We start from the raw sequence: 72,089 nt of genomic DNA on the forward strand, positions 1-72,089 counted from the left end.
TTCTTCACCTTGTCCCTTCTGCTCCCTCCCCCCTTTTCTCCTCAGTGAAAGCAAGCTCTGTCCTTACTTTGTCTATGCCATTTTGTACTCATGGGGAAGCAGTGAGAACTGCTTGTCTAGCCCGGTAAGCTGCCTTCACAGCACACCTGGGCACCACTACTTAAGGTCAGCTTTGTACTCTTGCTTTCTTTCATAGGAGCTTGAGGATACAGATGTGTAAGGATATGTGTGTGTGAGCACAAACTGGAGCACAGGAGGCTCCCTCTGAACAGCAAGAGGCTTTTCTACTGTGAGGGTGACTGGGCACTGTAAGTGGTTGCCTGGAGAGGCTGTGGAGTCTTCATTGTGCATGTGTTTTCCTCCATGATCTAGACAAAACTTTCCACAGGGAGACTGAAAGGGGCTGAGCTTTGCATGTAGAAGATTTAGTACAATAGAGACATCCAAACAAACCTTACACACTGTAGCAGTAAAGGAAAACAAGCTTTCAGATGCATGCTGAACAAACTTTATTCCCTAAACTCTGAAGTGAAAGAGGTGTAACAACAGAAACAGGAAACAGCAACAATGCAAACATGGTTTGGAATAAAGACAGTAGTGCTCCCCCACCCAAACTGTTTGCTCCCTATACTAGACTGGTGCTGGAGATGTCTGTCATCAAATAAACCTGAAACACAAGGAGGTAACACAAGTTACGTCACAATAACAGAACTATCATCTTCCCTTCAAGTCTTCTAACAAGATACTAGAACAACTGTGCCTAGCATCAGCTTTTTATCTGTTTCTTTACCACTGTACATCTAGTTCTACCCACTCCTGTGAAAAGGGTATCACAGAACAGTACTTAGGACTCCATGGTCAAAAAAGATTGAGATGTGAATATAAAGTTTCACTATTTCAAGATCAAAGGATGTTTGGAACATTATCTGTAAACATCTATTAGAAGAGTGCTTATTAAATGGGAGGGAAAAAATACTAGATAAGAGAGTCAGCCAAGAAATCTGAAAATCCAAGTCTCCGCTGTTCTCTATGGATAACACAGTGTAAAGCTCTTAATTAAAAATATTCCATGTTTGACTAGATCTATGGACATCAACATGTCATTCATGGATGTTTGCCTGAGTAACCACTGGCACCTGCCATTGAGATCAAATGCCTAAAATAAAATTAATTTTTATCATATGGGCAGAGCGCTCTGCCACACATCTGCAAATTACCTTCTTCAGTTACTGGCAGCAAAAGCTCTTTATGTTGTATCACCTTAGGGCTCTTTGTTTCAGTACTTGCTAGTTCTTAAACCTGTAACTGTGGGTTTCAGTAATAGTATGTAAATAAAATAATTTTTTTAACAGCTTTTTGTTTTATATTAAATACTTCATTAACAGAGTGAAAGTGGACAGAAGGGATTTTTTAAAAATAAATTCTAGTTGTCAACATTACTGGCAGTTTATACTTTGCTTTAAACTTCTGAAATCATCCTTCCAGAATAGTATGAAGTTGTAGTTCATAGTCACTGTACTTACATGTCACTCATCCAACTCTGCAAGTCCCATTTCTATCAGTTTCAGATGAACTAGTTTTTTGTCATCTCCATACAAAGAAATGGTGACCTCTGGTGAAAGAGTCTGAAAGTTGACAGAGTTGACAGTAACAGATTTAAATCTCAAGCTAACCAATACTGAAAGTTATTTTACTGGCTATACTCACTGCTTAAATGGAACTGTGAATATACAGAGAGTACTTAGTTTTTAAGTAAATAAAACTAGTTTTAAAACAGCAAGAATGCTCAAAAACTTTTTGACTGCATGTTTAGAAAGAGCACCACATCACTTTCTCTCTTCATTAGCCTTCCTCCAAAGTAAATGGTTCTCAGTTTTAAATTATGAGGGTAAACAGTAAAATAAATACTTAAAAATTAGAGTGCTAGTAAGAATTTTAGGCTGAGCAAGAGCTAGGAGGGGAAAAAAAAAAAGAAAAAAAAGAAAAAAGAACAAAGTGATTCTCACAAGTATGGAAGCAGAGAGACGTCTTCCTTCCACACAGTCCACCATAGCCCACAATGCATTCAGGCTCCATTCTGGGGAATAAGGAATTCTTTTTGTGTTTTTGTCATCCGAAGCAGGTTTAAATCCAGCCAAGAGAACTCGTACTGCCTTAACAGGGTACTTCAGCAGACAGTAAGGTATGTGACGCAATCTACAACAAAAATGAGAAGTGTTTGTCCCCAACAATCCACCTGTCAAACTCAACTCTCAGTAAGGATGTAAGGACAGACTGATGAATGGTTCATGCAGTAGGTTTACAGTGTGGAAACTGGGATCCCTGCTCTGTGGTAACATGCCAGCATCAGACTGAACAATTCCTCTGGCAGGCAGGCCCAGGCCTTAGCACAGTAAGGACTTAGCACAGTAACTATCACAAAGCAGTCCAGCATCCTACAGACCTCTCAGCCCACCTGGCACAAACTGCCTCCCTACCACAGCGCTTGGGGAGGAGTCTCCAGTGCCTAACAAAGACCTGAGCACAGAAATCCAAGTGCAAATCATCACAGTGCAGGCTCCACAAACCTCCATGTCATGTACAAAGTACTTCATGCCTGAATGTGCTCTAGACACACTACTGGAAATAGGTACCTTGGGTCTGTATTATCATCTCCCCATTCTTCTATCTCTCTAACCCAGAAGCAAAAGAATGGGGAAGCAGAGCAGGGAATGCAACCCTGAAATAAAACACACTATCTCCCACAACCCCAACAGTATGCGAAGCAGGAAATTGTTCAAATCCCATTTTGTCTTCAGCAAGGATTTGTAGATTCCCCAATGAACTCAAGAGCAAGTCAGTGTGAATAAGCAGTACATATAAAAAATATGTACATATGTACTATATATATGTATTATATACAGGTGTATGACAGTACTATCTACACACATACATATATTCATTGTGAGTGTGTGTACATATATACGCGTATATGAGAAATTTAGACAAGTTTAGGGTACCCTAAAAGCCTGAGGTGTTTGATACACTCAGCTGACATCTGTGTGTCAGCACAGGAGCAGTTCTTAGTGTGGCTCAGTACCAGACAGAACAGGGATTTGAACTTCCATTTTCCACACAAGCAGGGCAGGGTGTGTCCCACTCAGATACTCCCCTATCCTTTTATCTTATTCCCCAGCTATCTTCTGTGCAGCCTGCAGTTCTCACAGGATCAGAGGATTTTTTTTGTGCACCTTGTTTCGAGTAAGCTTCTTGGGTGCAGAAGCCGATTATACTCCTGAGCCTACTCACAGGTTAAGCAGAGATAATGGAAAAATCTGATCTTATAATAATGGGTTTTTCAGAACAACCTGAGACGGAAGCAGGTGCACAACCCCACACTCTGCAGACAGAAGTTATTTAACCAGCCAACCCACCTTCTCTGCAACTGAAATCCAACGCTAAATTATAAAGAATATATATGCAGTTATATAAAAATAAATAATAACAGATGTAAAATATTTATTTGCAAGTACATATTTAATAATGTAAGTGTAAATATACATACACACAGACATTTTATATGCATTTTTTCTTATATATTTACCTGTTTGTTGGGGCAACTAAATAATTACCGTAGTCAACAAACTGAACCAGAATCTGAACAGGGATAAGCTGTATAATAGAGAGGAGCTTTGCCCTATACCATAAGCCATCCACATATTCTGCAAGGCAAGGCAGTTCTGTAAAAAGAAAAAAAGGAACACCACAAAACATCCCAGAATACTCAATGCAGTACAAACTGAACTTGAAAATCCACTTTACTCTGTGACAGAGACTAAGTTTCCTTTTCTTTCTTTAATTCGTGGTATGATTTTGTTCTATGCATCCTCCAATTCTCTCTGAACTCTAATTCACAATCACCAGTATGCAATTTAAGTCAAGCCTCTCTACCTCACATGGCAATGATGAAAAATAACAGCAAATTGCTTGGTAAAGATAGTGATCCAAACAGTTTAATGTTAAAACTTCTCAACTTGGACTCAGTTGCACATTTCAGTTAGTAAAAAGATCGATCTGTAAAAGAACAGACATAAGTCTGCAGGACACGAGGCAGACGCTGCTTAAAACCCGAACCAGAATTTCACTTGTTAGCAGAACCAAGTACTAGCAGTAACTGTTTTCTTCACCAAGGTTTAGACCCACATACTTTACGCTATTTTAGACTCAATGGTTGTGGACAAGAGAATTAAAGCCCATTTTTTTTGCCTAAATGGAGAAATCCAGAATTAAAGTCATGCTCCTTAGGGGTTCACGTTAACTTCTAAACCTTGGTTACATCCTTTTCCATACACAACTTTTGTCTTTGGAATATTTAATAGCAAGGTTTTCACAGTTACAGCTTCAGTGACAGGCTCCTTAAGGGAAAAGTTCCATTACTACCAAATGCCATCAAAACTCAATTCATAACTTTAACAGTCATCAGAATCGAGTTCTGTCCATCATTTTCCAGTGGATCAGAATTACACAAAAACCTCAATTTAATGACAAGTAAAAAAATTATTATAGTGTATCATATGACTACAGTGCAGTGTTATTCCTTACTCTCAGAGAGTTTTATTTAAAGATGCATAGAAATATAAAAATTCCTATTCTTCAAAAAGAAATTCAGGCTTTTGATACATCCACATGAAACAACAGGGAAAATAAACACATTAATGTACCTTTTTCAAAGTTTGTTAGAAGAGGAAGAGACTCCACAATTTTATTGCACCACTTCAGGGCCGCATCAAGGCTCTCTGAGTCACTGCTGGCAGCTCCCTCTGTGGCAGACTGCTTTGTATGGTTCTCAGAAGGATCAAGGCAAATATAAACCTACTCCAAGAAAAGGCCCTCATGTTACAATTTTTGCAAATGACTTAGAAACTTCAAATTCCATTGGTGATCAACAATTATCAAAAGATTACTTGTTCCCATGTTTGAAAGATTCAGCACATCCTTGCTCCCTTTTCTTCTCTATTTCATCACTCAACATTCAAAGTCCACATAGGAATCCTGTGTTTGATCAACGCACATCACATTCTGCCTTTTGTCTGGGAGACTACTAGAACTACAGAAAATTATGTGGGCTTACACAAAAATCACTATTGTTCTGCCAGATTAAAATCCAATGACCTAATTTTTTATTATACAGGGTAAGTACCAGACAGAAGCACAGTAACTCTTAAAGCTCCTTTTTAGAGAAATGATTAGTATTTCTCTGCCCCCACCCATGCAGGTATTTCAATTAAGAGTTCATTCAGATCCTGCCCTGCACAACCACCTGCATCAATAACTCAGGACCATTTTGGAACCTTTCTAATGCTCTAAAACTGTTAGCCATGTTCACCAGCTTGATGGGACTGCAATATATGCAAGATGTCTACAAGACTTACCTCCTTAGGAGACACCAAATGGGAAACTCTGACAGGAAAGGTATCTCCTGGAACAGGTAGTGGTGGCAACACGTATGAAGGGGAAACATGAGCGTCTCCTGCAAAGAGCACCTAGACCAAGACAGACTTCAGCTGAGCATCACATTTAGTAACAAAATGGAAACTAGCTTTGGTATGACTCTGGGTTCAAAGGAGTTACCTAAGAATGTGTATAATAATAAACAATGTGGCCTTGATGGAAAAAATATTACTCAACTTTTCCTTTCAACACTTATGAGGTATTTTTTAAAAAGCTTTAGCTAAAAGGTAAGAGAACTAGTTAATTAACAGTTTTAAAACAAAAAATATATATTTGAAATTATATGAACATACTGACATGGTAACTAGATTGCTGTTAATTTAAAAATGTATTCCATTTAAAGAAAAAAAATTATAAAGAAAAACTAAAATCATAGCAATTAATTAGCACAGATAATCAATCCTAAATGCCATGCCCCTGTGTTCCTGCAGTTTGCCAGAGCAAGTTATCCCTTAAGAGCAAGGCGAAGAATAAATGAACTCAGCTACCACAATTATCACTCTTTCAAAAAGGCAACAGATATTGTAGAGCACAGATACATATTTTCTCAGTAGCATAGAGTCCTCTTTTAGAACCATGCGTTTTACAGTCTGAAATTCTACGTGTCATTAATGCATTTGATTCACAACAAAATAAACCTCAGTGCATTAAAGTATGCACATGGCTCAGCTGGATCACAGGCCATGAATGCAGCTCCTATACAGCACAACAAAACGTACAATTTCTGCAGCGACAGCAGGGTACTCTACTGTAAAATTATCTTCTGAAGCAAAGATGTATGTTGGAAAGAAAAATACACTGGCAGGCTTAAACAGAACTAAGAGAAAAATGAAGTAACGGTCTTAGCAATTTAAATAAACCCGATTCTCAGATTCCAAGAAAAAAAATTTAAATAAAATACAGAGAAGTTACTTGTGTAGGATTTAGGACAATGACGACAGGTGAAAAATTCAATCCTTCCCTAAAGAACAAGAGACATTTGGAATAAAGAACCTAGGTAATTCCCTTAGAAATCACTGGGTTTATGCAGAAATACCTGATTCAATTTAGTTTGAATTATCTCCATCCTTGGATATATTTTTATGAATAACACAAATCCCTTCAAGTGATAAAAATATTAACCTATCCTAGCATTTTAGGTTTTAGAGGAACACAAAAACTAACTGGACTTTAAACAGAAATGCAAAAATTTGTTTTCATTATGGAGTCCAGGAACAAACCCTTGGCAACCCACTATTCCACACAATCTTATCCACATGTTGTATCTACACTTGTTATGCTGCAGACCTGTGTATTTGTCTCACTGCTGTTTACATCACAAAACAGTACAGATCAATCCTCAAAGGTCACAAGAAACTGAGTAAGCTTTTTAATGTTGGAATAACAACAGTGAAATAGATGCACACGCGCAAGTCTCACCAGCTTTTGTACATCCTGACAGTCTTCAGCAACACAGTACTTCTGGTGTGCCATGAAGGATGAAAGTGAAATCCCACCAAAATACAGCCTGATGGACAATTTGTCCCATGGGTTATCTGGTAATTTCTGTTTACACAAGACAAAATAGGTATATGATAGTAATAGTGTGACTGAGGTTTTAGAAATAGTGACCAGGAAATTCAAACCTCTCATGCTGACATGCACCATATTCATTCATCAAAGATACAAAACAAATAAGGATGGCTACTAACGTAAGTTATGACACAAATGAGAATATATCTAGCTCTGGAATGGCAGCATCAACTACTCATTTGAACACTGAAATACTATCCCATGTTTGCTCATTCAAACCCTTCTCTTTCACTATTTATTATTAGAAATTAAACTATTTGAAATTGCTTGTTTTCAGGCAATGAAGATGATGTTTCCCTACAAAGTTAAGATAAAAATTTAAGCATGTCCCTACTTAACTATGTCAAAATTTAATCACTTAAAACAGAATTTAAAAGAATTTATGCTGTTGCATAAACTTGTTGCTGTTGCAACACAGAATATAAACAGGATGAAAAAATGTGACTATCTCTAAGGGACACATTTAAGGCCTTAAAACTATAATAAAGGTCAAGTCACAGGAGAAACAAGTTTAGTTTTATTTTTGTCTAAGAAATACATTTACTACTACGTTCCTTCATATATTATTTTTAATACCAGTTAAAAGGGAAAAAAAGTCCTGAAAAACAAACTTCCACATCTATGAACAAAGCAAGCTACCTCAACGTGTATTTCAACCTCTTCATTTGTAAGTAGTTCTTGAAGGCAACCCACTGCATCCTGCTGCCAAAAATTTCCAATCTATTTGGAGAGAAGCAAGAAACCCACACATTAAGATGCTGACAAGTAATATTATTCCTTTTCCTAAACCAGGTGAAGATACATGACTATCATTAAACAAACTTATTTGAAAATACACATCCTTAGTCCGATTTGTCTACAACCATTTAAATATTATCTGCTATTTGGTGCATTAAAACTTACGTGACAACACCAACCCACAATTTTCAGACTGTGGAATGGCTTAGAAAGATGCAGCTTGCCAAGTCTAACCTTTACTATGTACATAATAACGTAAGTATACAAGATTGCCTGAAGCATAATCCAAAGACACAGAATTAATCTAAAATAAGAGACAGCAAAACAAAATACCTGAAATACTTCCTTTAGTTCCCACAGTATCTGTTTGCTTCCCAATCCCAAAGGCTTACAAGCCTGTCTTTCACAGAACCATACAACGGTTTTGGTTGGAAAGGACCTTAAAGATCATCTAGCTCCACCCCTCCTGCTGTGGGCAGGGACACCTTCCACTAGACCGGGTTGCTCCAAGCCCAATCCAACCTGGCCTTGAACACTTTGGGGACAGTGCATCTGCAACTTCTCCAGGCAACCTGTTTCAGCATCTCACCGCCCTCATAGTGAAGCTTTTCTTTCTGATATCAAATCTAAATCTGCCCTCTGTCAATTTGAAGCCATCCCCCCCTTGTCCTGTCACTGCATGTCCTTGTAAGGAATCTCTTCCCAGCTCTCTTGTAGTCCCCTTTAGATACTGGAAGGTATAAGGTCTCCCTGGTGCCTTCTCATCTCCAGACTGAAGAGCCGCACCTCTCTCAGTCTCTCTTTATAGGAGAGGTGCTCCAGCCCTCTGATCATCTTTGTTGCCTTCCTCTGGACTTGCTCCAACAGGTGGTGCTCTTCAGATGCTCTCCTGCTGATCTGCAATCCCTCTCCAGGGTTGACAAGCCTATGACCAAAGATGCTCTTGTCCCTCTCTGACAGATGGACCCCATAGGCCCCCAGCAGACCAGGTTTCTCAAAGCAGGTGCCATTGTGCAAGCAGTCAAACCCCTGGCTGTGGCATCAGTTCCATAACAATTTCTTAACTCACCAGACTGGACTGGCCCTTTCAAATCCCTTCCCTTTCACAGGCAGGACAGATGAAAAAGATGCCAGGGCTCCACAGACCTCACTACTGCTCTTGGGATCTGCAACCCTTCTCGATACTCCTCAGACTGCTCCCAGTTGTATCTCTGGGGCCAACATGAACAGCAGCAGGTTATAGCGAGTGAACGGTGTGAGGCCTGGCAGCCACCCCGTGACGCCCATGATACGAGTCCCCAGTAAGCAGCACACTTCTCTAGAGAGCACCCACTGCTGTCACCCATCACTCTTTGTTAGCTGCACTGGTGGTTGCACGGGGAGCAGATGGTGCTGCCTTACTCAGCTGATGTGACATGCCCGTCCTCGTCAGCCTGCAAGAGTGTCAAAGCAGTTCCACGAGTGCACCTTGAACTTTGGGGGAAGTCTCTGCTTCCTGCAGGTCCTTGCCATTGCAAGCTTCCATTCTTCTGCATTACTGCCCCCCCCCCCTTCTTTGTGTGGCACTGGGAGAGTTTCTGGCTGTTCAGTCACTGGCTGTAGGGCCACTGTAGACTGCACCTGAAATCAGCTATCTAACTCCTTCTCAGTTTTCCTGACATTACGCAGATCTCTCACCACCCCCTGCAGCTCAGCCACCTGTTGCAGGAGGTCCCCTACAAACCTTTTGCAGGCAGGTCTGCTGCCTGTCCTGGCCCCAGGAGGTAGGTCCAGGCATTTCCGGCAGTCTGAGGTCTGCACCAGCAGGATGGATATTGCAAACCCCCCTGGCCTTGCTGGAGTTGCAGTCTTTCTTCATCTCTTTAACTGCTTCCAGCAATAAAAAGGCTTTCTTTAAAAGTAATTTTAAAAGTAAGCTAGTAATTTCAGTAATTCAAATTTACTAAATGCACCATATAAATCAAACAAGGTGTGATGATATGTCAAGATGTTATTTACCTACCAATTACTTACTAACAAAAACCCCTGAAACAATTCACTGGTATCAGCTTAGATTGTTTCCTACACAGCAGAGTTCAGAATGACAGAAATACTTTTGCAGGACTTGAAGATCTATGATTTTCTGGCCATTCTCCATTAAGAAATCCAGGCCTTACTTTTTGTTGCTATTACAAAACAAATTGCCACTTCAGAGTATCACCCTGCCAACCACTGCAGTGTCCTGTCTCACAAAGGTTTTAACTCCAATGATAGCTGCTTTTGAAGCATGGTCCCTTCATAAAGCCATCTGTCTGTTCCTGATAAAAGGCTGTCTTGCTGAGATGATCCTCATCGGGTCTTCTCTGCATCCGTATAGGCAAGAAAAAATACCAGCAACTAGTCTAAACCTTTCTATGATTAAACAGTGCATTGATGTGAGTAGCTACCTACTAACCCAAATTTGCCATTACTCACCGGTAATGTCTTGTAGAGTTGACATGGGATGCAAAAGGGAGGAATATCAGTATAAAATGTAGTTGGATACAGATGACACTGAGGAATGCTCTCTATGTAACCACGGTCTATGTACTGTACCTATATGAAATGCAAAGCTTAACTTAAAAAAGCAGGAATAATTTCAGTAAAGTTTAATAGGAGGAAGTGTTCATTTACAGCATCCACTTTTTTAGAGAAAAAAATAACGGCGTGATGGTAAGTAGGTGATGTGACAAAGTGGAAATGAAGGAAAGCATTAAAAACTGGTATGGCAGATTACAAGTTCAGTTTCTAAACTTCTCTTGCAAGAATTTGTGAACTAGGATAGTGTCAAGACTTTGCAAATCTACACTCAAAAAATCATGAGCAGACTCAAGAGGCTAGGTAAGATTAACAACTAATGAGAAAAAGTAGCCCTATATCTGTGCAGCAGAAAGAACTCAAAATAAACAGAGAGCCACTACTTTCTGGGTGGGGACAGGGCAGGGGGATGCTAAACCTAATTGCTTTCAAAGCACTCTGCATATGGTATGAACAATAAAAGAACCAAAAACTCAAAAGGGATTACTTACAGGTGACCAAAGGTAGCTTTTTACTCAAGAAAGCTTACCATTACTTGGAAAACTGTGGGGAAAAATGGTGACAACTTGAAGAGGTAGACAGAATTCATCTTTAAAATAAATGTAAAATTCAGGAAAGTAATCACACTTTTAAGCAAAATGAGCATCTGCATTGTCAGGTCAGCTGAATGAAAAAGTGTGGGATCCTAAGTTTAGTTTAGGGGATTGGATTATTTGCCTTTTTTTCTTTTAAATACATATGCATACATTCATACACCCTCCTCCCCCATATAATCAAACTTACCTGGAGAGTACTACTGCAGACTTCTATAACTTTACCTCGATACCACATGGTATCTGATCCTCTTACAACACAAGCTTCTCCCTTTTTCCAGCAGTAGGGTATCAGAAGACCAAGGCCTTTGAAGGTATTTTGTATTTCAGTCATCAATCTGCTTAGTGCAATTTCTTGGGTGAGGGGGAAACAAAAAAAAAAATAAATTCAAAATAGTCTATAACATTTATACAAAATATTTTCATCACTAAAACCCAGCAGATTCAGCTGAGGACATATATAAACATAAAATACACACGCTGCTACAAAAAATATTTTCCAACACTGATACAATATGTATGTTCAACATCTAGTAAACATTAACAACTTGCTAGTTAAAATGAAAAGTAAACTGCATTTCTAATTCTGAAGCCCTTAATTCTGGATTCTAATCTCAGAGAAGAAGGGTCTATAAATTTTGTATCCAACACCTTGGCAGGACTAACACAAGAGCCATACAAAGCACAAACAAGACAACAGAGTCCCAAAGACAGTGGCAGGACACCATGAAACACCACAAAGCAGGTGTCCAGTAGAACCTCTTCTGCTGTGGGTACAGCCTACAGCACTAACTGCAGGAACAACTCAGTCCTGGGCAAGTGGGGTTCCTGTACTTTGAATCTCAAAGTTTTATGGTGTGATCTAGTAGTTAAATGCACTTGTGGAGCAAAAACCATAAATTAATGTTCTTGTATGTAAACATTTTTCTAAAGCATGATATATTATCATGCTACTGAAGACTGACACTGCATCTGTCAGATAAAAATTAATCCATTTCCAACAGAAAACATTATGAGGTACAGAATCTATCACAATACAAATAAAGAGCCCAAGGAACTTGGGTACTTAGCTCAAACTGCAGGAAAATGTCCAGTAATATATGAGAACCAGGCTAATTTGTAAGAATCTTTATGACTGTATCTTGGTTACTTTAAGTAAGTTACTTCATTTACTTTAATAGTAAAATGTATCACAATTTCAACATTATAAAATAAAGCACCTGCTGCCTTACCCAGTACTGCCTAGAGAAGAAAGGCAAGTAAACTGCCCATCCAAATGCTTGGGTTTTCTGGATTTCTTGGGATGGTGGGAGGACAGGAGAGCTGATTTAAAGGACAGAGCAACACCTCCTGGGGATTTGGGTTTCCTCTGCTGGGAAGCTGCAGGACACCTCTCCCCATGGGAGAGGGGCACCTGCCCCTCACACTCCATGCCCAAGGACACATCACCTCCCAGTAGCACCCCTCCCAACAGGAATCTTCTAGAACTGTGTTCAGATTCAGCACATGTATACTAGAACATGTATCTGGTATATTCTGATACACCAGACTGCTCAGATTCATAGATAAATGTATTTTCCTCTACGTAAACTTACCATATGATTTAGGTATTATATAAATAGTTCCATCACCTCCAATGCAACTCACTATGGCTTGAAAAATTTTTGCTTCAGGTACAACAGGAAATTTATATGTTTCATCCATTCCTGAATGAGGCAGTGTTTTGAATGGTTTTTGTTCACTCTCTGAAACAGTGATGTTCTCCTCTGGAACAGCTCTGTTTCTTGCACGTGCAGGTTTGGAATTATAACCATCCAGCTGCGTGTTCTCTTGCTCTACATATACTTTAACATGTTCCTTGGAGGCTGAGCATGCCACACCAGCTGTATCAGTTCTAGCAGATTCAATCAAATCATATTAATATATTAACTGACAAAGAACTTGAGAAGTGTCAAAGCATAAAATAATAGAAATAAAAAAAAAACAAACACAAAAAGGTGACAAATGCTTGTTAAAATACTGTCAAACATCTTGTCTACCAACCTAGAGAACTGAAATGTGCAATGGATACAACAAATAACATTATGTTCAAATAAGTTCACTGAAGATGGAGTTCTGTTGCTACATATGCTGCAGAGGACAATCCAAATTTTTAAATTATTTATTAGCTTATCCCAATGTGAATATCAGAGTCTGCAAGAATATAAAAGCATCCAAACCTTCTGCTTCTAAGCGCCAAACCCCGTTCAATAAGGTATTCAGAAGTATCGATCATTTTTCCTGTTTCATCTTTGTAAAGAATTTTCACAGGCAGTGCACATGCCCCATCACTTTCCTGGAAAAAATGAGAGAGCTGGACAACATATTACAATATGCATTTCCGCTAAACTACAGGCAGATTTTTCATTTTATTAGTACTGACTGCAAATCAGACATCCTTGAACAACTGACATCCCCATCAGAAGACAAAACTTATTTAATCCATGTGACAGTTCCCAACATTTTATCAACTATTCTGAACGTGGCATTAAAAAGAAAGTAACAGAATACAACCTTGCTTTTTCGCCTTGTTTTATTAGAATCAGCTGCCAGACACTTGCTTTCCTCCAGCAGGAGCCTTAAACCCACTCATAAGTAACTTCACTCATCACTGATTTTATTTCCTTACATAACGTAAAACCTCACTGGCAGCTCCAACAGACACTGAAGAAACCAAACCCTTAAATTAATACTTTTTTTTAATAGAAGGGAAAAAGAAATCAATTATAATGACGTTGATACACCACTGGATTAATTCTTTCCGTCTTTGATGCCTGAAAACTAATAGAGTAACTGCTGAAATCAATCTCACCAACAACTTGAGTATCTTGCTTACCTGTCCATAAAGGATGTCAGCACTCAGTGATTCCAAAAATACAGATATTATTCTCCAGTAACTAAATATATTTAAGACTAAGTTCTTTCCACAGTAAGTAGCCAAACTGCTCTAATGCTCTGGTGAATAACACAAATAGAGCAGAAAGAAGAAAATACCTTTTCCTATAAAGAATATAGCTTTTTCCCTACAGCAAACAGCTATCTAAGCAAGTTCCATTCAAGACTTTTAAGAGTAAAATATTCAGAGAAAAACTGAATTAACAGACAGCCTGGCAGAAATTTTACAAATACTACTGGTTTTGATTACAAACCTGTACGATTATTTTTACTTGTACTCCGGTTAGGAAACAGGATAAGAATTCACACACTGTTGCTGTCCACTGTGTGCTTCCACCTGTTGGTCTAACACAGAACAAATGATAGTCCCTAGTACAAGAGAAGTTGGTGTCTCCTGAGAGTAACCATAAACCCTCCCCCTTACTGAGAATTTGATTTGGTTGTTGTTTTTTTTCTTTTTCAAACTTCCTGAACTGTCAGGGAAAAAAAAACACAATCTCCATTAATCGACAGTAAAATGAAATGATTATTCATTTCTGGATCTTTATGACAGGAAGGATAAAAGAAGTATAACCCCAAAATTTTAAAGTGAGGAGGACAATGAGTTCCAGAAGTATGACACCTGTCTTAACAGTCTAGAAGAGACCTTGCAGTTTTGTAAGATTTGATTCAACTCAAATTTTGAGCTGAGGGAAAAACAATTCAGTGAAATAAATCTGTTCACTATTTCATAATTCATCCTATAAATACTATTTATTTCTACAGCACAGTTTCCGCTTTACTGCTATGTAGTGTAACCCTTAAAAAAAAAAAAACTAAACCTTTACAAAACAAAATCATAGCCACCACCCCATTTCTTCTTTATTCAAAAAGGAAACCACATCCAAATCTTAGATAATCAGTGCTTACACAGCAAAATAAATTATATCATCATTAGTTTCTAACGCTGCAACTCAGTATAAGGGAAAGCCTACCTTATATCTGTCAATGAACATTCTATTGCTAATGTCCTAATTATCTTCATATTTTCCTCAAGTTTTCTTAGACAGCTGATCTCCACTGTTTTTTCAGCTCCAGAATCGTAAAGTACTACCTATTACAGGCAAGAAACAAAATGAAACAGAAAAAAACCTCTCAGAGTTATCTGTAAGGAATGATAATTCAAAACATGCCTGAAGAGGTTAAAAAAATTTCAAGCATTGCAAAAGCCATTTGTTGAATCTTGGTAATGAAGTACTTCATCACACAATACAAATGACTACCACAGCATAACAAGGAGATAAACCACACAAATGTGCTCAAAGGGGGTTAAATGAATTTACAGACCTTTTGTAAAACCAAAACTTGCTGAAATCGCTCCCCTTCAACCCCTGTTTTTTATTCTGATGTGGTTAATAGCTTTTTGAGGGCTCTTAGGCTCAGAAAGCAGATGATGCAAATCAGAAGTATAGGAATTCTCACTTCTGCTTCCTACTAAGAAGACCTCTGGGCATAACCCAATGATGGTGTAGAGAACCAATGGTAACCCAGTCCTAGATTACCTGTATGATTACAAAGCCACTCTTATTTTTGAGGCAAGTAAGTATCTAGTCGCAAAATGCTTTTTCTGATGCTCGCTATTTTCAAATTGGTGCAACAAAATACGTTTAAAGCAGCACTGTGTGAGAGGTTACAAGATGTTATACCTACATGGCAAAGTGCATCACCACCAGTTTAGGGTTCAAGCAACAGTAGGACTACATATGTTTCTGTGGTGTTGCACGTCATTCAACTGGCACCGTCTTTTAACAAGGATCGTTAAGTTTGAATTACTGTGACCTTCAGTTTCACACACCTTCTGGAATCTATTCTAAATTATTAAGACTATAGCTTGGGAGTCTGAACCATGTTCCAAAATTTAGTGTAAACACACAGGAAGTCTACCTCCTGAGCCTTCTTCAACTACCAGGTTCCCTGCATTTGAGCTTTGATGAGACAGTCAACTTATTTGCAGCAACATACAACTTAACTCTCCAGAAAAGCAAGAGACTATACGAGAAAATATTAACACAGAAGTAAGAAGTAAAGATATGACCTTATTTTAATCAATGAATGCTTACAAGTTTAGAAATGAAAGCATGAAACCTGTTTACCTGCGCACTTGTTTCGGAGACAATCCTATTTATTTGACCTCTTTGCCACTGTCCCACATCATGTACGTAAACAGCACAGTGCATACTACTTTCCCACTTCACAGACTGTGGCTGGGATTCTTTGTAAATGGAAGCCATCTCCTCCTGTAAACTAACATTCAAAAGACACTTTTCTAGTGGTAAAATTTTACAGAATGAGTAAAGGGCTTATTGAGTCAATCACTGTTTAACTAGCATACAATAAAGTTTCAGCAGCTGTTTAACAGACACACAGTGTTGTAGTTTTTCTTCATGACACAGAAATACATGAAATGGGAGTTACAAAACACATGCACCCTGATTAAAATTCTGTAAACCCACCATGTTTTCTTAAACCATGGAATTAATCTGAGAGATCCTGACCACATTATATAGCACTATTTGAGAGATTCAGTGTTTTCTCTTGACAGTTTGAGAGCGTGGTGCTCATTTATTGTCATGTCTAATTAAATGGAACTCTAGGTAGTTACAACCAAGAAGGTAAAAAGATAAGTAAGAAAATAAGCAACTTACGGTAAGCCACAACATATCCACTTAACTGTCTTCAAACAGTAGGCACTACTACCTAAATGTTACCCAAACATCTACCAAAAGATGGCTGATACACTATGTCTAGAAATTTTCTTCAAACTTCCTAACAGTTTACTGGAATCATGATGAAAAAAATTACTACTACCATAGTAATTCTATGACTTAGGATACTGGTATTATTTAACCAGACTTCTAATGAAGGAATGGGAAAGGGAAAAGAAAGAACAAAAAGATTCAATCTTTCTGGACAGTGTTGCATTGGCCCCAATACTTACTACATTAAAACTGATTAGCGCCAACTTGTCTTTTGTTCCTATGCTTTCCTCAACAAAGCAACATAAGTCAGCAGCCTTCAAAAAGTACAGTGTCAAATGCAACTCTATTCAGAATTTGTTCTAACTATACCTCACCACTCTGTAGTAAGAACATCTTAACACAAGAGAGGTTCTTTGAATTTTAGTACCTTTTCAGTACACTTTCTGATGACAATAATTGTACAAAAATTTTACTAGGAGACACAATGTGACTAATTCTCCCATGTATCTCTTTGTTAGAAATCAATCTGAAATGTCCTTCATCCACAGGTTCCATGTCTATAGGATTTAAAACTTCCGAGCTTTTAGGATTTTCTTCCAGAGGATCATCCCATATTTCTTTGGGCCCTACTGCAGTACTTCTGGTGTACCTGTAAAGAGCACAAAATAATTAGAATGGAAAGTTTAAACACATTTTAAACAAAGTGAAAATCGCTCGATAATCCCATTTTGACATGACAAGAATCATAACTTTAAAAAGCAGAAAAAAATCCCAACAAAACACAAACATTTATAAATGCTATCTATGAAACTCTCATGATAGTAACGGGTTTTTTTCTCCTTTGGAAGGTTTCATTGCACGTTTTCGTGTCACATGGAAACACTATGCATTCCAGGCTGCCAGTGAAAGCTGAACCCTAATGTTTGTGTTTGGCTTAAAAGATATCAAATTACCAGGATCATGCTTCTCTAAAGCAATGTTGTCTCTGAGTAAAAGCTGCAACATGCAACTCCTACAATGTGTAAATATTCCTTTCAGAAGTAAGGAATATTAACATTAGCAAAACATTTACCTTTCTAGCATTCCCTAAGGATAAAAATACAACATTAACTGGTACTAGCACTTCCCTAAGTAGAGTGTTAGATGAAATACAGTCATGGCAATACTTTGACGAAAACTTGTTTAAATTATGTGGATTGGATAAAATAAAGCCCAGCAGCAATCAAGAGTTGCCTGCTGTGTATTTTGAACCACAGCCTACCTTAGTACAAGTCTGCATGGATTATGCCACCTAGAGACTGTAACAGACTGCAGTCTGAAGAAACATCGTTTAATGCAAAAGAACTGGTTTCTTGCAAATATCACTGACTGAAGGAGACAGCAAGCCTGAGTTTAACTGCTGGCCATTACTGGGCCTCTGAGAGGAAATTATTTTCTCTTTTCAGAGACCTAACTACCTGTCTTCTCCTTCAGGAGAAGAAAGCGAAGTGCTCTGTCAGAGAGCAAATTCCTTTGTATTTAAGTATTGAACCCTCCACTACATCGGTAGTTTACGCACATCTTCCTGATGCAGGTATTTGGAAACTGCTGGGTAAAACAGTTAACTTGCAGAACCAGGAAAGAAATGCACACCATAGCTCAGAAATATGCTTACCTTGTGAACAACTAGTCTGAACCATGAAATGCACAGAGACAATCTGCCACAGAGAGTTCTCCCAAGTGGAATACATGTTACATGCCTTACAACCCCCTTTCTAGTAACTCCACAACAGCATTATAATTGCAGATTCATCAGGAAAAAGACTATCAATTTGGAATGGATTTCAGACTCCAAGGTTTCATTCTGGAATTCTGTATGGTCTACCTCCTATCCCAACACAAGAGTAAGGTCAATGATGTTTGCCTATCAACAAGTCAGCTTTAAAAGAGAGCACTGTGTTCTCCTGCTTACATTATGCTAGTTTAGAGGAGACTTGGGTATCCCTCAACTGCATTAAACACAGAAGGTAGTCATACCACAAGTGTGACTCTAAATGACCTACAGTAGGTTTACATTATCCGGTCTTGCCTTTTTGTAGACATTCATCTTCACAAATGGGAAATTCAGTGAGAAAGAGTGACAAATGATCTCTGAACAGCTAGATACCCACACACACTGGAAAACAAAGCGAGCCAGAAGTCCCCACAAACCACCCCTTTGCCCCTGCTCCCCAACAGGAACATAATTCCAACCAAAAAACATGGTGCACTGGGTGTTATGTTGGTAGCTGGGAACAGGGGCTGAAGGGGTGACCTGTGACAGGAGAGGCCATGTGCTGCTCCATGGCAGACTCAGCTCTGCAACACCCCCTCCACAGGGCAGGGCTGAGCACTTTCTCCAGTGAAGTTGATGGCACTGCTAATTTAATGAAGAGCAGAAAACACCAAGGAGAGAGAGAGGAGGAACTGAAGAGACAACATAGGGAACCCCAAGATCCTAAGAACAGAAAGTATTTTGTGAGGCAAGAGGCCCACTCCTGAGGGACAGAGGCCTGTAGAGGGTCCATGCTGAAGCACAGGACAAAAAGAAGGAAGGAGCAACACTGATAAACTGCTGTGCCCTGAACCCAACCCCCTGCACTGCTCACTGCCTCCCTGAAGAGACTGAGTGTAGCCTGAGTGTAGGAGGGGGACAAGAGGTGTTTGGAGTAAATATGATCCAGGGGAAGGGGGAGGGTAGGTGCTATAGATGTTTGTCTTTTGTGTACCAATGCCTGAATCAGAAATCAAACAATTATGCTAATTAGTAATAACTAGTTAAATTAATGCTGTTATGCCTACAACAGTACTTGGTAAGCAATTTCTCTGCCTTCATTTTGACCCGTGAGTTTTCTTGCTCCCGCTTCTTTCATTTTCTCCCCAGTCAAATCAAAGGAGAAGTGCATAAGTGACAAAAAAAAAAAATCAACATCAGTCAAGTTACCAGTGTTACACAGCAACTTATGTTAAAATGATATACACTTGATTGAAGGCTGGAAGCAGCCACCTAAGTATAGATGCAACACAACAAAATACCTTAGAGACAGTGACAAAACAACTCGGTTGTTCAGGTTTAAATAAAGCTGCTTAACTCTACAAAAATCTTACTAAAAACTGTGGCTGTGACAAATACAAGAATTAAGTGTTACTACGATTCAGTTGTATTTCTGAGTTGAGAGATGAAAACCCACTTATATGCTTCCTCCTGAAAAAAGCAAATACAGGAATTTCCTTCTGGAATAAAAACTTCCTTTGAACAATCTATTTCCATCAGTATTCGAACATTTTTAATGGAAGAATAATCGTAGATTTTCATGATTACAGCCCAGGGATTATATCTATAAAAAGCCAGCAATTTAAATGCAGCAGTGTTATATCCTTATGAGCCTCATTATCCCCAACACACTTCCCAACTCTTCCTGTCACTACCATAGCTGAAGAAACACCTGAATGTTTTTTAGTAACAGACCTTCCAAAGAGATGACTTACCTTAGGTGCAGGTTACAAACACATTTCTTTTCTTACTACAGGGGAATGGGAACCTTAACAATGAACACTTTGGGAAGATCTGGCACTTAAGGACAGTACAAGTACGACAAAAACATTTAATCTCCAACTTTTCAATCAATTACAACTTCAACACATTATGTTAGTCAAGACTTAGTCTGAGAATTCAACTATCAAGCTGCAGACTTACACTCTAACTCACACCAGATAAATGGGATTTGTAAATTCAATTATCACAAATGTGGTAAATTCCAGGAACTGGAGGTGACATACAGAGGCCAGTAATTTTGATACACAAATTTGGTATTTCTAAATACTTTAAGTGTATTTACCCAGGTATGTAGGATGCTAGGTCTTCTTCAACTAGCTGGCAGTTAATACTAAACTTTCTCCCATTATTAGAAGAGGAATTGAAGAGTTCAACAGATAAGATGCTGTTATCTAAAATTTCTGTGAATTAATAATATAAACATAGTTAGTGCCAATTAGTGACAGTATAAAAACTACTTGTCGTTTTAGAGGTACAATAAATGGTACTAGAAGACAAAATTTTGTAAAATTACATTTGATATATAAAATAATTAATTCTGAACATCCACAATATGTAGAGGTACATATCTAAAATTCACTGAAAATACAACAATCACTACAAAATACTGTTGTACAAAGAAACCAACTGCTACATTTAATTCCATTTATGCTATGAGTTCCAAACCAACATTCCACAGGGGCTGAAAAGTAACAAGCTGCATGTGAACAATAAACAGTATTAAGAAAAATCCTACTAAGGCATGTATGTTATCTGAAATTCCTTTTTTTCTGGGGGCAATGTTTTAGAGGGGTAGCATTCACACTTCCAGCTACCAATGATGTTAGGAAGTGTCAAGAATAGCTAGTACTTATGGAAACAAGCCTATCTGAATGCACTAGAATACCCTTATCATAGCTAGTACTTATGGAAACAAGCCTATCTGAATGCACTAGAATACCCTTATCACCTAATGCTGGCGAGGTGTGTAAGAGAAGACAAACAGAGCTTTTGCCAGAAGTTGTATCTGTTACATCTCCCCCAGTTAGTTCACGTTTAGACATACTCACTCCAGGGTACCTCCAACATGTATGAACATAAGCATTTCAAATAAATACTATTTTAAATATTAAAGTGCATGTTTCTACATTTAAGTCAACTTAATAATATGTAAAGAAAGATTAATACTCTTGATAACTTACCAATTACCGAACACAGCATAAGTTTATCTTCAGTAATTTCTTCAAATCTTCTCTTGGCTTCTCTGTTCCACTCATTTGTCCCTTTAAAAGGCTCAATACAAGCCAGCCTACACCTGACTGCCTGAGGAATAACCCAAAATTATGCATCCAATATCACATATGTATCAGGACCATCTCATTACAACTGAATCACAGACTTTGCTTTGCACTCATACAAGACTGCATGACCTTGGCTTCTGGTTCCACGTTACCACTACATGCTTTAGTAGCAGTAACTCTTCCCAGTAGCTGAGCATGAACCTCAAATTCAGATACATGCTTGCTGAAATAGAAAGAGCTTACTTCTCCTTGCCTTATCAATGCTTACTTGCAACACGATAAAGCTGCAAAAGCAACCTCATTTCTGATACTCTTACCTTCTGAATGCTTGACTTTCCTATCCTGTGTTCATTCATGTTTCAAAGAATTCTAAATCCTTAGAAGTTATTTTATTTAAAAAGCAAAGATGTACACCCAAAACATATTAAGTCAGTCACATCATAAACCCCAGCAAAATTTTGAGTGCTTAATCCAGGCAAGCACTTATTTACCTTTTCTGGAAAGCTTAGGAACTCCTCTTTTACTCTGCGTATGTCTTTATGAGGTAAGTTAGCAGTGTTGCCGTAGTCAACATACTTTACTGTAACTTCTTGACAACTTGGCAGCCCTTCAAGAAAAATAACCCAAGTTACTAGAACAAAAAAATAGTTATCTGATGCAAGTTAAAGTACGAGAATTTCAGAGCAAAACTGAAATTTCCCACTATATTATCATTCACACAGTATAATAGTTGAATATAAAATTTTCTTTAAGGGCCAGCCATTTCAGGTTCCTGAAGTGACAGTGTTGGCATTTTGGTCCCCTAACACCTAACCTCTCTATGAGACACTGGCACACTAAACACACGCCCAGTAGACATGTAAGCATACAGACATGCCATGTTACCCATACAGGCAACACAGAGGTCAGCATAAGCACATCCCCCCCCCCATACCCTTTGGAATTACTATAGAGAATTACTAACCAACACTACATACACTCATGGGCTTGGCTATAATAGCCAAATCTGTAGTTCAAACTGTAATAGTTAAGTGAAATATTATTTGAAATAATTATATCGTAGAATTTCAACAGTCTCTAGAAAATAAAGTATACTGCTTCTTTTTATTTAAAAAAAAAAGCAGATGTATAACCAGTCTATTAATAGCAAAAGAATATGAATTAATACTGTTGACTTTATGAACCTGTTAGTACCAGAATCCTTAGGAAAAACAATGGCTATTTGTTACTGTTTACATCCAGTGTGTGACTCCGATTTAGCTGCACAACTGATTTTGCAACCCAGCATTAGAGTGAAAGATCAATACCTCACCTACAATCTGTGCTCTGTACCAATTCCCATCCTCTTGTTTTGCAATACAAGCTTGGCCTTCAACTGGGCAGAAAATTTCTGAGTCTTCTCCACAGTCATGTTTATGTAACTCCTGAATTTTCTCTGGAAAAGATTCCAGGTTCTCTCTCTAAAATAAAATAAAACCCCAAAACATATATACATACCTGATGTTCTTTTTTCATTTTTGCTCTTCAAAGGGATATTTTTTTTTCTAGTAGTGTACTTTCTCGTCTTCCTCACAAAATTAAAAAGTGGTTCTGAATACATGAAGTGAATTAAAGAGCCTAACAATTGCTGAGTATTGCCCTGTTCAATCACCATTCTAAACAGTAAAACACTACATACACACATAGGAATTAACCATGTAACATAATTGGCAAAAAATGTCAACTTTCTGGGATTCTAAGAACTTCTGGAATTAACCTAGGACCAAACTAGGATTGCAGGAATTAATATTATCTGTTAATTCTAGGAATCCTAACACTGAGTGACAGAACTTAATGGAAGTTACAGCTTATTTAGTGGGGACTACAAGTAGCTCAACATTAAAATGTCTGTTTGGTTTTATTTAAAAAGACTTTATTTCTAAACTTACCAACCGGAGGTAGAAATCACTTGGACTATTAATGTGACAAACTACTACAAAGACTTCTTCTCCTTCTTTTGGAATATTAGGTGGACTGTAGTGCAAGATGGTATTATTTTCTAATTGACTGGGAAGCTGTAGTCTAAACCTAAAGTAAACAAAATGAAATCTGGAATAAATTCAGTTAAAATTAACCGAGAAGAAACCCTTTTATATTCATAAAAAAAACCACAAAATGGTCTTATAAAAGTAACTTGATTCATGTTTATATCTATAGCTTAAACTTTCCTTCTTGAAGTTGGTACAGTCCATTATCTCTATCTTGTCCCATCACAAATGTAACATATAAAGAATGATATATGATATATGGCAGCTGGCTCCTAAAATGGGATGCAGTAGTGTACTATTTACATTGTAAAAGAAAATAAAGTAAAAGGTGAGATTCCATTACATATTGACAAACCATTTTCTTTCAGATTTCCTCAAAAGAAAAAGCAATTAAAACTGAGGAATACAAATGCAGTAAAAAATTATCTCCCACTGCTCCAGCCATCATAACTAGTTATGCTCAAAATAAACAATGACCTTTCCCTGTGTGCTTCACTTTGCAAGCATTATTCCATTATCAATTATGGCACAGAAGCATAAACTAAAGGAAAACACGTACCTTGCCAAATCTAAGAAAACTAATGCATCCTTCAGAGACACTGGTATGTTACTGCTTGTTTCACTGAATGGAGGTTTTCTCAAATCCACAATGAGAACACCATCCTCTTCTCTAAATACGATCATTGAAACAACTTTATTATTTACCAGTTCTAAAAATTTTTTCTTTGCTTCCTCTCCCCAACCTTCACCCTGTGTTACAAAGAAAAAGTTATGAAGATGTTAGAGAATGTTAAAACAAAAAATACAAATAGCAATTAAAAATAAAATACAAGTAAGAAGGCACAGATGAAATATTGAACACAGTTAGACTGTCTAGTCTGTAGTCAGGACAGCACTAAATAGAATTCTTTATGATGGATTAATAAGTGTATTTAACTGTATAAAACTGAGTCAGATCAAAAGGCTCCAGTTTCCAGCATGTTTCCTCCGAAGATTCAAGTTTTAATCCCCTCTGGTTGTTCTGATAGATCAACTAGAGTTGTCTTATGCTCTTTCATTTCACAACTTACATTTCTACTCTCCCAATTCATGTGAAAGGTTATTATCTTCTTATGTCTTTACATAAATGTACAATATACTTTAGGCAATTTACACATTCCTCCTCTCCACAACATCCTGGGTGATGTTTTGTCTACCTCAAAGCCTGTCAGAATTTATTTCTCTGGGATCAAGTTAATGCATTTCTCATTTGATACTGCAAGTCTGAGACTTTTAGGTGTGAAGAAAATGAAAATAATGCTGCAATATATATCCTTTTCTTTGTAATGGAATAAAGACTGACAGTACTTTACTTGTTATTATACTGAAAGAGAACAACCCCTTTTCAATAGGTGGCAAAAAATTTTAATTAAGAAAAGGACAATCAATCCCTGAAAAGATTCTCTTAAAAATTCTGAAGCCATTCCTTCTCTGGATGATTTTTGTAAGTTACTACTTGCATACCATTATCAGATAGACATGAAATAAAAGTATCAGTTCTGGAATTTGTTTTTAAGTTTGACAAAAGAACATGTCTAAATTAAGACTGGTGAGATTTAAGCCCAAAACATGTATTTGTAAACCCAGAGGCTTTTTAAGACAAGACTGCTATAAGCTCGTTTCCTTTCCAACAAAAGCAATGCAACCCATCTATTTACATCTGTACTCTTAAATTTAATTCTGTTTATAGTGGAATAAAGTAATTTTAAATTATATATTTAAGTTCTTTAGTATAAATCTTAAGGAAAAAAAGCTCCTGAAATACTTCAAGCGGCTTGTACTTACTGTATTTTTGGGAACAACATCCTTCAATGAACACCGTACTGCCAAAGGAGGAACAGCTGCAAGTTCTGCCTCAATACGCTGATCAGACTTCCTTACAAACAGACAAATGTCATCTGTTTCAATAGTTTGCAGAGCAGCAGGATCAGGCCTTTCAGTGGGATCATATCTAATGTTCAATGGGAATAAATGCAGTACGAACTTAAAAAAAAAAATCAAACCCGACACCTGAAAAGCCCCAAACCAAACCCCAGATTCACAACAGAGGTCATTATTGCAGCACTTGGCATAATGTTATGTCAATGAAACAGAACTAGAAAGTCTCAATGAAATAATTTTTTTCTTTAAGCATTGAGGACTCACATGCTCTCTTTTACAACACAAGCCTAAGTTAAATATTTCAATGTATGAAGGCTGGTACACTTGTGTAATTAAATACACTGTCACTTTTTCTGTGGGAAATATGTACATAAAGGATATTAGTGTCATTTGGGTATCTGGTTATCTGTGTGAAGCTGAGGAAGGACTTGTTTCTCAGTAGAGATCTTCCTGAGTAACAACAGCTAAGGACAACAACTGCAGACAAAAACCTCCCTCTGGAAACATACCCTGAGAAAGTTAAAACTATAGAGCTTCCAACATCAATCAGGAATACTTTCAGCAATGCAACATCACACACTTTGTATCTTATTGGACCACAAGACTTCCTCTGATTTTTACTTTCTAGGGGAATTAGTTCAGTGATAGTTCCGCGGCACCACATTCCAGTTTCCTTACTCTTAATAAAAGTTCTAGCACCTATATGGAAGCAAATAAAAAGGGCTAAATTAAGTATTTTTAAGTATTTCACACTAGAATTATTACTACAGTTATGCATAATATTCCATTGTTCCCATTCTCCACACACATAGTAAAAGTGCTATTGTTAAAATAAAGACAGACAGTAAAAACCTTGTCTCGAGAGCCACTAGAAATTCCCTCCACCTTCATTCATACAGTGTTCATAAGGCTAGGAAGTGTTTGGTTTGTATTAAAAAGTCATTTCTGGCAAACTTTCTTTACCTCTTAGTAAAGTGGCAAAAAACCATTGATATATGAAGTTATGATATACTTTTCATCAGTTTTCTAAAGACATTCTAGAAGTGGGCAACATTATCAACATGTGGATTAGAAAATAATTTTAGTGATTTAGCAACGTATTATTATCTTTCATTTTTACTCCTAGAATGGTTTCTATTCAGTGAATTTAAAAAAAAAAATCATATCCACTAGAAGGGAATGTTGCTTGCACGATAGAAAGCTGATTTACTGAGATAATTAAAGAATTAGGCTCATCATTACAAGCTGTATACTGACAAAGCTACCAGTTAACCATTGCCATCTAATGCTGGAAAACATGAAGTTCACAGCCAGGTGTTTCAACTGCTCTGGTTACTCAACACACTCAGTTTGTTGAGGTTGAGAAGAACTGTAGTTTTTTTTAATTCTACTGGTTTTGTTCATAGGTTTTAATAAAAGCCTACTTTACCAAATCACGTGTACAATGTTTCTCTAAAACAATTAATTGTAGATTCCAGAACATATAAGGACTGCTTTACTATGTAAAGGGGCAGAGGAGAGGAGAATAAAAAAAGGAGCATGATACTAAGGAATGCATACTGCAGGGTAGTATTTTAAGCCATGAAGACCTTTAAAAATTAACCATTTACCTAGTTCCAAAATGTCTGAAGGCCAGAGATACGAACTCCTATTACAACAGAAGTTTTCCAATTTCTTCTCCAAAGCCAAAGCTTCTTTCCTCTGTGAGTATCTCCGAACATAGAAATGGCTTGGATTTATAACATGGCTTACCAACACTAATTCTGTCAAACCTGAGTAAGACATAAAACAAGTTATCAAACACCCTCCAAGTGACTCCAACAGGTATCATGAGACATACAATTTGGGTGATGTTGCATTAATCACAACAACATTACCTCAAACAGATTTTAACCTGACAAGTCTGCTCACACTTGTTTCAAACTATTAGCATGTTTGCTTTCTGATGAAATTGCTCTTTTGAACTACCTCCCTCATACTACCCTGCAAAACAAAAGGCTTCTGTCACTGCACACAAAGTGGTAGCCTGAATTTAAGTAGGTAATTCAGAGTTTGTATTCCAACAGAGAAATAGAAAGTTTCTAGAAAGCAAATTAGAGATTAAGACTGTTACTTTTAAGAATAGGTATAGAGACTTTTGTACAGTTAATCAGTGTTAATGTATGAAGATCAGGGAATGGCCTAAAGCTAGCAAAGAGATGACCCTATGTAAGGCAGTACTCCTGACTAAGCATCCAAATCCTTTGTACTGCAGGTACCTCCATCTACTGGTGATACAAAAGGCAGATTTCTCTTCATGAAGCTACTCAGAGGTCAGAGGGTTAATGGGTCAGAGGGTTTTAGAAGCCAGCAACCTAATTCTTACAAGAGTATTTTACACCACAAAGCTTCCTGCAAAGGGTGGACATCATAATCTAAATTCAATGTCAGCTGCATGACTGATCAGGGCACACCAGACACATAGATCTGCAGCATCCTTGAGCACTGCCACCTCTGTGCCTATCTCTGAACTCTTAACAAATCATGGGCAAACGACTATAAAGAGTATGGCACCTGAAACCCTCTGAGCAGGTATGTAGGACTGTGCTTCCAAGTTTAGGAAATGCAGCCTCCAGAACAGGTGCAAGATCACTCCTGGGTTTTTCTACTGGATAAGATGGTATCTGAATAAAACATCTGAATGACTTCAAAGATTTCACCAATAGGTACACAAACTGTTCTGGATCACCTGTGGTCACCATCTCTGATGATGCAATGAGTCACTTATCTCGTCTTACATGTAAAATCATAAAATCATTATGGTTGGAAAAGACCTCTAACACCCTGAGCACATTCTGGACACCAGCCTGGTAGGTTCTGCTGGACTCACTCTAATAGGACAGTGATTTTTCAGTACTCCATTGTCCAATACTGGACACAATAATCCAGGTTCAGTCCCCCAAGAGCGTAAGGGAGGGGAAAGATCCCTCCATGGACCTGTTAGCTACACTCTAACTAGTACAGTCTAGGGAAAACCTGACAAGCTGAGGAACCTAATTGTTACTGAAAGCTAACGTAGGACAATGGCCTGGGAGAAGACTCAGTAAGCTGAGAGAACTGATGGAAAAGAATTCTCCAGGAGCCAATGTCAGAAACTCTGAGGGGGACTGCAACCACAAGTCAAAAAGAATCATCAAGGCACATACTGGAACTCATGAGCCCTCTGAGAGAAACTGTGAGCAAGTTTTCACTAAGCTAAACAGGAGGACAAAAACAAAAATAGGTCTTTGCTCAAAGGAACTGAAACAGACATCATTAAAGAATTTGTATGAGCCAAATGTAACTACAAACACACAACATAATACAAGACACAAAAATAACATCATGCTTGGCAATGGAACATTGAAAGCATCAGGTATTAAGAAACTTGCCTTCCAAGTCATCTTCAAGTATTTCTTCTATTATGACATCAGGCATTTCTTCTTGGTCATCAAGGATAAACGTGTCTCGCCCATTATCTTCGCTATATTTGGGAAAAATTTTATTTAAAGACAAATTAATATAATTCAGTCTGTTTCCAGAAAAGTACGAGTCAAAGCAGAGGTTTTATCAAGAACACATCGCTATGTTAAGAAAACACCTCAAAAGAGCTGCTAAGAATAAACTGCATTTAGTTTTTGAATACCAAGACAACAAAAACAGTGACATGATCTCTGAAACCTAAAAAGAACTGGCACAGACACAGCACATATTCTCAGGCACAGTTCAACTGCATGAGCTAGCCCTGTTTAGATGATCAGAAAGCACAAGTACAAATACAAACTATTTGATAAAATGTTAATAGTGTACAGATACTCTTCATCCTAATCTGTAAAACTTTCAAATATTAGAGTATGCAATAAGCCTTTCTTAACATAATCAGTTTTATCTACAACAGTCCTCACAGCAACTCTATTTTCAAGTTTTTGTCGAAGACAGAAAAAATAAAGGGGACTAATAAAATAAAAGGTCTTTTCCAACCTAAGTGATTCTATGACTGTATTATTACACGACAAGCAAATCTGAAAATCACTCAGCATAAAAAAAATGTGGACAACTTAAGTGATACAGCAAAACATACTTGGTTGAAACTCAAGAAAAAACAAAGTGGCAGAACTGAAACACAAATTGGACTAACTGGAACGCTGACCTAAGCATCTAAAGTTTCACTTTGATTCAGTATACTCTTAGAATTCCATAAGCATTTTTTTTAATTTAGTCTCCAATAAATACTTGGTCATTAGAAGAACAAGTAAGTTACTGTACCTATCCTCTTTTATAAGAAAAATACTTACTTCTCTGTCATTCCACATTTAATCTTGCCCAAATTTTCCAGTGAAGACATAATCTCGTAACTGTTCAGGAACAGGCTCAAGAGAAGAGAACAAGTATTACAGAAGGTGACATGAATACCTAAGTCACTCTGACAGTTTGAGATCTATGGTATTTTTCAGAACAGTAAGAGATTAATTACATACTCCATTTTATTTCTTCCACTCCTATGAACAACAGATTTGGCTGCTCATTTATCTTCACATTCATACTTCAAAATTCTCTTGCCTTTTGCATCCTCCCTCATGCACAAAGTACTGCAACATTCACTTACTGTTTTCACACTTATACTCAGTTTAGTTCAATAAATTATACTGCACAGAGAAAAAGAATTTTCTTTTCTTCCTGAATGAAACCATAACTAAAGTCCAAAATGTATGTTTCTGTTTATTGTTACACTAATAACTATTTTCTTGATCACTGAAAAGTGGCAAAGTCTTTACACTTAGGTTAAGAGAACTGTAAATATAATTTCAATTAAATCCTTAGCTTTGCTGTCCAGTTTTAAAAACTGACAGTTTATAAAAACTGAAGTGTAAACAGTATTGAACAGCCATCTGTGCTTCTCTCACACTGCCCCTTCAGGAATGCACTGCACCTACTCTTTGTTCTACAACGTTTTATGTCTACAGAATGCGCCTCAACTTCTGTGCACCTCCTAGTTGTGATTTTTAATGCCTCTGGTGTTATTTTGGAGTGGCACAAGGTATGCAAGACCTTTATATTCATCCTTCATCAGGTCCCCTGTTTGGCTGAAGTTCTTAAAAAGTTAACCAATGCAGAAAGATGGGATTTTGTAGTGTTTTAGTTTTCTTCTAAGTTGGGACAGTTTGCCATTGTGCATTTAAACAGGCTTCTGTGAAATTCTGATTCAATGACATTGTGTTCTAAGTAGTGACTTGGTAGATAAGGCCTAAGTTTGGTAAAAGACCATTTTCAAGACTGCTTTATCCATATTCTAACTGAAGAACTCAACTAATGTGACAGGAGTCATCTTAATTTTTGTCTAGCATTGGAAAAACCTTCCCAGGGAAGTGGATGAGTCACCATCCCTGGAGGCATTTGGCTGAGAGGAGAAGGCATTAGGGAAGACCTTATAGCACCTTCCCGAAGGAATCACACACAGATTTTCTGATAAGGGCTGTTGCACTCAGACAAGGGTAATCGTTTAAAACTAAGAGAACATAGATTCATACTAGACGTAAATTTTTTTTACAGCAAGAGTGGGTAAACACCGAACAGGTTGCCCAGAGAGGTGGTAGATGCCACATCCCTGGAAAGGTCCAAGGTCAGGAGGGATGGGGCTCTGAGCAACGTGATCTCATTCAGGATGTCCTTGCTTGCTGGAAGATGTTTGGACTACATGACCTTTAAAAGGCCTCTTCCAACCCAAACCATTGTGTGATTTAAAAGACATGCAGACCTTATACTTAGGAACACAGTAAAGGTGAACTTGGTAGTGGTTAGGTTAATGGTTGGACTCAGTGATCTTAGGTGTCTTTTCCAACCTAAATGATTCTAGGATTGTATAACTGCTCATGCATGCAAGTAATCAACTTTGAGCAACGTTTGCCTGCGCCAGTCAGAATCTGATGGCACACCCTCACTGTATTCCCCAGAGTGATTCCACATCCTGACTTATAACAGGATCCCAAAAATGTTCCAAACTAGCACCATCTTTATTCTTCACTGTTTGCAAATGTGGCCTTTACTGCAGCACTCTGACCAGCCTTATGATCAAAAGCTGCATAAGGTCAGGTGTACCACAGTTATGACCTATTTTCTTACTCACTTCTGGAATAGAAATATCTGTCACTTCCAATGAGGGCTGCATGGCAACTGGGATTTTCCACAAATTTCTTCAGACATCAGTACCCCAAAAAGCATATAAATGTTCCCTAAAGGTCAGAAACTGAGTACTTAAAAAAAAAATAATTAAGCCATTATTCCCCCAATTTATTTCTACTTATAATGGAAGGAGAAAGTTTTTTTAAAGTGGCAGAAGTCTGTCAAGAATTTTTAAAATGCATGTCTATTTGTTTACAGGGCAGCAAATCACATGTGCTTTCTCCCTGATGCTTCAGATGAAGGCTATTCCATATTGTTAGTTAGGAGTTTATACTGATGTCTGAAGTAGTAGCTTTTCAGTAAACTGCAACTGAAGAAGTGCAATTTCTGCTGTTTAACTGTTGCATGAACAGTTTTTGTAATTAAGATAACTGGTGCATCCTTTTGCCCCCCAATATATCTCCTGCTTCAGTCATTTACCTTGAAAATATTTTTTCCTTCAAACTCTTCACTCTTGAGAGCTCAGCCTCAACTGGCAACTTTAAGTCATAAATAACCTGAAATTATGAAATACAATCTTAGGTTCCACTACACAGAAAACAGATTACACAGATTCTCATGACCTACAACATGACAAAGTCAGAACATGACACCTTTAATTTTATGGAAAAAAATCCCAAGAGTTTAGCTGATAGCCAACTCTCCAATAGATCTTCTTACCTTGCCAAGAATTAATGGCTGGTATGCTGTAATGTTAGCATGTAAACAGAAGTAGAAATCAGACATTCCTTTTGTTTCAACAGGAAGAAAGTGATTTCTAAGTAAGAAGACAGGCCTATGGGAGGACAGTGGCAGGTGCCAGTTCAAAAAAAAAAATCACACTGGTTAAGATGGAAGAAATGACAGGAAAGGAAAAAAAAGGAAGGATTAGACTTCTGGGTTAGGTGAGAGACTCACTTTCTTCACATGGAAAATGATGAATGGATGCAGGGCATGTGACTTTGAAAAGCACACTTCTTCAAAGACTAATGAGACCAATTATTCATTCTTTCTCTCAATATAAGAGCTATAAAGGCTGCAAATTAAATAACTGTGTGGTACATTTTGAAAGAACAGAGGGAGTTATTTTATATATACCTCATTTTAAATAGTAAAATGTGAATCTCACTGCCATGACATATGAACACATACATATAATAAAACACATACATGAACACAGCCATGCACACTGCCACAAGCTTTACAAAGGCATTCAAGGAGGTATGGCACAAGCTTATGACAGAACGTGATGATGTTTATTCAGTGTAGTGACCCTGATGTATCCTAGTGATTCTAAGATTGTTAACCTTCAACTTCCCATACTCACTAAATGCTCGGTTTCTTAGATGCTTCCCCAAGCATCTTCTCCTCTCTGCTGTCAGAGACAGGAGACTTCACAGGATGGATCTTTGGTCTGATACAGTATGGCAGGTAGCATGGGCTTCTATGAACAGCAGATATGATGGGAAGGAAGAATGAAAGTAAAGGCCTGGGACCAAGAAGATCAAGAAAGTGTGGCTATTAATTCTGGAGTAGTTCTCTGAGAAGGTTTGAGAGCTCTGGAATGGAAAAGGTTTGAGAGACTTCTGAACATCACCCTTTCACTGATCAGTACTGTGTCACAGTTTGCCTGTCCTCCCCCTCCATCTACTGTTTTAGACAGCAAGCTCTTCAAGACAAGAACCACCTTTTTTGCATCACATCAGTCACCAGATGCGTAAAAGTGGAGTAAGAATACAATACTGCAAAAACATCAGTACTAAAGTCAGCAAATCGAGATCACAGACACTTTCAATCCAATTTTGAATGAATTCCTTGAAAATAAATTATTTCACAGTACAAGAATGTAAGTACCTGAGCGAGATCACAACAGTTTCTTAGAGAATGTGAGAGTTTTAACTCCTTCACAGTCCTAATGGCACCAATCAAGTGCTTTTTCTTCTCTTCAATGACCTCTTTAGCTTTTGCAATACTAGCACTGTAGTCGTTGATGTTCTCCATCAATTCTGCAAACAATTTCCTTTTCCTGTATTAAAAACATTACTTTTCAGAATTTAATATGCACTCAGTTGTACAGATTCAAACGAACTGTAACACACAACTACCAGTCATAACACAACACAAAGTGGATACATCTCACACATCCGGATCCTCTTCCCCAAATAGTGGAAAGCAGAAGCATGGCAAACACACTCCACAACTGGAGGAACAACAAAAGTTAAGAGTTCACACTGAAAAGTCACTTTTCTAGAGAAATATTTTTTTATCAAATGTCAGAAGCACTCTCCCATTTAAGGCTCCTGATATTTCCAAACACATTGAGTTGAAAACTAAACAACTGGATTTTACAATTCAGTCCATTAAGATACCAGATCCCCTGCTCGAAGGCTCTTCTTGTAACCTAAGCTTTGACATCTCTCTCTTCCTTAAATCTGAAGATACAAATATTTTTGAAAACAAACAAACGAAGTGTCCTTCGGCTTCTATCAGCTTGAAAATTTGCAGAAAGTGAATTGAAAAAACCAAAGTTATTCCTGCTGTTAAACTGATCCTCCACTAATGACAGTATTAAAAAACCTTCAAAATTGAGCTTTTTAAGAAAATTAACATTATGACTATTTTTTCTTAAAGAGTAGAGTCTGCATAAGTTAAGTGTTTTCCAACCATGCAAACCAGCTCCAAGATGCCACAACGAAAGGGCAAAAAATACTGCGCAAAAATTAAACCCAGGTATTATGAAATAATGGCACAAGAGACTAAAATTTTAAGAATTCTTCTACCTGAATTAGAAACAGGTTCTTGATAAAAGTAGCTCACCCATGCCAAACTACAAAACTAGATTACTACCTTGAGAGCAGAGTAATAAGTTCATCAAGAGTTCTATCTGCAGCTTCTGTAACTTTGTCTCTTTCGTGCTTCACTTTCAACTCCAAGCATTCCAGCATCTGTTTTGTTCAATATGATAAAACATGCATTTATTATTTCATTATTCATGATTTTACTCTCACATGACTTTTTTTAAAATTCAGGACAGAAGCAATGAATAGTAAGATGGTGATTAATACTCCACAGAAAGAGTGACACTTAACCTGCTTACAGTTCATTACAGCCCTTTGTTTTCTCTAATTTCAAGTCAGCTGGCACTGTTTGGAACCTCCTCAACTGAAGCCTTTAGGTCTATGAGGCAAGAAACAGGAAGGCCTTGGGCCCACTGCCTCACTGTCCTTATTTGACATTCAAGCATAGCACCATGCACAAATAACTAGCACGCTGAGATTTCTAGTTTTTTAAAACCCACTGTGAGCATAAAGTGAAAATAAAATAAAAAATTCCACCTCTGGTTAAACATCAGTTTTGTCCCTATAGCTACATTTAAAGAAAAGACTATGGAAAAAGATATGCAACACTGCTTTGGCAATTCCAATCTTTGTTGAAAAGCTGTTGCAAGACCACTGTTGTACCCATGAGTTATTATATTAGAGCTGCTGAAACAGTACATTTTTACAAGATACTATTAGTATATCAGTATGAATTCAATATAGCTTTGCTTAACAGACAGATTGGCCACTGCAATGAAGTAAGTTAGAAAGGGAATGGAGAACAAGCTTTAAAGCATGATTACTAGAACTAAGCTTTTGAATCATTAAATACTTATATACCCGTGTATCTTACAATACAAATAAAATGTAAATAAGTGGCAAACACAGAACTGCAAGTTTTGCTACAGTACATTTAAAAAGAGTTAAAGTTTAAATAATTATCATTGATGAAGCTCAAAAGTTACTCAAAATCTAGTAACAGCATTATCTGGTATTTTAGGATTCTTCCTATGTTTTATACTGTGCATAAAAATGTATTACTTGATTTACATGTTTTTGCATATTCTGTCCATTATCTTTTTTACTCCTGTTGCCCATATAATTTCTTTTCTGCCTTTAAATCCAGAAAAAAGCACAGCAGAAGCAGAAAGCTAGCATAGTTGCTAGAGCAAAAACAAATGCTGAATTTAACCCTGATCCAAGGAAATACAAACTTAGTATTTAAAGACTGGCTTCATATGGTTCTGCTAAATATTCATATTGACATATTAACTTTAAATTATCCTGTGTACTCCTTTACAGACTACTCCTCTAAGCTATGGCCTGGAGTTTAAGGCTGTATATTCACAGAAATAGCATGAACAGTTGAAGGACAAAAGAGATACCTAAACAAAAGCAGTAAAAGCACATTTAAATAGCATGTTGACGTGTGACTACTCGTAACAAAAACCTTCAATAAAGGATATGATTTAATATTTCATGATTTATTTACGTGATTTTCACCCACCTTCTCTGCTTCATGGAAGTGGCCAAGATTACAAACAGCTATGCACAAAGCTTCCTCAATATCTTGTCCAGTGTTGTTCTCCTGAGGAAAGATTTGCTAATGAACACAAAGTTGCTTGTATGACTAAAAGACAAGATGGTTTGTAACCATTTGCCATTCTGATAGAGGCAACTGTGGGTGACTGATGTGTGTTAGTACTCTGAGCAGGTCTATAGTGGCCAACAGGCACAAAATACTTAGCTCACCTCAATTTCACTGAGAACATTTACACTGTAGTATTTATGGAACACATTCTAGAATTGTGTTTTAAAATACACAGTTTACTTGCACACACACACACAAAATGACAAGTACATGAAGGAAAAGCAAAATAAAATTACTAATGCAGAGGAAAGAAAACGTGGAAGACTGAAGAATGGGAATACTGCAGCCTAGAAAAAAGTGTTTAGGAATATCATCTGGGGAAAAAAAAAACCCCAAAAACATAGTAAGCTCCCAGTATTAGGTTGATGCAAGACAACCATTTTCAAATTTTAATGGGCACTATAACAAAACCACCTAAGAAACCATGACAGACATTTGCACATTATGATTCTTTCAAGGTCAGCATACAGGACAACGTCCACAGAACAAAACGTGACTGGCATTGGATGTATCATTTGTTTCCAGTTTACCCTGTCATATTAAAATATCCACAACATTAGCTCCCCTGGCCTAAACCTTCACAAACCTCATTCAGAAAGATCAGTTTAGGAAATTTAATAGAATGTTTAAAGACAGATCCCTTTGTTCAACAACCTTTTTGCCCTGAATTCTTGCCCAAAGGAGGTAGGCGTGAGCCTTGCAGCACTAAAAAAGAAGTACCAAACCCAATACTGTAAAGCCTGGGATGTGTAAGAAAAGCTAAACTCAAAATACATATTTTCACAGCCAGATGAGTAGAACTAATACTCTTCAGCTAGGATCCCATTCAGAGATTTGAGCTGCACTCATTTTGTCAAGTTATTTTAACACTGTAGCCGCACATCAGTTTGATGATAAGATGGAATAATAGCACATAACTATTAAAGGCTGCAGGGGTTTGTGTTTTAAGAAGTACTGTATTAACCATGCATATACAAATACAACAAGTGAGAATATAAGGAAATTCTGTGTTAACACACCATGTCAGCTGATGGAGTTAGAGCTGGTTCATCCTTCAGCCCACCATTTGAAGAGAACAGGTGATGAACATTTTTCTCTTCAGTATTGTGACCGAAGGGCCTGCAAAACAAAATCTTTTAAGGAAAAAAACCATGCATTTTAAATAAAATATCAAACTTTCTACAGATACTTTATATATGTATTCCAAAATTTATCATTAAATGCATTCACACCTGTTTTAGAAACAGTTGAATTCACACTGATACGCAGCAGATACCTCACTTCTCAAAACATTTGCTTTCTACTAGAATCCTCTTAGAAGTAACTATTTTTCATTTTACAATTTTTGCAAGGCTTAACAAAACCTTAATAGTTAGCAGTGATTCTTATCCTGAGTAAATGCACGTCTATTAACATTCCAGGATTAATTTTTCATTTGTTGCCCAAACCTTTTCTTTTCAGACAGTGATTGTGCTGTTAAAATCTTTAGAATACACAACAGATGATATCAAACCCGCCTACTGGCAACCTGTTAGGAAGGCTATTAAATTCAGTTGTATGATCATCCATGCTTGCTCTTCTGCAACAGCTGACAAGACTTTCACAAAAACATAAGAGCAGCCTCATTCCAGGAAGGAAGCATTGTGTTGTTCTTCCTGTGTTCATTTTGTTCCTTTTGACAGACTAAGAAGATCTCGAGAGCACTGCTGCAGACATCAACAACCATATATGAAATATTGAGTTTCTATTCCACTTTGGGCAAGGTTAGCAATGCATGCTACATGTGCCAAATTCAGAAGATAAATTTCCTACATCTTCCTTCCAGAACAGGACCTTTATGTAACAGATCTGAAAGAATTATCTGGGACTATCCTCCATTGTACAAACATTAATGTCAACAGCAACAGCAATGGAGGAAAAGACATCCAGTTTAAGACTTCTTTCAGGTTCACCTCGACTAGACAAATAAGCAAGAGAATGTAATTAGATGTGACAACACCGTAGAACATTGATAGCATGGATCTTTATACAGTTGTGACTGGTTACCTAAGCAGAAGGTGCAGTGGGATCAGCAGGGGGAGGGGGAAGGACACGTTTTAATGGTACAGTCCTTACTACCACAGCCCGGCATTTCTCTCCCCTTGAACCCTTATCAATGATTTACCACAGTGTTTAAAGCTTTCACACCTTCTCAAGGCAAACCAATTTGTTTCTTGTTGCCTCTCAATAAAACCGTATTTGTACTCAATGTCCTCCCACAGCACTAGACAACCATGCTGAGAACACATTAGTAAAGTTTAAAGAACACGTGCACACACACAAAAAAATCAGCCCAACCAAAATGTCTGCAAATGCTTACTTGGTCAAGTCCTCTCCCGGTCTGACACATGAATAGAGTCTGACACATAAAAAGAGTTCAGTAAAAGTTTACCTTGCTGCTCTTTCTGAGTTGCCACCACACAGCCCAAATTTAAAGTAAGTTCTGGTCTAGATTCAGAGAGAAAAAGGCAGTAAGTTCAAATACAGGGTTACAGCTAAGTCCCAGGAAAAAAAGTGTTCTATAAACCTGTTTTCCCGTTCAGCACCCACCCCCGCCCCTCATTTCAGTTAGACCAAGTTTCAAAACAAGAGCTATTAAATAGTGAGATCTAAGAAGTTCTAAGGAAAAAGCTTCCAAGCAGAAGTTCTGTAGCCATAAGTGCACCTTTGTAATAAATAAAAAACACTCCTAGTAAATGGAATACCGATTTCCTGTTTGCGCTTAGTATTTTTCTCACTACTAAGCAAAATTTGTAATATTGCATTACTGAACCAGACTCTACAAATTACTTTTGCAATGAAGTTTAATTGCAGGGCTTAAATGCCAAAGATTTGACTCATCTGCAGTTTGCAATAAATACTAAATCTGAATTTCATAAGACAAAAAAGTCTGGCAACACTCTAGCTTTTGCATAAATTTAAAGAAAAAGCACCTAATGTTTGTCTAAAATACAAATTTATGTGAAACAAATAGCATTAGCATGTCATAACACAGACTCACATGCATTTTACTAAATGTAGAAACAGAATTATGTTCATAATTCATGTATTAGTGGGCAAAGTGAAATTGTACTTTTTTAAAAATCTTTTAAGTCTTTATGTGGGAGCTGACAAAGTGTTCATATGCATCAGTTGCTTTCTCGTACATTGTGTGCAGACGAGGGTGGAACACAGCTGGCAACATGGGGCACTAATCAGAATTGTAAAAAAACACCTTCCTAAAGCCAGGCTTTGGACATCTCATGTGCACTACACAACAACACTGCATAATGAGAAATGCTGGGCAAGCAGGTGATCATAAAGTGTAGACCCTTAGCTCAGAGGGCACCTGAGTTGACTTTAATCACACTCAAAATCCTGTAACATCAGTATTCCAACTACATTGACTAGTGAACAGAAAGCTTTACATCAACTTACTTCTGTAGAAGAGAAACAAAAAAAGTCAGTGTCTTCATTCTTCACGTCACCATGCAATGCTGTAAAAACAAGCACAGAAAACTTCTGTAGGGCATCCTAATCCATGAGACAAGAGGAATACATGATCACAGGAGTAGTCTTCTAGATAGCATTCATCAAGTCAACACGAATCAGAGCACTGACTTTTTTACTGACAGAATTTGAAAGCTAGGAATAAAAGCCCAGATAAATAGATAGAGAAGTTATCTGGTAATCACAAGGTTGAGTTGCATGTAATGATCAGGGTATTATCTGCATCATTCGCTGTATTATGTTGCTACTACATTCAGGACAAGATAAACACAAATGAGGCAAAAAGACAAAAGCAACCACATATTCAAAAAGTGTACCTAAAGTACAGGAAAAAAATTGTTTCATAAAGAACCCATAAATACTATGTATTCAACAAAATCTTGGAGAAAAGCTACTTATGCAGAAAATCCCACAAAAATGAGGGTTTTTTTGAGAACAAACTTGTCAATAGTTTTGTCAAGAAAAACAGCAGGAGAGGAAGCAAAAGGTATTGATTGTTCTCCCTAACTACTGGAAATACATCAAATAACCAATGTGTTATTCAAAGGTGGCAGTACATCTACTACCCTTAACAGACCATATAAAATGCAAAATAATAGTGAAGAGTGCATACAAAAAACCTGCTGGAAATAAAAGATCCAAAAGCCTCACCTTCCACATTCAGAGCCTTTGACATATGACACAAATCACTGTTTCTCTGATTTGGTTCTGTAAAATCCTCTTCTAATAGCTTAGGAGATTGCCTTCAGAGGTAAAAGTAAAGATTTAAGATCATCAGGGATATCAATAAAAAAATAAATTCTGACTTTCAGCTCTCTTAGAACTAAGCTTGCCCACTTTACCAAATGACATTATGAAGAAGGTGCAGTTAACCAAACACACACACACCCCACACAACAAAAAATCTGCTATCCTCTTAACTGGAGAGGTACTTTAGCTCTACGATACTGAATACATCATACATAAAAGTAGTACTACAGCTTCTCTGTATGCAGTATTTCAGGTCACTAGAACCAGCACTAATAAATTATTATATAATCAATTTTAATTACAATAATTCTAGTTATTTAACTAAAAACAAACTGAATAGATTAACAGTGATTTAATTACTTGTAAAAGTACATTCAAATCAGTATAATGTATAAATAGCCAAGTAAGTCGTTATTCAATAAGTTGCAACTAAAATGTCTTTTTCCGTGGACCTACTACAAATGCTAGAGCTTTTCACAAACTGCGTATTTTTACTCACATACATTAAAAAAACGGACTCACTTGCAATTTTGCAGAATACAACCATTATTTTCTACATTTTCTCAATTCTATTTACTGAAAAATACACTGTAAGAACTTTTAAAGCCACTAATCTCAAAGACTCACATACCTCACAGCTTTCATTTTTCTTCTGTTAAGTTCTTTATTACTGTCATCCAACAAGTAGAATTCTTTTTTTCTATTCATGGTGTCTGACTTTGGGGGAAAGAGAAATGACAAATTCTCTACAACATAACCCAGTTCATCACTTAAGACAACATTTCAAACAATCTTTCAAATGCAACAGTGCAACAGAAGAGTGGTCTGCTTTGCACTACCCAGCTCCTCCACCCCAACCTTACCACTCCTGGTGTTCAAGCCTCCTTCCCCAGCACGTATGCTCCAAAGGATAACTTCTTACTGCAGTAACTCCATGCTGTAGAATCACACCCTGCTCGCAATCCACCACGTCTGCTAACCCCGACTCCTTTCCTTACGGACTGCTATCTGGCCACCTGGGTTTCACTTCTAGATTTACTTATACCCGGCAACTTCACCGCCTTCACCTGCCCTGTTCTCTTGTCCTACCCTCTTTTCCTTCTTTCACACCCTTTTTTTTTTTTGTTGGGTTTTTTTTTGTTTGGGTTTGTTTTGTTTTTTTTTTTTTTTGCTGCTCCGCGAGAGGTGCTCCTTCCCGCTCCCGGTCCAGGCGCCCTGCGGAGCAGGACGTACCGCGCACGGACGCTCGGAGCCGGCCGGGCCGGGGCTGCGCTGCTCCCGGCTGAGCGCGGTCAGCGAACAGGCGACCCCGCCCCTCACGCTGCCTCACGGAACCCCCCGCGCGCCAAAGCAGCCGTCCAATCGGGAGCCTTTTCAGCGCCGCCGCAGCCAATCAGGGCCGGGCGAGAGGGGAAGCGCGGCGCTTAATGGAGGCGCTGCCCGGCCTGGTCGCTCGGTGTTGTGCTGTGGGAGGAGGGGGCTTCCCTTACAGGGAGTGTGGTTCTCGGGTGCAGTGGTGTAAGTGCAGCCAGCAACCAAGTGCCACGCAGCCGCTCGCTCACTCCACCGCCAGAGGGATCGGGTAGAGAATCGGGAGGGGGAAAACGAGAAAATTCGTGCGTTTATATGCAGTTTAACGGGGAAAGCAAAACACGTGCACACGAGCAAGGCAAGGAATTAATTCAGTGCTTCCCATGGGCAGGCAGGTGTTCAGCCATCTCCAGGAGAGCAGGGCCTCGTGACACGCAGCGTTTGCTTAGGAAGACAAATGCCAGCACTCCAAACGATCGTCTTCTTTTTTCCACTTTAAATACTGAGTGTAATGTCATACAGTGTGGAATATCCCTTTGGTCAGTTGGGGTCATCTGTTCTTGCCGTGTCTCCTCCCCAGTCTCCTTGCCAGCGTGGCAATACAAAAAGCACAAAAGGCCTCAACTCTGTCTAAGCACTGCTCAGCCATAACAAAAACATTTCTATATTATTAACGCTCAGTTCAGCACAAATCCAAAACAGCCCCATGCCAGCCATACTGGTGAAGGAAATCAACTCTACCTCAGCCAAAACCAGCACACTGGGCTAAAAGCCATTAAGTTCATGCTTTGGGCTTGCTTTATTCTACGTGCATTTCCATTACTTGCAGAATAAGTAAGAGATGTTTTTGGAGTGTTTTACCACTTGTGTTTTGGTTGTTGTAAATGTAGCATGATACTCTTTAGCTATCTGTTTAATCACTTAGTAAAAAACGGCTAAGTTTTAAAACTAGAAATGCGTGGATTTTCCCCTGTTGATATCCAGGTGTTATAAACATAAATTTCTTGTCGGTAGAATTGCCTTGTTAAGGCTGAGGGTTTGACACACTTAAAGGATCTCAGACCCAGGAGAAGGTTAACAAAGCTTGGGGAGAAGGATGTACCACTGACAAGTGGACACAGGGAATGCAGAATTCACAAGCCACAAGGACATTTGGCAGAACTCCCCAAAAAAAGAAGAAACTAATAAAGGCAACTCAGCAATTGTGCAGGAATCAGCTGCAACTGGGAAAAGCATAATTCCAGTAGGGGGAGATTTCAACCATGACTCAGTGCCCACCAACTCAGCAAACCCACCAACTCAAGAGAAGAGAGTGACTGAGCATGCGGACTAATGGGCATGAGAAGAGAGAGAATGATTTAACCAGTAGAAGGTAGAATGCTAATCAGTAACAATGATGTATGTAGCTTGAAGCCGATAAACCCTGATTTATTTCTTTGCTGAAATGTATAAATGATGTAAAGTTTTTATGATTGCCAGCCTTTTGTGGGCTACCACTCAGCGTCCTGCTTTGCGCAGACTAGAATAAAGAAATAGAAATACCTCATCTTGGTGTGTAAATTGTTGTGACACTTCAGGCAGCAAGCCTGTATTTAGACACACTGCAACTTTTAGACCCATGCCAAGTCATGAACTAGACCAGCTTTCCAAGAAACAAGTTTACTAACAAAACCCAGTTTATTCACGTTTTTGCACTTTTTACGCAGTAATACTAGGATCTACTTTGCATCTATAATTTTAAATGTACTGAGTGCTTATTACATGTTTATTGACTCAGATAACAAGGTAGAGTTTGACAGGTTACACAAACCCTGCTCAAGGTTTTCTTAATAGCAGGGAGTACTGTAGTTGGTGTGGCCAAGGCAAACAGTCACTGCGAAGAAAAGAGCCAAAAGAGGAGAGTCTTGTCTGCTGAAAAGGCAGGAGAAGAATTTCGGGTGTAACGGGTAAGAAAGCATGAAGAAAATAGGAGTAAAGTTTAAAAATTATGCAATTTTATGGAGCTAGGCCCTCATCTGCTTTTTGGTAAAACACCCAAATCAGACAAACTTGCGTTGGTTTTGTTTATCTACACTTGAATGTGCCTGCTTTGTGAGGGCTGGAACTTTCCAGACCTTATCCTCATACTGATTCAGCGTGTAAATAATGTACCTCAGAAAGGAACAAATGAACCATCTCTCTCTGTCCTATAAGAGCTAAACCTCCTTCTCCTTATTCTGTTAATATCAGTCATCTTTCTTCTCAGATTCTCCAACCAGTTTTTGCAATGAAGAGATTTTTTTCAAAATGTATTTAGCTTTGGAAATTGCTTCTTTTACTTCCAAGTTGAGGAAAGGCTTATGCATCCAAAATTTTATCTTAATCTTCCTTGTTCTGTGTTAATTCCCCCATAAAATTTAACTCATAAACAGTTTCTTAGGAACATAACGAGTACAGCTGAGGGGTAGAATGTGGGGTGGTTGATGGCAGACCTGTTGTGGACGTAGCAGGGAAAGGGAAATGATAGGAAGGTTTGTCTCGGTTAGAGTTCTGAATGTAATTTTAAACGTTACCGATGTTTCTTAATTTTATCTGGTGCTGTTCGAAGTGCGAGGCTCTGTGAGAGTCGGTGTGTCTCATGTGAGTCCCCACGAGGTGGCAGCATGGCCTTACCCTGGGTGGGCCTCAGCCGCGGCACCAGCTTTGGACGTGGTAAAGACGGCGTTTGAAAGATACCGCTGAATAGAGGGGTGTCTTTTGTGTGAGCGCTGCCGTTATGTTTTAAAATCGTGGTCAAATGCGGTTTGAAAACGTGTGTTGGATTACAACGACCCCACGCAGCGCTACAGGCTGGGGGAAGAGTGGCTGAAAAGCTGCTCGGAGGAAAATGACCTGGGGGTGCTGAACATGAGCCAGCAGTGCCCAGGTGGCCAAGAAAGACAATGACATCCTGGCCAGTATCAGCAATAGTGTGGCCAGCAGGACCAGGGCAGTGATTGTCCCTCTGTACTCGACCCCGGTGAGGCCACACCTTGAATCCTGTGTTCGATTGTGGGCCCCTCATGACAAGGAAGACATCGAGATGCTGGAGCGTATCCAGAGAAGGGCAGCAGAGCTGGGGAAGGGTCCGGAGCACAAGTTTTATGAGGAGTGGCTGAGGGAGCTGGGGGTGTTTATCCTGGAGAAAAGGAGGTTCAGGGGGCACCTCATTGCTCTCTGCAACTACCTGAAAGGAGGTTGTAGCCAGGTGCGGTTGATGATCTTAGAGGTCTTTTCCAATCTAAAAGGTTCTGTGATTCTAGTCTATGATTCCATATTTTCTTGATACTCTTTCCAGGCAACTCTTATTTCTTCAAATGCGTAATGCATCCTCATTTCTCATTGTCTGTATCTTGTCTTTTGTCAGCAAGAATTTCTGCTTTCAAAATTCAGTTACTAAATGCACTAAAACTGGCCAGGTATGGGTGTGGTTTTTGTTTGTTTTGGTTTTGGTTTTGTTTTTTTATTTAGATGATGGATTCTCCAAATGTGTATCTTGGTTATTTGATATGTCATCACTATTGGATTTTTTTTCCTGTAGTAGAGCTGTGCTAAGCAGAAAGAGGGTTTTCCCCGAAATGCTGCGTGAGGGCTTGGAAAAGGAAGGATACCTGTTATGTTACTGCAGGTGGGGCCAAATGCTACAATTCACAAGTTTGTAGGCAGGGGTTGTGCAGATGCATTGTAAGTATGATTCCGTTAATTACATGGCATTAACAACTGGAGGTTTACATGTTAGACAAGTAATTTCAAGACTGTGGTGGTCTAAAAGAGAGACACTGATACCTGAGGGAAATGTGCTTAATCTGCTCGCCCACAGTTTCTGGCTCATAATACTTATAATTATTTTCTGAAGTATCACAGATTTAGGTTACTTACACTATGAAAGAGATTAAACTTCAAGATGATCAGGTTTTTTGTTAGCCAGGATGTTCATGTTTGTGATTTCTAGAGTTACCAATGTGCAAAATTTCTGCTCTAACACTACAGCTGGTATTTTCTTCAGTGAAATTTCTATCATTATAAATAGTTAATTTTTACAGCTGTAGTAAATGGCAACACACTCAAAAATTGAAAGTTATTGCTTACTCATCTTCAATTAATACACTGCTTTTATCACTGTGGCTAAAATGACTTTTTATGACCAGTTAAAGTTGATCTAAACCAGTGCTGTTGCTGAAAGGATAGGTTTTGCTTTTTTCTCATCCCAGGTGTGTGTTCACCCTTTTCTTGTATTGCCACTAGTGTTTCTGGTGCCATACAGTGAGCTGGATGTATAGGTTGCTGTTGAGTAACCACTTAGTTCCTTCATAATTCATACTGAGAGCCTTCGACCCTTGCATTTAACAATGCAGTCAGTGGCTGTTCTTGCATGGGCTTAGTAGTACCAGTACCCAAAAACCATTTAGCAGTGGTTATTAGGTGCTTATATTTAGTAGCTGTTGTTTATCTAGTTTTCTATGAATGAAATTATTTGCAAAGTATGCCAGATACTTTCTTCTCATCCACCCTGTTGGTTAAAACAAACAAAAAAATCTGTAAATGTAATGGTGGACAGTTTTGGTCCTAGGTACTTCTGTGGCACTGGTACTGAACTCACTCTGATTCTTATCTCTAGAGAATCTTTTTTTTTCTCTCTTAAGCACAGTGTAGGAAATCTGCTGAGTCTGTTTTCAGATATGTTAATGGTAAAAATATGACATGAAAATTGATAGGGATAAGGGTGTTTAGTTGAAAGTACTATTGTGACTTTTGATAAGACACCTTTAATGCTTGAATCAAGCTTTCATCCTTTAAAATTCCCCCCCAAGTTTTTTACTGTAAGGATAACACAGTACTTTTTGATCTAAATTCCATCCCTATTTATCATGTAGGGAAGTAGCAGTCAGAGTTAGCCTTCTCCATTGTGCTCAGCTGCTGAATTTGGAAGCCTGACAGAAGTGAGACTGTAGAAGCACCATCTCTCCAGGTCCAGTAGTGAGGTGTGTGTATCCCCAATTTTAATTTACTCTTGAAAAGACTACAGTGCACCTTGGTTACATAGTATAAGTAGGGATCTCTGGAAATAAAAACTTATTAAACAAACAGAAAATTTTTTTCTGACCTTAGCTTTCAACCTCTGGAACTCAGTATGTCTGTAGCAAGGCACAGATTTGGGCTCCAGTGCAGGAATGAGTATCAGATAGAGAGATTGCTGTATCCTGTGGGATCTGACTGAAGCCTCTGTGTGGGCACTGAAGTTTGTTTGGGGGTCTTTCAATTACATTTATGTGTATGGAGAGCTATAAAAGATGTTGAAATTTTTTTGCAGATCAGCCACTGTTAAGTCTCACTGAAGATGAAATTCTGTCTCTAGGCAAACCAAGGTTTCTCTTTTGTTCTTTAGATCTTTAAGAGGCTTGGTTTCACAGCAAAAGTCCTATCTGAAATTACTGATGAATTATTCTTTCCTGTCTAAATTTTTGGAGCATAAATTATTGCTTAGTTGGTATAATGGGGGCGGGGGAAGTCTAGGTTTTTAGGGTCTAAACACGTAGCTAAGAGGAACATGCTGGTGAGCAGGCTTGTTATTTGTTTTTAGCCTATCATATAATGTAACTTTAGGGTCATCCTTTATTGCTTAAGCAATTCCAAAACACAGCTTCAAAAATATTAAAGGTTCATGGAGCCTTCAGGAGACTAGCAGTATTTGAATAACATGTGAACCCAACATTGACAAATGGTAAGCAATACTTTTTGGAAGGCAATATTTCAGCTGCATACATGCTTGTGTAGTCCAGAATTACTATAAACTTTCCAGGAAAAAACCAGAATGGCTCTCTGTGCCGCTGCTTTCAGAAACCGAATGAGATGATAGGCAAAAGTTTATATTGATTCCATAGTCTGTGGAATATAACATTGCAGAAAATAATGAAATACACTACGCTGCCAAGGCTGCATGTAGTTTTGACCACCGTATTTCTGCTCATGAATAGAAAGAACTGCTCCAGCTATGTTTATGGAGTTGGTTTGCAAGAGAGTGAACACATGGTAACCCGGGGAACCAGGCTCCTTGGTAAACTTTACAGTGCACACTGAGGCACTTCTCCTGTTAATGCTGTCAGAACTATTTGAATCCAAGGTAGTTATGTGCATATTGCATCTGCATCCTTCGTTGTAGTATGTTTATTATTGAGAGACAGAGATGAAAATTTGCCTGTCACAAGTGGAGGTGGTGGAAGCAAAGGCTTAGGAAGAGCATAACCACTCTGGAAAACAGGCATGACCTCTTGTATCCATAGAGAGTGCATATGGAAAACGTGCTGAAGGAATGTTTGGTTCATCACCTACATTGAGCCTTTGAATGCAAAGGTTATGGGTAGTCAGAATGTCTCACCTGAAATGGACATTTCTTCTCTCAGTTCTCCTGTGGGGTATTTCTAAGCCAACAGCTGTGCACTGTAGGCCCTGCTGGAAGGTGGGATAAATGCGGTGATCTTTTCCTATGATAAAGAGTACTCCCATCAAATTATGTTTTTGTTAAGAAACAAATTTATTAAAAGATTTTTTTTAATCACCTATGTGAGATGAAAGTGAAGAGATCAGCAGTATTCTTTCAGTGCCTGTACACAGTTTCAGCAGTTCAAGATGCAAATATGCAATGAGCTTCCCTTCACAGCAGAGTGTTGCAAATATGATTTCCCATGTGTGTCTGTATAAACCTCCCAGCATCCTCCTAAACTGCCCAGGTTTGATGTCCCTTACTGGACCACTGTGTAAGACACAACCACTAGCTTCTTCATTTTTTATAACCAATATGTAAGAAAATTGTTGATTTCTTAAGAAGGCATTTAGAGGACTTAGTAGTTAGAATTCATAATGCGTTGAAAATGGATATTGATGAAGGAAGAGTATGGATTATTTCTGCAGTTCATAAGGCTTTGTGTGATGGTTATGAGCTTGGATATTGAGACCACTGAAATGACAGTTTAGTAACATATTCCTCCACTAACTCCTTGTATGATCTTGAGCTAGTTAGTTATTTGATCATCAATTCCCCTTGTCTACTTTGGTTATTTTGTAATGTTTTCTCCAAAACTGAAGGCAAAGGAGTTGGAAAAGCTATTAGGATGAAAAATATCACATACTATTGGTTCTGAATTATGTTGCTTTACCGATAAAAGTGATGCTGTTTATAAAGAACAGGATTACCACCCTGTGGCACATCCATTCCAATACCTGTCATTGTAATTACTATCAAATTAATTCTGCCTATTCTGGGAAAAATAAAGTATTTTACTGGAAGGTACTCTGTGTCTTAAGGTTTTTGTGTTATTCATGCATAAAGAAAAAGGAATGAAATCAGTGACAAATGGAGAATCTAAATTTGAAGTGACTGCTAAGTGAATGGGGCACATTCTCAGGACTGTGAGTGTTCTAATTTTCAGTCTACACAAGGTATAATATTAAAAGTCCAAGAAACACTGTATTTGTGGTTTCATGGAGAGATATGATTGTATGCCTCTTCTACCTGCTGTTCCTAGAAATTATCTTTGTATTGTTCATTTTTTTTGGGGTGTACATCTGCTATTTGAGAGAGTGTGAAGCATTGCTGCTGTCTATATAGCACATGACCATTAATATACCCAGAGCTTTTGTGGAGTAAAAAAAAAAAACCACAAAAAACCCCCGCTGTATTTTAAGTCTCACTTCCTTTCAAAATACAAGAAAATGTAATGAACAGAAAGTCTTTTTGTTTACTTTGGCTGGTATAGCTGTCTGCTTCATGTTTCATGTACTTATCTGTTTTTCTGATTTTTTTTTTTCTGGGATACTAATGGGAATGTCTGTTTAAAAACTTTTATTGATGAAAAAGCTATTTTTTAGTACATTCATATAATACTGAGCATAAAATTGAAGTTGATAATCACAAGTAAGGAAAAATTGCTCCAAATCACTTCCAGGAGAATACACATTTGTCCTTTGTGTTTGAAGGTAAAAGTCACTGTGAATAATTAGAAATACACAGAGATTTCTGTAAGAAAAGGCTATAACTCTTAGAATGGGTGTCACTGATGGACAGAGTACAGGATAGAGTATTCTGTAAGAACATGAACAGGCACAATTGTTCATTCCTTCTAAGAAATATAAGAACCAGAAGGCACCTGATGAAATGATATAATGACAGACATATTAAGCAAGAAGCACTTTTGAAAACAATCCATAATTTAACACTAAAAACTACTTACTACAGGATTATAAATGTATTAAAATATGATCGGTCAATTTTATGGTCCATGAATTAGACCATAAATTAGTAGTTACATTAGTAGTTAAAAAGTGGTTAAAAAGGATGGTGCACACATGGTCTATTAGTCTAGACTCTGTTAGTCTTTCAGGACTCACAGCAAGAGACTTTACTAGGGAAACACCATTCCATACTGGCCTATTTTTATATGTTTGCTCTAAACACCCACTTATGGCCACATCTGGAATTGTCTCTTTGTATGGACCAATATATTTTTGCTTTTGTTTCCATGCTGGTGGATTCTGACCCCAAGAATCTAATAAAGGTTTAATACAGAGTTAATATTACATAGTAATACTGTGATTTTGGAGAATCAAATTCAGCCATGGCACAAGATGATTAAGTGTACAAACAATAAAATTTTAACATACATATACTTATTTCAGGTGTGTGGTTAGTTTTGAATACATAGCTTAAAGGCATTTGTGACTAGTGCATTTGTGCATTTGTGTTAGCAGTGACTAAGTAGTTATACATCATCTGTTTGATAGCATCACTAAAATACATTTTGAGCTTTGGTGTATTGCCTGGTTGGGTAAACATTCCAATGAACATATTGGCTAATACATTGACTTTAGCAAAGATGACGCTGTTTGAGTTGAGAATGGGAAAAATCTTCTTTCACATGAAGATGTAATCTTTCCAATACAGGCTGTTGGCTTGCTGATGGAATGCAGTGGGGAATCATGAAGACCAATATGGTAGTTGTTCTGGCACCTTATTTAATTCAGACAAGAACTTTTTTGTGAATACTTAAAATGTGCCTCAAGTTTGTAGCATTTTAGAGAACATATAATGAAAATTTATGACATATTCTTGATCAAGGGATAAAAAAACTTGAGCATTTTCCAGTGTCTGTCTTCTGTGAAGGAAAGGCTTTGCTGGATTTTCTCTCCATGTTATTTTCTCAGTTTTTTGAGTCACACTTGTCAGGCTGAAACAATGCGTGGAAGCTCTTCCCTGTAAGTTGCCTATATTCCAGGAATCCCTGGAGTTCTAAATGGAAAATGTGAAACCTGTTCTTCTAAACTGAACAACATAGACAGCCAGATTGGAGTGGTAGAGCAGTGACTGGAAAGTGGAGAAAAACAAATCCAAAGTTTTCAAGCAGACTTCAGTTAAAATAATGGAAAATTCTAGGATAGACTCAGAAATGCTAGAAATTCTTCAGGGTATATTTCCATGTATTTACGAAGTGGAGCTAAGTCACATTCCAGGCAAAGTTGATCAGTTCATCTGTGGTCAGTTGTTTGCAGTCTTTCCAAGCAGGTCATAGGTCTAAAAGTTCTGGACACATGTTTACAATCCCAAATCAAGTTGTTCTTTTCCTGGACTTGCTAATGAGTCCAGAAAAGAGCCTACACATTGGTTTGAAAGTGTAGTTGGTTGGGTTTGGTTTTTTGTGTGTGGTTTTTTGTTTCTTTGGGGTTTTGTTTGTTTGTTTTTGTCAGATGCTTTAAAAAAAAAAAATCTGTCTCAGGTGGGGTTTTGCATGGAGTTTGCAGTTGAGGAATATCATTAGGTAAGACAGGTTGGCTCAGCAGCTTCTGGATGAGGACTTGGAGGGAGATTACTTGAGAATGTACAAGATAAGATCTATGGTGTTTGTGATAGTGTAGGTGGGAAGAAAGGACTTAAGGAGAGAAAGCTTGATAAAAAGTGTATTCATCCCTGCCCAAAATAAGTCTACTGAAAATATTACCTAGTTTTATTTGCTTTGTTTTTTGTTTTCTGCTGATGTAGCAGTAGAAACTCTTCTTCGGAGTGATAAGAGCCTCTGCATTTTAATAATTTTTGAAGCTAATAAGAGTATTGTATTTTCCAGGCTTCCTATAGTATTATTTAAAGGTATAGCTTCAAAAGGAGTTCCAAAGCTTATACAGAATACTGTTAAGCTAGTGTTGCTTTCCATTATAATGGTTGTTTTGATAAGACTGGGAAGAAATGAAGATGGCAAAAGAGGAGCATGACTTCACTGGATTCTTTCTGGAAGATTCTTGAAGACATCGCAAGAAAAGGTTTGAAAGCATGTTGTGTCTGGCTTACTTTCTCCCCCTTGTCACCCAGCTGAGACCCTCTGAAGAAAACCAGGACCATAAGAATTCTGAGCAGAAATGACCATGCAGAATAATGTTTTCCAAATGGGGCTGGTTCCCTGCAAGCACTCCACGAGTGGAGTTTCAGCCCTTTTTGAGTCCTACTTATGTATAAACTGACTTGCCTAACCATTAGTTGTGAGTAAGCTGACAAGAATGACATGGGACCCAGAGAAGTGGAGAATACCAGCTCTCTGCTACTTGTGATGAAGAATTATTATGTCTGCAACTGTAATAGGCATTCTCTATGTCACCTCAAAGGTCAGTTTATAAGCATGTGGATTCCTAAATCTGTGCAACCTGGATGTGATTCATCTGACTACCCTCTTGTATTAGTTAAGAAGAGAAGACACTTTTAGAAAACAGGTCTTTGCGTTCTCAGGGAGATGTCTAAAGCAGGACCGATGAATCACGCTTAAAAGTTACTGCTTTTCTCTACTGACTATAAAGGTAACTTAGAGAGACAGCCGAGACACCTACCTTACAACCTTTCGCTGAGATGAATTCTGTCCAAATGGTTCTGCTATCTAATAATGTGTCTGGAAAAGTATTTTCTGCAGTCTGTACAAGTTCTTTTGCATTCTGTCCATGCACATTAGCCATGTCCTGGGTATGGGATTTATAAATGCTTTCAAGCGTGACTGAGAAAAGACCAAAGTGCTACTGGTTACTACAGACAAAATTTTGAAGCAGTGTGCAGAAGTGCCAAGGGTGCCTGAAATCTCAGTTGCTACAAAAAAAACGAAAGGTTTCATTTTATGCTCATCCAGCAGCTGACTTTTCAGAGTTGAATTAATTCAACCCGAATGGTAAAATAATCTGACCACAGGGAGCGTACTTACAGGGTATCTTTCTTTTAGCAGAGTAGCTAAAAGAGCATTTTTCAGTCTGCTGTATTAAAGAGACTATCTTCATGCTCCACAAATCATGTGTTTTTATCCAGTCTGATGGCAGGCTTCAGAATTATTGTTCTGGTATGGGAATTTAAAGAACATTATTTTAAAAAATATTCACCTTATAGCTTTTTTTTTTTTTTTTTCCAAAAAAATAAAAGGGATTGTGACACTATTATTGATTTCTCTCTTTTGAGTTTAAAAAATAGGACCTATACTGTAAATTTATTTGCAAGTTGTAGTTTGGATTAATATAACAGCAGTTCTAGAAGCATACAATTAAATTAATAACATTAACTGGAATTACGTGTCAGCTTTTTGCCAGGTTTTGCAAAAGATAGTAAAAATTAGTTCGGTCAGCTTAGCTTTTACTTATTTTCTTTGTTTCTTTGTTTCATTGTGTTTTCTATTTGTAATTATTACTGTAATTAGTTGATAAAGGTTTATGGCAAACAATTAATAAAAGGCCATGGACACGAAAAGCTTGTTTGTGTTTTTCTAATAAGATATAGCACTTGCTTTCAAAATGATTCAAGTGGCAGGTTATGTAAACATTTCTATTTCTGATCCTTCTAAGGCTTTTGTCTCTTGTCTGTTAAGTGTTTTGTGGGGGAAAACATGATCATGAAGTCGGCAATCTGCCTGGGATTTCAGAGTGGTATGAAAATAAATAATTACACATGATGAAAACATTTAGGATATTACATTGCGATCATTTCATGTCACTGGCAGACGCATTTCAGGAAGAAAAACAAAATTACATAAAGTCTAGTGGTACAGTAAACAAGGGGATTTAAAGACTGATGGATATCCCTGTTTGTTCTCTCCTTAGGATAAAGTATCCACTGTAATACTTTAAAATTAGCTTTTCTTTTTTTTTTTTGTCCACAACAGAGAAATCTGCAGGTGACTGATAAATAGCCAGAGTCTGACAGTCTGTAATAACTCTTCCTTGGAACAGAAGACCTAATTTCATAGAAGGATTTCCCTCCAAGATTACCTAAATTTGTAAACATCTTACCTTGGTCACCTACCTAATCATTAGGAGGAACAAAGCTGCTCAGTTCCAGGTTCCAGGCCTGACTAGTACAGTGTCTTTGTAATATTCATAATTCCCTTCAGAATCCAAATGTATCTGATATTTCCCTTTATTTATGTCTTTTATCCTTGCTCTGACTGCAGTGCTAATACTCATCGGAGCTTCTGCTCAGAAGGAAAGTTTGAGTTCTGTGCTGCATCAAAGGAGAAAGTGAAAATGCTCGTTAAAGGACAAGGTGACCTAATTTAATGTAATTATTCTACTGTGTTAAAAATAGCTTAGACGTGTCTGGTTTTGAGAAGTATTGCACTTCCAGAAGACTAGTAGAAGACAGTGGCATTAGCACTTTAATGAAATAATGCCTATGCCCATATGTGTATGGAAACAGAAGCTTTTGACAGTTCCTATGTAGTTAAATATGTTAACTTTTATTATTTATCTTTCCCTCTGACCTTATAAACTTGAAGACTTTTTTAAACAAAGTTCAAGAAATGTTGTTACCTCCTTGGTTTTGGTCAGCCTTTGTGCTTAGAAACCCTTGGAGTCAGGAGTGCTGCTTTCACTTGTCTTTTAGTGTGAACCTGCTTTAGTATCATTAGAGTCCCCTTGGTTTCTCCCATTTGGGAAACTGCATACTACTGAGTGAGAGATATAGGATCTCTGCTTCACATTGATCTTACCCTGAATTAGTCAGCTTTTGGCCAGAGAAAGTAGAGTGACTGAACACATTTTCTCTTTGAAAGAAGCAGAGGAGCTGCCCCATCAGTAAGGAGTCATGGAAAAAACCAGGTTATTCATAATGAGAAGTTGTTTGCACTAATTTGTGACAAACACGTGAGGACATACAGATTTCATTTACAGGGGTGGCTCTTCTGGGCTTTGTCTTCAACAATAACATGGAAGATAATGGGTATTGGACACTATGTTCATGCAAAGTGATGCAGTTAGATTCACTTCAGAGAAAGGCAGGAAGTCTTCAGGGTTGGGTGCTTAATGGTGCAATAGGTTTCTGGGAAAGACAAATAGTTTGCTGTATAGAAGTAACATTTCCTCTCCTGCCTGTGCCATATCTCCTCTGTGACCTACCTGTTCTCCAGGTAACAGCCTTTTTCAGATGTTGTCGTGTCCCAAGACCATTAGTGGATGTCCTCAACTAAGATGTAAACTGTGTCTGTAGATGTTCTGTGAAAGATTTTGAAATTATGCAGTTTAGAAATTACAAAGTAAATAGGAGTTCATAATAGTGCATTATTGTGAGCAAGGTAAGTATCATCTGAAAGATCCATAGTGTACTTTTTCTGTTTGGCAGATCTCACTGCTCTTTTATGCCAGTTTTGGGGAAGAACATGAAGAAAAAGATGGACTGGTTGGATGGTGTGCCAGGGAAAGCAGCCAGACTTGTCAGGGGACAGGAAATGACAGCCAATGAAAAGAAAATGAAAGGAACACAAATAACAGTGAAAATTTAGACTTTAGCTGAAACACAGACTAGTTAGGTTAAATACTGTGGAAAAGTTCAAATGTTAAGGAGAGATAAGCACTTAATGAGATAATTGATATTTGAAACTACTGCACACCTTAAGAATATATTAAAACCACATTTCCAGGAACAATATTTGACCCTAGTTTAGAGCAAGGTGTTGGACCATAACCTTTTAATATTTTTTTTCTACATACAACTACCTACAAGGCAAAAGGCAAAAACTCAGAGCACCACTTCATAACAGTAGCTGTACTGGTTTTGGCTGGGATAGAGTTAAATTGCTTCATAGTAGCTGATATGGACTGTGTTTTGGATTTATGCTGGAAATAGTGTTGATAACACAGGGATGTTTTTGTTATTGCTGAGCTAGCCTTACACAAAGCCAAGGCCTTTTCTGCCTCTCACCTCATCCCACTAGTGAGTGGTCGGGGGTACACAAGGAGCTGGGAAAGGATGCAGCCAGGATAGCTGACCCCAACTGACCAAAGGGAGGTTCCAGACCATGTGGTGTCATGGTCAGCAGTAAAACTAGAGGGGGAGGTTGGCCAGGGGGGTTGCTTCTCTGGGACTGGCAGGGTCAGTAGGTGGTGAGGAACTGTTTTCATTTGCATCACTTGTCTGTCTTGGGGTTTATTTTTTTTATTTTTTGTTTTTTCCTTACAGTTATGATTACTGTTGTTATTAATTTTCAGCTACTAAGCTGTCTTTATCTCAACCTACACATTTTCTCACTTTTACCCTTCTGATTCCCTCCCCTATTCCACCAGCAGGAGAGAGTGAGCGAGTGTTAAACCAAAAACTGCATCTTTACAGCATCAGACCAAAGATTGAACTAAGCTGCTAAATCAGCATGACCAAGTACCTCTCTGGAGTGCCTGTAGGTTAGTGCAAGCTCCGTGGGGAGCAAACAGGGGGAGTTATAGCACTGCTTCTACCTGCAGGGTTAAATCTCATTGTGACCACGGCAACATGGTGGGATAGCTGCAGTGGATTGGAAAAACAAGCTAGGAAGACCAGAAGGAAGAGTACAAGAATATGATGGACAAACTAGAACAAGTCCACAAAGGACCATGAAGATGATTAAGCACTTGAAGAATCTTCCATATGAGGAGAGGCTTAGAAAGTTACAACTTTTTATCCTGGAGAAGACTCAGGGGTCTTAATCAGTGTTTATATCTGATGGGAGGGAATAAGGATGATGGAGCTAGAGGCTTCTCAGTGGTTTACAGTGACAAGAGGTAATGTGCACAAGTGGAAAAATTGGGAATTCTGTTTGAACGTAACAAAAAGCTTTCTTACTGTAAAGTGGTCAAACATTAGAAAAGGTTGCTCAGAGATTGTAAAGTCACCCTCCTTGAAGATATTCAAAACCCAGATGTGCACAACCTGTTCTAGGTGACCTTGCTTTGAGCAGGTATGTTGGAGTAGATACCTCCAGAGGTCCCTTCCAACATATCCCAATCTGCGATTCTGTCAAGTAGTGGTAAATAGTGGGTGCATGGAGAAACATGAGAGGTACACACTGCACCTTTTCCTGGTTTGTCCTTTTAGCTTCTGGAATCAGTAGGTTAGACATTAATAATGTTTAATAGTCATTGATAGATCTTCTCTGCATAAACCTGTTTAATTATTTTAAACCCATTTATACATATAATGTCTCTGGCATGTAGTGATAATGAATGCCACAATCTGATTATGCAAAACATAATTCATGCAGCCAGAACTATTAAACCAGGCCAGTGAATTCCCCAAAGCACTAAGTTCTTAGCCATTGGTATTGGTAGGAAGGTTGCATGGGAATCAGATGGAGAATGTGACTTTCTGTACTAACTAAACACTTAGGTCCTTTTAATATTCAATGCCTTTTGTTTGCAGTTGCAAATCACTGAGAAAATCTGGTCTGCTGCTGTATTTTCTTCACTTTTATCTCTCTGCTCCTTCTTTCCCTTCACTGTCTTTTAAAGGCTTCTGTCTTGTTTTTGTAGCATTTCCCTCCGTGGTGTAACTGTGAACTGCTAATGGAGCTATTTTCACTCCAGTACATGCCCTTCCTGAACCACTAATATGACTGCTTTTGATGAGAGAGTTTTTATTCCAGATGACTTTCATGTACTTTAAAGATGATATTCCAGCAAAGGAGGAGTTAGGACTGTGGGAAAATAATGTTGGATGAACTGACCTCGTGTCTGTGAAGCTCTCTGCAACCATGTAAAATGCTAACACATAAAAAAAAAGGTTATAGGTGAATTTCTTGAGATCTTGATATTTATCTATGGCTACGTATATGTATTGTGCCATCTCACACATTTGAAAGCCTTTCTGTAAAGCCACGTGAATTTAAAAGAATACAGTGCAAAGACTAATATTTGAATGTGTTTATACTTTGACAACACCATCTAATTCATATATTGAGTTACAATCTTATACAACTGCTCTTAAAGCTTTCCTCAAACAATACAAAATGAATAACTAATGAATTTTCAATAATGTAAAAAATAAACTATGCTTCTAAAAATGCTTGAAATGCCATTTAAATTACTAAAGCTGTTTTTTTACTGCTACAGTTACTGCGATCACTACCAAAAATAACAAAGCTTTGTAACTGGTCCTGATCCAGTTGAAGTAAAGATTGTTTTTGCATGAAAGAACCTGGGTAAGGATTAACTTGAGTTATATTGGATGCAATCCATATTGTTTTTTAAAATGAGCTATCATTATGAACTTTAATTTCTTGCATTTCTTTTCACTAGTTTGGAACATTATTGTTTTGTTTAACTTAATGTATTAGGAAGTACTCCAGCTCTTTTTGTCCAATTTTTAAAATTACTTGAATTTTAGAAAAAAATTAGAAAAATAAGAAACAAATGTGTGAAATAGAGCAAGACAGAAATTGTATTAGAAAGGCTGGACTCTGTCAAAGTTCCATGCATTATGTAGGAGGTGCATGGCTGGCTGTGGAAGTTAAGTCTACTCATTTGGCCTTTAGCTTGGGCTCAGCTCTGTAGCCACGGCTCTCGTGGGCCTGTGTAATTCAAGCCATTATGTTCTGTATGAAATTGTAGGTTTCCCTGCCTGTCCCCACATGACTGTCTTAGTTAGCTGTTTATGGTGCCACAAGTTGGGCTGCAGGTGTGCTACCCAGTCTGATTCACTTCTGTCCTTGTTACACCCAGGTCTGCTAGTTCTGCTCACACTGAGGCCAATGGAAAGAAAGGCAGAAGGGCCCGTATGTGAGAATTTATGTGCGAGAGCCTGCGATGGGGCATTTGTTTCAAAGACTGCACTTCAACATTAGTGTAGTCCTTTCAGCAAAATTGAAGTGTCTATAGAGGCAGCTTTGGAGAAAGAGGCTTCACTAGGAAAAACTAAAAAAAATAGAGGGACTAGGATTAGGAATATTTCCTTTGAAAATCTTTCCCTTCATTACACTAACAAGGGGATGAGGTACATGCACAACAGCCAAAACCAGACACGGAGGTGGTAACCCAATGTCCTACAGAGCCACAAAGCATTAATAGCATTACCTTCACACGTTTCCTTTTCCTCTGGCCCTTCGTGAGTCTGCTGATTTGTAAATTTCAAGATGGCCAGTGTGCAGGGAGCACTGCTTTCCCAGAGCTGAAGCAGATGGATATTTTCAACCTAAGGGACAAGGGAGGGCTGGAGTAAGTATCCTGTGTTGTCCATATGGAGAAGGTCAGAAAGCATCTCTCAGCATTTCCACCATCAAAATCTTCCTGGTGGGAGCTCTGTTGCTTGGACAGAGCAAGAAAGCTGGCCTGCTGTGCTGGAGAGATGAGAAGAGCATGCACAAGTCCAGCAACATGCTAGTACTGGCTGTCAGAGCTGATCGGGCTTGCATAGAAGCCACTCAGTATGTTCTCATAGCTCAGGACAGTGCACTGCATACCCCAAGAATACTGCTGTACATAAGGCCCAGGAGAAGACCTTTGCGAAGAAACTGGGAGGTAGAATAGGTTAGGAGGGACAAGCATTGGGAATTAATCCACTTTTTTTTCTCTGAAAGCTTTATTTTAAAAAAACTACGAAAAGAAGGCAGTCCACTACATCTCTGTGGAGAAACAAAAGACACAATCTTTTTGAAACAATTGTCCCTTTGGCAGCATTTCCTCTCAGAGCTAGTTTAAGCACTGTTATGTTGCTGTACGCTGTGGCTTCCAGCACTCAGCTTGTTGCAGGAGAGAGAACCAACACGCAAGGGGATGGATTTTCATAAATGTATCCTACCACTTATAAATACACATAAGAAATTTAGCAGCTAGCAAAATCTAATCTAGTCTAATCTAATCTAATCTAATCTAATGTTTAGCATGGATTTTTCATTTAAAAAATAGGAAGAAGAAAATTACCTTTACTGTCACAATATCAGGCATCAAAGATTGGACTGGGTAAGGAGAAGATCACTGTTATTGCCCAAAAGTTTTGGATTAATTTTTCTTGTTCTACTAAGAGATTTACTATATTTTTATTCTCTGTGATATCTTTTTTCATCTTACATAACTCATGTGAAACTGTTTTATTCATGGTGAAAAATGAACACAGGGAGGAGAGAGAAGGTTCAGGAAGAAAAGTAAATAAACAGAAGATTCCATATAAACTCTTGTAATATCAGGCAGGCCATATTAAGTAGTAACTATAGAAGCATAAAGAAAATAATTACAGGTGGAGTAGCATACTTCTTATTGCATGAAGGTGAAAAAGTTCTCGAAATACTGAGTCTGCCAGAGTCTACCAACCACTCAGGAACTAACTGCCCTTTAGAAAAGTGAACAATGCACAAAGATGTACAAAATATTGTCAGATCAGTCCTGTAGCAGACAATCCATTGGGAGCAGGTTTTTGTCCTGTTAATGTAAAATTGCCTGTCTGTAAGGCAGCAGGGAGTTTTTCTCCAGCAGTTTAGGTATAGCTGTCTCCAGCAGGCTTGTGAAGAGCACGGGATTCATGTGCAGAGTTGAGGGATCTTATAGGAGCTTTCTCAGTGGGCTGCTGTCTGCGGTCTCACTACTCCTACAATCTTAATATGTAACATCTTGAAAGCATTCCCCAGATACTGGAGGATTTAGAACAAAACATTTGATCAAAATGATAAATTTGGTAATGAGCTGGTTGAGTGTCAGAATCAACAATGAAGACAGTCTAACAAGGGAGTTTTACTGAAAACATACACAGCTATATGCAGTCAAGTTTATTGTTAGCTGTGCAGTGATCAAACTGGTTTTGCAAACTAAACTGGATCTGCAGTTTTGCCATTCAGTATGAGCGACGGTTCCTCCCAGGGTGCTGAAATGGGTATCTTAAAAATTATGAGAGAAATGAAAAGTGTGAGAAATAGAAAGTGTGTGAGAAAAAAAACACCTTTATGCAGTTAAAGCTGATCTTTAAGCTTCAAGGCATTGTATGTTCCTGTCTCTTTTTTACTAAAAAGTGATGAAGAAGGGATTTCTGTAAAACTATACGAGGATACTTATTTGCTAGTGATCCAAACACTTCAAAATAATACCATTAAGATCTAAATGGCTGTTAGAAAATATTTATTAAAGCATTTTACTAAATATTGCACTTACCAGTTCTTTTTATTTCTGTATTTTTATTTCTGTGTCCATCACTGTATGTTGAATTGCAGATATGAGTAACATAATGTTTGTAAAGAAAAAAATTTGAAGGCCAAAAATTATGATATTTACAAGATAAAAACCAGGTAATGCTTTTATTTTGATACTAGGCTAAAAAAAGGCATCGTCTACCAGAACTACCATTTACTCCAAGCAGAACTAATTTAAACAGATCTGGTTTAGTGTACAAGAGCAATGCACATTATTTACGGAAGCAGGGAGAAGATACTGCTCACAGTTGTTACTTTTCTGGTGGTGAGATCTCAGTGTGCCTGAACCCTCATACCTGTGCATCCTGCTGAGGTGTGTCCAACTGTTGGATAGGTGAAGTGTTTTATCAGACCAGGATTAACTTGGTTGGAGTTTCTTCCTCTTCTTCTTTGCTCCATTTGTCCCATCTGAGAATGGAAATTTTCTTGTTACTTGTTCTCTGTAATAATGTGAGTAGTTAATTTCTATTGCTAGTGGTTATCATCAACAGAGAAAACACATTTGAGCAGTTGTGGAAATACGCTTGCAATGTGTGATTTTCTTGAACATGTGAGAAGCCAATGGCTTTGAGAGAGTGGTCAACTGGAAGTCAAACTGTCCCAAATATGTTCTATGTCAACACGTTTAGCCGTAAGACTGTAATTTTGAAATTCCTTGTTAATAGTTTCCACTTATTTTTAGGCCAGAGTCTCCAGTTTCCATATCTACATACTGAATCTCATGATGTCTTTGTGAACTTAAAGATCTGTCTACTTTCAGGAGTTTCTCTGCTGTATAGATACCTACAGACCGAGCAAGCTCTGTGTTTGCTTTCCATTAGAGAAATGGAACAGATCATGCTTTTGATTTTTTAACAACAAAGCTGTATCTGGATGTGCCACTGTCATTTGAACAGCTTTCTAAACGTTTGTCTGTATGACATGAATAACAGACAACATGCTATGTACTGAATTGTTACCACTTCACCACTTACAACTGTGTGGTGTCTCTTAATGCACTGTGAGGTTGCATTTTGCTCTCAGCTAAAATTAAGTTGCCCTCAACTAAAATGAAATCACTTTCAGCTCATATTCAGTTGGTTACTCCGTCACACCCTTGTCGTTTTCTCTGCTTTCTCATCTGCCAAATTACACGAATTTGATTTTTCACTCAAGTTTGCAGACACACAGGTTTGTCAAAGTTACATAGTTAGTTAGTTAGTTAGTTATACCTTTGAAAAGGTACTCAAGTAAAAAATATCATTATGAGAGTTATTGTTACGGCAGTATGGGGGTGATGGTGTGGGAACAAGCAGAAATCCAAAGTTTTAGTGTTCCTTTCTTATTTCTTGTTCTTGTACTGCAGGTTCTGAATCTAATAGTGTGATGTGCCAAAGATAAATAAAGGTAAGGAGCCAGAGACTGTGTTAACTTCACTAAGGGGTTTTGCATGTGCACCAAAAAGTGGTGTGAGAGATGGTCTTAGCAGTATAGTTCCTCTAACTGTCCATGTACCCATACTTGTCTGATATTTTTAAATAAGTATTCTGAGCTAAAAGGCTCAAGTTTCTGAATTGAGTGGGCTGAAGGGGGTTGAATCAATATTTTGGGGGTTGTTTCTTTTTTTTTGGTTTGCTCTTTCCATTTTCTGCTTACCAGTTTGTAACTGTCCTTCTGCAAGTCTGGTTCAAATTTTCAGGGTCATTTACAGAGGCACAAAGCATCAGGGAAAGTGTCAGTTTTGGTTTACATCTGAGAACAGCCCCAGACATTGTACTGTCTGAAATATTAGGGAATGGCTGAGTTGATTTCTTCCTCAAATATAATCGTCTTTACAACTGTCCAAGATATTTAACTTAGAGAAATGTTTCCCACGGAAATTCGGAAATCATTATTTGCTCCATCCCACTGCTGTATTCCTCTTTTAAACATTTTTTAAAATTTATTTCTTATTTTACAATTTTGTTAATGTAAAGGAAGACAAACTGGTAGGAAATGGCTGTGAGGGAATGGAAGAGCAGATCCTCTCTGAGTGCGCTGATATATTGTGACTGGAGTACTCTGTTCTGACATTTAGAGAAGATAATGTAACTGTGAAAATGTCATGTTCATTATCAAGATCTGAATGTCATCATCCTTTGACCTGAGTTCTATAAAGATTGTTAACTTTAAAAAAAGCTGTTGTGTTTTCCTTCCCATTTGTCTTCTGAGTAGAGTTTCTGCTGCTTTGGGAACAACACTGACATTTGTTTGAGAACTTAGTGGCAGGCACAAAATCACATCCTGAAAACAAACATATAGAAACTTGTTGAGACATGCTGACAGCTAGATAATTTCAACTGTGCTGCTTTTCAGATCTCCACAGGCAGATGTTTTGTAGAAAATGAGGATCGCAGAAAAGGTGTGAGCAATATAGCTAATACTGACTTCTGGATGCTCACGAAATACTTGACTTCTGATAGATTCTGCTCTGAGCCTGGGCAGGAGGGAATGTGAGAAAGATGATGGGTTCTTTGTATGGTAGCTTGTCTGGCAAGTGACTGACTTGCACAACCCCTAGGAAAAAACACTGTATTGTAAATGCTAATGCAGTCTGTGACCTTTGCATAATAACAACATTGATAACAGATTTTCCAATGGTGCACTCATTAAAAAAGTGGAGGAAATGGGACTACCTTGACAGGTGTGTGGCAGATAGAATTAGTCACTGTCTGTAATCATCTCATCTTGATGACTGAACTGCTTTACACGTATTTATCTTGGAGGCATGGGCTGGAATCACACATCAGATCTCTACAACCTCATTAATATCCAAGTAAAGATTAACATGCTTTTCAACGTGATGCTAGACACCTTTCTACCTGGCCTGATGTCTGAGAGGACAAAGGTGCTGAAGTCTAATACTAATAGGATATACTTAATAAGGTATCCAGTTTCCAGTGAGGAGGAAGGGTTATGCATTATGAATATTTTCTAGAGTGGTCCAGTCTTAGAAGTCACTGGCAACAATGTCCATTTAGAGTAGGACATGAATTAATTAATTTTCATTGAACTGCTCTGCCAATGATCTGCTAATTTGTACTGAATCTTCCTGACAAGAAGCAGACTATCTGTCTTCACCTGTCAAGGAAGTCACTCTGCTGCTGGGAGCCGTGCTGTCATGCTTTCCAGGAAGAAGGTAAAACATGCTCCTCAAGGAATATGGGAGATAGCATGTATTTAGGCAGGACTTAGAAGCATTAGCGGTATATTAGTACTGTATATACTGTGTACAACAAAATCCTTTCTTGGCTGAGTTAACCTGGAGGAGAGCATTGGACCATGCAAGGATTGAGCAAGATCCAAAACAGAAGGCAGTAAATGAAGGAAGCACATTCTGTGATCAGCATACAGAAGTATCCTTTGTTTAGATGAGAATGAGGCCATCGCTAGGGGCATTTCGAATCCCACTGGTATCACAGAAATAGCCCAAGAAAGTAAATATTAAAGCACTGAAGAGGAATTTATTCCAAATGTATTAATGCGTGAGAAGGCTGAATGCAGCCACACTGCTTTCGTTAAAAGTCATTTGATGCTGGTTTTGAAATAAGAATCTGAGATCCTTGGTGAAGTCTTCTGGTCTCATAGTCACTTAATTTCTTACTTCAGTACAGACTTATTTTTGTGACTCTTTAGTGCAACAATGCATTACAATACAAGACTTTACAGTCCCTTAGATGTTTCCTGCAAGAGGTTAGTTTTAGACCAAAATTAAGCACAGGAGTGGACCGAGTAATTAGCTAAGGCTGGGGATATTGATAGTGATCTCTTTGTTGACAATGTGGGAAGGTGTAATTATTATTTTTTGAAATTAGTTTAGACACTGTCAATTTGTTACCAGCATGGCATACACAGTATTCTAACAAAATAAATATTACCATGGACACATATTAAAAATAGGTATTACCTGTCAAACCTCTAAAGACTGAAATACAATCTGCAATTAGGAAAAGGGTCCAAAGTAAAGAATAAAGAACTGCACAAGGGATTTTAGATGGTGTGGTATCTGCTCTGAATTTCTCCAAGTAACACCTATTACCTCAGCTTCGTGTTTTGATTATCTCTAACAGAGAGAGAAGTAAGAGTACTGAAAAATCTGTATTTTTTTGAAATAAAGCTGTCAAAAAATAAAAAGAATAAAATGATGAACAAGAGGCCTGTTTTCTAAAACCCATGTCTGTTACGTGTTCCCATGGTCCCACTCCCCAAGCATCTGTCATGCCTTGACATCATTGTCAACTGTGAGTGACTGAAAACAGGAACAGATTGCCCAGAGCTTGTGGAGTCTCCCTCACTGGAGATATTCAAGAACTGCCTGGACACAATCCTGTGCAATGTGCTCTAGGAAGACACTGCTTGAGCAGGGAGGTTGGACCAGATGACTCACTGTGATCCCTTCCAACCTGGCCCACTCTGTGATTCTGTGTTCATGAGCTGTTTGAGCATCAGATCCAAAACACCCAGGCTTGCCCTTCAGCCCGTGTTTACGACCTTCATCCAATGGGTACGTATGTATGGCATATCCCCCTGCTCTGATACCACAGTGGGATATCTGAGGTGATATAGAGTTGCCACATGGGCCAAATGTGCCTAGTGACTAGCCAGATCAGAGCCCATAGTGGTCCCAGGATATTTAGATAGCCTTTTTCAGTACTGTGCATATTTACATGAAGTGGTTTGGTTTTTTGACTTCTATTGTATATAGTTGTACCAGGGTGTACTTAAATCTTTTGCCCCTTTCTTGTCGGATAGCAAAAGTTGTCCCAGGCAGCTACTGCCCTGCAAAGAGACACCAGCATCATCCTTACTCCGTATACATGTAACAAACATGCAGATAGCATGCCAGGAGGAGGAGCCAGAGTAGCTGTCTCCCTCTGGACACACAGTGTTGTCATGCTTCCCTATTGCTGCAGCCCTGCCTCTTCTTCTCCTACTTGAGCTACATTTCCAGACACTGCTGAAGGAAACAATAGTGCATGGCTCCATATCACTCACCCAGGCCAGTGTGAGGTCCTAGTGTTTAACCTGGCACAACCTGTTATGGTGTGTAAATACATCTACCCTTCATGGCCATGAGTTGTCCTTGGGAATTGACAGCACAGAGGTTAGTCCACCTCCTTTCATCATCAGTAAAAATGCTAAACCCTAAATGCCCTGTCCTGAGTTCATTTACATTCACACTTGGATTTCTCTGTTGAAGTGAGAGGAAAAGCCCAGTCTGGGTGTTCTTCATATCAAAATCTTAAAGAGATGGGAATGCACGTTACTCCTGCCACAGTGTTCTTGAGAAGAAGGAACTAATAAGGCTTTTGGGGGCATGTAGTCAGACTGAGGAAAAAAATTTACCAATTCCCTCTAAAACAAAGACTGTACCTCCAAAGCCAGCTTCCTATAAGTGCAGTTCTGAGAGGGTTTCGGGGCTTGCATCTTGCAGGTAGTGCTTGGGCAATGTGACTGCTGAGAAAAGACCCAGGCTTTGGGTGACTGAGGAAAGACCCAGACCTCCTCAAGGGAGATTTGGTGATGCTGTTTCATGTTGAAATGTTGAGTTTATAGGGTGCTGGCCTTCCTTTTTCTGTCTCAGTTAGCTGAGTTGCCAGGGTAGACACTCCCCTGTCCAGATTTTGACAAGCAGCTTTTTTGTCATTTCTGTTCTTCATGAAGTTTATCAGAGGATTCTGAAGGGTCTGAAGTGCAGAGTGGCAGCCTTCCCTCCATGAGGCAGCCTTTTGAAGGGGACCCACAGGTGTGTCTAAAAGCTGAAAGAGAAGATCATGACATCAAGAAAAACAGCTGGCCATTTAAATTTTTTATATCCTTGCCGCTGGCATGCACACTTTCCTTCTGTTGTTAAACTTACTTAAATTCTCCCTAGCATGACTGTCAGGGGATAAACCATTTCCACCCTTCATTGCAAATTTCAGGCAGCAACACCTCTCAAAGGTATCTTCTCGTACGTATGTAGCATCCCCTGGTTCTTCAGCACATCTCACCTGAAGACTTTCCTGAAGTGTTTAGGAAAATACAAGCTGGAGGGCCGTCTTCACCCTATCAGCAGATTCCCTTCTCCATGGAGAAAGTTAATTGCTGCTAATATCACCTGAAAGCACTGGCCTCTGCAGGAACTCTGTGGTGCTCTGGTGGTCCTTTCTGTCCCCATGCTTCTCTAAAACATCAAAATATGGTATTAAGAGCATCTTGTCTAGTCAAGGTTCTGGCAGCTTCTACAATTAATATATATGAATCAGATTTTTCTGTGCTTTTTTGGTAGTAAAGAGGAGATATATTTAGTCACCCCCTATTCTTACATATTTTCTTTAAGTTTTACTTATGACGTCCCAAAGTGTCCAATTAAGATACTGCTTTCCATTAGAGACACACAAGAGAAAACAATACAGTTCATTATTAAACATTCTAATTGTATTTAGGAGAAATTCAGACTATTAAGAATGATACTAACTGATTATTTGTGAAATAATAGGATATACTGTGTTTCAGAGAACTGAGTGGATACAGTGATCAGATTGCAACTCTGGTACATAGTATCCTGAAAAACACTTACTCTTACTTAATTTTTTTCCTAAAACAATTCAAGTTCTTCCTCCACTTGTATCTACAGGCCTCTGGCTTATTATCAAGAAGGGTCATTCCCTTCCAAAAGGTAATTTTGATTGACTCAAGATTCCCATTTCCGGGTGGGTGTTTATAATTTTCACAGATGTTTTTACCACACACAAGGGTTGGAAATTACTGTGACACAGCCCCTGGGATATGACATGAGCTATATTAACCATCAAAAAATGTCTCTCAGTTATGATTTTCCTCCTTTGTGTAATTTTAGATTTAATTGTACCAAACTTGATCTGTCATTTTCTTCCTCAATCACTTAGTGGTAACACCCTTCTGCATTTCTGCAGTCAGCTGGCAGCTGTATTACCTTGCACAGCTTGACATTGTTACCAAACATTGATGACCCTTACACATATTATCTGTCTCTTTAGAGACATGGCGACCAGTGTGGCCCTAAGCCACAGAGCCCAGAGCTTCATAGTGACTTGCCACATCATGAAAACTGAGTAAATATTCCTACCCTTTGTTTTCTGGTCATGTAGCCATTTGAGGAGCTTTCCTCTTGTCCATTTTACTTTGCTTTTATAGGAGTATCTCATAGTAAGCTGGGCCAAATGTGTTTTGGAAATGAAACTGGATTATATCAAATGTATCTTCTTTGTCCACACATTTACTAAAGTATAATCAGAAAATTCTGACAGATTTGTGATGCTTGACCTCTGTGAAGACTGTGTTGATCTTCTCCTCATTGTACCTGCTAATACTATTCCATAGAAGAGTTGCTACTAATTTCCTCAGTGTAATGTCGAGGTTATTTGCTTATAGTTCCTCAAATCTTTTTTGAAAACCTTTGTAAAAACTGTTGCTACTTTCTGGATGTGAGGCAGTTTTAAAGGATTTAGTGGTTTGGCTTTTTTATCCTTGAGAGTACCTTTAAAAATCGCAAGTTCCCATTGTCTTGTCCCATCCAGTTGTTACCCCTCTTTCTTTTTTCACTCCGGAACTACTGCTATTGACACCTTGGGTTGAGACAGATCTTCCATGTGATTAGCATGAAAAAGTTTTCTGATCCTCTCCTCAACCCCTGCCCTTTCCCCAGCAAATGCAGTTAAGAAATACATTTAGCTTTTCTGCTATGATTACTTTTTTTTTTCTGAGTCTTTCTGTTGTAGCTTCATCACCTATTGTCTCTGTAGGGTCTCTAATACGTTTTTTGTTCTTACTGTGTTTGAAAATTTGTGGTGTTTTTATTCCTTGCCTTGTTTTAGTTCCAGTTATTTCGCTTCTTCTCTCTGTGTACCTGAACTCTGACGAAGTATTGCAGCTATCATCACAAGAACTATTGTTTGTGTAAATTTCTGCTTTTCATTCTTTTCTTCTTTACAACAGGCCAAGCTGAGAACAACACTAAAATTGGTAGAGTTGATAGGTGATCTTTTTAAGGGAAAAAAGATTTATGAACCTCCAATTCGCAAAGCATTTCTGTTACCTTTAAATCCAAGAATCCCACATCTGTTGGTCTAGCAACCCCAGGATGTAGTCCTACCTCAGTCTCTAGTGAAGAAATAATGATACATAAAATTTCAGCCCAATTCTCCTTTTTGATCCCTTTCTTGATTCAAAACATAACAAATGCCTGACACATGTTCAAGGCCACAGTACAAGACTTGGCATCTCTAAGACTTTGTACCCAAATGCTTACTTGCCCCTCCTCCATGCCCCTGAAGCCAAGTGAGGGGACTGTGCACCCTTTGGCAAGGAAGCTGTGATCCAGATAGTCACTTGTACCAACTAGAGTCCAATCAGTTCTGTTGTTCTAGACACATCATTTTATGGAAAAAACCCACTCTTTAGCTTTTGAGTGTCTTGTTTTCTGCTAAGGTCATCCAGACGACTTCCAAAATATGGGGCACAAAATTACCAAAAGCATTTGAAATTTTAGGCTTGTACTCTTACTTTCATCTGGAGGAATACTGGAAAGCATAATAGTACTGAAAACAACAGGAACGTATCCAAATACATCACATGATGTACATAGTGAAGTGTCTTCGTATTCTTCAGGCAATACTGGCATTTCAGGCTTTTCCTTTTTAAGGCTCATCCATGAACATGTTATGAGCTGGCTAATCAAGTTTGAAAGGCTGCAGCACCCATTGTTTGCTTATAAGCTTTTACAGGAAGCCCATCAGTTGAACAGAGTATGTTAAATTTCAAACATCAAAACAAAGATTTGAGGAACCTTTTTGCTCCTTGTCTCACCTTTCTGACCTCTGGTACTATTCCATCTAGTCTGGATCACCTATGTAATCATTTAATGAGGAAAATGTGAGAATATAATATAAGCTGTGTGGATATAAACAATTCAGAAATACAGTTTATGAATCTTTTCAGACTCTATCGCTGTCAAAATTTACGATTAGTGAAGTAAAAAACAAAAGCAGGTTGCTATTGAGCAGACTGGTTTCCCAGATCGCTTCAGGTGAGTGACAGTGAGCTCTGATGTTTGAACTACAGTGAGGGAAATAAACTCTTCTCTCCCCTCAATTTTTTAAATTAGTTTGGGAAAATTTTCTGCTTCTGCACTATAGAAAGAAAGTGGGTGTAAGTAAGAGATAACCAGACGATACCTGATGTGCCTATATTAAAATGTAATACCATAATGTCAATTTTTAGGAATTAGAATTGCCATACCTAATTGTACTAATGAAATATCTGCTTATAAGATATATTGCCTTTGATTAAATTCTTCAGAATTACATGCCTATAAAAGATGCAGAAAATGATGTATTTAATCTTGGCCCTAAGGAGAAGCATCTTTGCTGCTTTACATGGATGTTTTGGAGATACATTATCTCAGCTGTATATTTAGGAGTCTGGTTTTGTTCCCACTTTCTCCCCTGACTCTTCTTCAACAAAACGCAATGGAGACTTTTCCAGTTTCCTTTATTTATCTGACAATTACAGGAATATCTCCTTCAGTGAAGGAATCTGATTGTAGCCTTGGGCTGTGTAGCTTGCTGGAGTCCTGTGACTCCTTCTCACTAACCAGAACTGTTAAATCAGCAGTACTCAGAACAGTTGGGATGCTGTTCATGGTGGGTGAGATGGTTCCCACTATGAAAAAGAAAGTTCTCATTACTAATGTAGCTCCACACTGGAGTCTTGTTTAGAAATGCTGGATAGGTAAATTCAGAGCCCAGTGTCTTATTAACTTTGGCAATGAGGGAAGGACTACAGCTTTCCTTCCTCTGAGAGTCAGCTATATAATACAGAATAGTCAAAACTTCTCTGAAGTAAGCAACAAATGAGATACGTATGTCAAAGGTCATCCTAAATGCTCACATGATATGAAGAAATGCTTTGTGGGAATGAGAACTGTTAGGTTACATAATCACTTCTGAAAGGAAGCAGGAGGAGCAAAGAGACTTGCAACACTGAAAACTGGCAGGCTGTAAAATGTACTTCAACTGTAAATAAGAAAATGTAAATGCAATCCTGTAGTTATGAGGAGACATATTTTGTTGCCCACTTAGTGTTCTTCCTCCCTGACTTCACAGAATCATTTAGTCCAACCATTAACCTAGCTCTGCCAAATCCAAATGTTGTTGCCTAAGTTATTACTCTCCCTGATATTCATGACCTCAGGATTCATTCAGAAACTGAAAACAGGTGATATCAAGTCAGAGGATGAGCATAAATTAATGGCAATATGAAGATAAGATTTTTTTTAAGAAATGGGTTAAGCTTGCTCCAGTCTCATTTGACTGTTAGCAGATGGCACTGCACTCCCTTTCTTGGCAAATTCTTTTAGCAGGCTCTCTGAGCAAATGCATGTGGGGGTGGAAGTTATGATGCCTTTCTAAAATAGAAAAATAACTTATAACTCAAGTTTTATATATTTTAAGCTATTATGAGCAGCTGTGAAAACACTTATTTATTTTGACTATTTGCCTTAGCTTCAAAATTTGTAATTGGAATGAGAAATCACAGGGTGTTCCCTTTCTATTTCCTTTTTTAAGGATTTGTGTGCAGGGCTTCTTTGCCCCTGTGGATTCCAGAGCTATAAGTAATGCAATAAAAGCCTGATCCAAATCTCACTGAAATTGGCAAGTGGCTTTCTGTGGGGCTTTATGGGGCTTTCTGATGGACCTCCTCTAGCTTTGGACCAAGCCAGATGCTTTACTGCTTTCAAATGTACATGAAAAGCTTTGCTTATTTAGAGGGTCCTACTAAGAAGCTGGGGCACGACTTACCTCAGTTTCAGGCTCTGACATGCCTGCAGAAGTTGCACATCTGCAACTTCGCACAGTTACAACTCTGTCTACCGGCGTTTAAATGGAAGTAGAAATGACAGCATGAGGGGCCTACTGTCTGGTCTGAAATGGGCTTAAGGCAGATACC

General features: G+C 38.2%; 1 protein-coding gene across 1 annotated transcript; it reads right to left on the reverse strand.

The window, feature by feature from the left end:
* Window positions 1-477: 477 nt before the first annotated feature.
* On the reverse strand, window positions 478-44,292 carry RNF17 (ring finger protein 17). Its single transcript, XM_051779158.1, has 37 exons — window positions 44,211-44,292; window positions 40,979-41,060; window positions 40,249-40,340; window positions 39,526-39,584; window positions 38,501-38,556; window positions 37,089-37,188; window positions 35,926-36,006; window positions 34,447-34,544; window positions 33,454-33,625; window positions 32,041-32,117; window positions 29,736-29,810; window positions 28,833-28,924; window positions 27,033-27,194; window positions 25,932-26,121; window positions 25,327-25,492; window positions 24,062-24,252; window positions 23,404-23,542; window positions 22,788-22,935; window positions 21,967-22,082; window positions 21,377-21,497; window positions 20,479-20,596; window positions 17,049-17,270; window positions 16,016-16,166; window positions 14,858-14,976; window positions 14,138-14,228; window positions 13,169-13,284; window positions 12,545-12,843; window positions 11,140-11,303; window positions 10,255-10,374; window positions 7,702-7,782; window positions 6,910-7,035; window positions 5,412-5,522; window positions 4,701-4,851; window positions 3,584-3,719; window positions 2,007-2,196; window positions 1,524-1,625; window positions 478-667 (listed from the first exon to the last, which is right to left on the reverse strand). Exons 1-36 carry the CDS (start codon window positions 44,275-44,277, stop codon window positions 1,527-1,529), a joined length of 4,578 nt encoding a protein of 1,525 aa, XP_051635118.1. The 5' UTR covers window positions 44,278-44,292; the 3' UTR covers window positions 478-667; window positions 1,524-1,526.
* Window positions 44,293-72,089: the final 27,797 nt, after the last annotated feature.

This window comes from Manacus candei, unplaced genomic scaffold, assembly GCF_025592945.1.
Source record: "Manacus candei isolate 608988 ecotype Guabito, Panama unplaced genomic scaffold, ASM2559294v1 h1tg000014l, whole genome shotgun sequence".
NCBI classification, from domain to species: domain Eukaryota; kingdom Metazoa; phylum Chordata; class Aves; order Passeriformes; family Pipridae; genus Manacus; species Manacus candei.

Bases quoted from the DNA above. Each gene is read 5' to 3' on its own strand.
- RNF17 (XM_051779158.1), bottom strand. From the start codon at position 44,277: ATGAGACACACCGACTCTCACAGAGCCTCGCACTTCGAACAGCACCAG. The intron at 38,557-39,525 runs GTAAGTTGATGT...CTCTGAATCTAG, and splicing joins TTTGTTTCTCTTCTACAGAA to ACCAGAACTTACTTTAAATT. The intron at 33,626-34,446 runs GTAGTAATCTAG...TTTTTAATACAG, and splicing joins CTTATTACTCTGCTCTCAAG to GAAAAGGAAATTGTTTGCAG.